General features: G+C 45.7%; 1 protein-coding gene and 1 non-coding gene across 6 annotated transcripts; both read right to left on the bottom strand.

Moving 5' to 3' along the window:
- Positions 1-29,282: 29,282 nt before the first annotated feature.
- On the bottom strand, positions 29,283-34,769 carry RBMX (RNA binding motif protein X-linked). Of its 5 annotated transcripts, none has more exons than XM_056130280.1 (9): positions 34,654-34,769; positions 33,304-33,432; positions 32,994-33,100; positions 32,495-32,666; positions 31,269-31,418; positions 30,789-30,903; positions 30,565-30,690; positions 30,393-30,472; positions 29,283-29,718 (listed from the first exon to the last, which is right to left on the bottom strand). In XM_056130280.1, the coding sequence occupies exons 2-9, from the start codon at positions 33,410-33,412 to the stop codon at positions 29,408-29,410; spliced, it is 1,170 nt and encodes a 389-aa protein (XP_055986255.1). In that variant the 5' UTR covers positions 33,413-33,432; positions 34,654-34,769; the 3' UTR covers positions 29,283-29,407. The 5 variants fall into 5 exon arrangements, with proteins under 5 accessions (XP_055986255.1, XP_055986253.1, XP_055986254.1 ...); XM_056130278.1 differs by having other exon boundaries at positions 30,393-30,490; XM_056130279.1 differs by having other exon boundaries at positions 30,565-30,705.
- Positions 33,185-33,254, bottom strand: LOC130038451 (small nucleolar RNA SNORD61). The gene has a single exon (XR_008794687.1). It is a non-coding gene; the product is annotated as a small nucleolar RNA SNORD61 (small nucleolar RNA).
- Positions 34,770-72,089: the final 37,320 nt, after the last annotated feature.

Raw genomic sequence — 72,089 nt, forward strand, 5'->3', positions numbered from 1 at the left:
CAGAATCCGTGTTACCCAACCCACTGCTCTCGACATTTAGTAAACTGAGTTTTGTTAACCATCCTTTTGGATCTCTTTCTCTCTCTTGTACTGAGAAAGAGAGAGAAAAATAAGTCTCTGCTTTTAGGGGGCTGGAGTGATAGTGCAGCGGGTAGGGTGTTCGCCTTGCATGTGGCCAACCCAGGTTTGAATGCTGGCATCCCATTCAGTCCCCTGAGCACTGCCTGGAGTGATCCCTAAGTGCAGAGCCAGGAGTAACCCCTGAGCACCGCGGGGTGTGGTCCAAAAAGTTAAAAACACTGCTGCTTTTAAAGAGATCACTGCCAACTCAGTAAATTTTCATGCAATGACTTCAGTAGCACCATTGTGGGATATATGTTGGCAAAAGCAATATAAAGTAAATTATTTTGTGCAAGCTAAGAGGGCAGGGTTGGGGTGGGTGGGAAGCTGGGGCCATTGGTGGAGGGTAAATCACATTGGTGGTGGAATTGGTATTGGAACAATGAATACCTGAAACAACTGTATTATGAACAACTTTGTAAATTATGTTGTTTCAATAAAGTTTCAAACATCAAAATAAAGAAACAAAAAGTTTATGTGCAGCACAGAGATAGTACATCAAGGAAGGCACTTGCCTTTCATACTTCTAACCCAGGTCTGACCCCCAGCCTGCCATCTAGTGCCTAAAGCCCTGTCAGGAGTCACCAATGAGCACAGAGCCAGGGGCAAGCCCAGGTGTGGACCCAAAACGAAAATAAAAATTTAAAAATTAAGTTCATGTGAGTATATTTGGCAACGAGTGGGGTGTGTAGCAGAGTGGGGAACACCTGATGACACTTGCGAGGCCATGCAGTCCCAGGGACCAATACCCAGGGTTCCTGGAGTCAGAGTGATATTAGAGCATGTAGGAAGCTTGCCTTGTACATGGCAGACCCGGGTTCAATCCCCGGCATCCCATATGGTCCCCCCAAGCCAACTAGGAGTGACCTCTGAGCACAGAGCCATAAGTAACCCTTGACCACCACTGGGTGTGACTCCAAAAATATTTTTTTAATTCAGCATTCTTGCATCTCCCAGACAGATTATGTTTAGAAATTATATTTCGCGATTTTAAATTATATTTCATGAGTTGAAGTGTGGGTGTGTTCGGTAGCTGAGAACTGCTCCCCCAGCCATTTGAGAGCGATGGAGGAACGAAGAAGCAAGGAACAGGCCACAGACTGATTGGTAGTCAGGGACCGTCTATTCAAGTCCCACAGAATTAGTTATAGAGAAATCATGATGTGAAGCCCCCTCCTTAAGGGAAAGTTCTTCTAGGAGATTAACTAAAGGACAAAATCTCATCTGGGGGTTCAGCACTTTAGATTACTAGGAGATCTGCTCAAGAGCAGGAGTCCATCTAAGGGCGCATTGATTTCTTCTTTCCTCAGCTAGTAATCCATTTAAAGAATTATAATAGTTCTAGTCATTTTGTAAGAACACAGTGAGATATATTAAGCTTAAAGAGTGACTCTTCCTGGGGACATCTCACTATATACTCCACACTACAGTCCTCAGGCCAGGTTAGTCTTTCCTAACCCCAGTCCTCATTCAGTTACTTCCTTTTAGGTCATAACAGAGTGTTCCATGACCATGCTTTTTAAACTTAGTATACTTCTTATGACACTGAACTTGTCTGCTTTTGATGCCAGGGTAGCTTACAACTTCCCCTGGGTCCATCCAAGTTCTTCACCTGGACCCTCCATTTGGGGGTGTTAGGAAGTAAGGGCAACTGAGGCTAAAGTCAAGTAAATATGATGGATGCCCAGGAGTATTATTCAGAGTCAATTAACTCCCATGTTACAAAAGCATAGTATCAACTATCTTCCTGTGACTATACAAACAGAACACAGCTAAACCATGCAAATGGCATAAAAGAAAGAGAAAAGCAATATAGGATTATTAGTGTCTGGTGGAATTGGGTGTGCCTTGGGAGCAATGTAACGGGTGCAACTCAATAAACTTAAGCTCCCTGCAGGAAGAGCAAGGACAAACCAATGTTTTATCCAACAATTTTGATTATAATCAGGTGATTGTAATTTGCCCTACACACATAGTTTCCCTTTTGATTAACTCAAACTCTACTCATTAGTAACCTTAATCTGTAAAATTCATGATACCATCTAACATAAACATGGATATAACTTGGTATTCATAGTTTGGCTGATACAGGAGGGAATATTAAGGGACCAATTTTGGAATTTTGTCTACTTGAGATACCAAAAGAAATTTTTAAAAAAACCTTAACAGATCTCTATCTGCTCAAGAAACTAAAATTTCCCAGCAAATTAGATGGGAAAGGAGCATAGAAGCCGACTAAGCTCAATAAGCAAAAACAGTAACAGATGGTTCAACTAGTCATAAACGGCTCAGTAAATCCTCAGACAATGACTTTAATAGTACCATTATGATATAACAATTTTCAAAATTTTCTTTTACTGAACTATTTTTTTTATAATTCCACTTATCATTTTGTTGCAACAAGCAATATAAAATAGAATTTGTTACTCTGTAAAGGCAATAGAAAATGAGCTATGTTGTGCCTGCTAAGGCTTGGGGGTGGATGGGAAACTGGGGACAAAAGTGGTGGGAAGGTCACAATGACTGGTGGTAGGATTAGTGCTGGAACATTAAATACCCAAAACAAGTTTACTATGAACAACTTTGTAAACCATGATCTTTAGATAATTCAACCTTCGCCTGTGGAGCAGTGCATCACCACCTCTGGACCAGCTATATATATATATTGGTCTTGTTTCAGAAAGCCAAAAATAAATCTCCAAGGGGGTATGGTGCCTCCAGCAGGTCAATCTGTACCTGTGAGGCGAGTGGATCAGCAGCCTGATGGCGCCTTCAGACTTCCAGATACCCCAAAATTGCCACTGTGCCTTTGGCCAAACCCCAAACACTTGGGGCAAAGTTTACCAAGAAAGTAAACGGCCAAAAGTTAGGTGTGTGGGAGACACACCCACAAACCACCTCCGGCTCAGCTATATAATTGGAGGCATGGCCTCTATGGATCCTAATCGAACTGCTTAATGGCCATGATCCCAGAGACTCAGAAACAAATCTCGAAACCAAGAAGCTTTTGGCATAAATGTGTCCGGTCCCTGCAGTAGGTTGCAGGAACTGGGCCACTCCAGGTGGGAACAGGTTTCATGCCTTGGCCTGTTCCCCCTGGCAGCCCGGTGGCCACCATCCTCCAGAGGCCACTGGACAGTCAGGTTTGGGCCTGCAATGATGAGACACGTGGGGCCTCATGGGATGGGGGTGGAGCTGGCCCTTTCCTCACTGTCCCAACGAGACCCCAAGTTGCCGCCCATGAACGGCCTTTCTGGTTCCTGATCAAGCTGCTTAAAGGCTGTGATCCCAGAGACTCAGGAACAAATCTCGGAAACAAGCAGGTTTTGGCAGAGATCCCTCCAGATTTAACTGTTAAAATTTCAGAATTTCAAAATTGCGTGGCCACTACTCCAGCCACACGACATCATATGTTATTCATAACCAGCAATAGAAAACAAATTGTCTACTGTTGCCTTTTCAGCAGATCTGAGTGTTGGGGTAAAATCTCAAGTAAAATGGTGGGTCTGGTGTCAAAATATTGAATGTGATCAAAGTAGAGAAAGAGTAATGTGGAAATCATCTGCCCTGCAGTTAGGGGGAGGGTGTGAGATGGGGATAAATTGGGGTTGTTGGGGGTGGAGAATGGGCACTGGTGAAGGTACGGGTGTTTCATTGTATGACCAAGACTTAGACCCGAAAGCTTTGTAACTGCTCTCACGGTGATTCAATAAATAAAATTATAAAAAATGAAAAAAAAGTAAGGTGGAGTTCATGCCCAATTCAATCAGCTAATCAGTGGATGAATAAATAGCAGTACTCCTACATAAAATAAATAAACAAACAAATAAATAAAATAGTAGAGATTACAGCACTTTTCTTGCATGAAGCTAAGGTTCAATCTCTAGTACTGCATATGGTTCCCTGAAAACCACCAGGGGTCGCTGCAGAGCACAAAACCAGGAATAGCCCCAGAATACGGTGGGGCGTACCCCAAAATATTAAAACCAAAGAAAATCTTCCTACAAAAAAATTCCAGGTCAAGGGCCAGAGAGATAGCCCAGCAGGTAGGGCATTTGCCTTACACACGGCTGATCTGGGTTCGATCCACAGCTTCCCATATAGTCCCTCAAGCACTGCCAGGAGTAATTCCTCAGTGCAAAGCCAGGAGTAACCTCTGATTATCTCCAAGTGTGACCCAAAAAAAGGAAAAAAATAAGGCTCAGATGATATCATTAGTGGATTCTATCAGGCATTTAAAAATGCCAAAATCTTTCAGAATATCAAGGAGGAAACAGTTGCTATTTTGTGTAAGATACAGCATCACCTTTCAGAATTCCCCTGCATGCAATTCATTATTTTATGCGCTTCCTGAAATAGAGCTGAGCCCTTTAGACCTCTCCTTCGCCAGTGGGACCAACCTTTGGTAAAAAGGGGAAACACGTTTCCTCCATATTACTACTCTATATTTTTAAGGGTTTTGGGGGGGTATATAAAGTGTGTGTGTATAAATATATGTGTGTATATATACACATATATATATATACATATATACACATGTGTTCAAAGCAAGGGTGCATTGGGTGGCCAAGAGCTGCCACTCCAACTCAGCCAGTCAATAGTGACAGGCAAATGAAAGAGCAAGAACGTAAGAATGGGGCCACAGGCTGGCTGGTAATCAATTTATTCTCTTTTCTCAGGATTAGTTATAATCTTGCACAGCAGAGCCTGGCAATCTACCAACAGCATATTGAATATGCCAAAAACAGTAACAATAACGGGTCTCATTCCTCTGACCATGAAAGAGCCTCCAATTCGGCAGCATTGGAAAGGATGAGTAAGGAGAAGCTGCTAAAATCTCAGGATTGTGACGAATGAAGACATTACCGGCGCCCACTCAGGTAAATCCATGAACAAGATCACGACAGTGATAAGACAGTGATACAGTGATGGTTATAATCCTGAAGGGTGGGGGTACACACAGGTGTGGTTGAACACATAACAATAAACATGTAAAGCCCTTCCTTCAAAAGAAGTTCTTCTAGAAGATTATACTCAGGGACAAAATTTCATCTAGGGGCTCAGCATTATAGATTCCTAGGAGAAATCTGCTCTTATAATCTGCTCTTATAATTTCGATGTCAGTATAGCTTATATCTTACAACTCGCCCTGGGTCCATCCAAGTCCCTCACCGGGACCCTCCTTTTGGGAATGTTAGGAAGTAAAGGCAACTGAGGCTTAAGTCAAATAAATATGATGGATGTCCAGGAGTAAATACTATTGGGAGTCAATTGATTCCCACGTTACGAAAGCATAGCATCAACTGTCTTCCTCTGTCTATACAAAAAAAACATTGCTAAACCATGCAAAAGACATAAAGGAAAGAGAAAAGCAATGTAGAATTATTGTCTAGTGGAATTGGGTGTGCCTTGGGAGCACTGAGGTGGGAGTAACTCAATAAACCTAAGCTCCCTGTGGGAAGAGCAAGGACAAACCAATGTTATCCAACATATATAAGTATATAAAAAAAAGTATATAGACTATATATACATCACTGTCACTGTCCTCCCGTTGTTCATTGATTTTCTCGAGTGGGCACCAATAATGTCTCCATTGTCAGACTTGTTACTGTTTTTGGCATATCAAATACGTCACAGGTAGCTTGTCAGACTTTGCTGAATACTCTCAGTAGCTGGCCGGACTCTCTGAGAGGGGCAGAGGACTCGAACCCAGTTCTTGGGTTTCCCTCCACACTCCCCACCCCCAAGCCTGAGGAACATTAGATTTTGTCAGTATAAGGTCTTAGACAGACACTGCAGGAATAAAAGGGCTTTTGTACCCTAGTTCTTGAGTCCCTGGGCACTTAATCTTGGCCAGAAAAGCAAGTGCTCCACCCAGATTTTTTGCAATTGCTCATCCAGATTGCAGATTGTTCTCGATTTTGAACCACACTCAGTGATGCTCAGGGATTACTCCTGGCTATGCACTAAGGGATCACTCCTGGTGGGGCTTGAGGATGTTATGGGGTGCCAGGGATCAAACCTGGGTTGGCTGTGTGCAAGACACACACCCTACCTGCTATCTAACACTCTGGTCCTTCCATCCATATTTGAGTTTTGGCTTTCTGGGTCACACACAGTGATATTCCTGGCTCTGCACTCAAGAATTACTCCTGGGGGGTGGAGCAATAGCACAGCGGGTAGGGCGTTTGCCTTGTACGCGGCTGACCCGGGTTCGATTCCCAGCATCCCATATGGTCCCCTGAGTACCGCCAGGAGTAATTCCTGAGTGCAGAGCCAGGAGTAATCCCTGAGCATCACTGGGTGTGACCCAAAAGAGCAAAAATAATAATAATAATAATAATAATAATAATAATAATAATAATAAAATTTAAAAAAATAAAAGAATTACTCCTGGCAGGGTTCGGGACCATATGGGATGCCGGGGATCAACATGGGTTGGGCGCATGCAAGGCAAATGCCCTACCCGCTATCCGATCGCTACGGCCTCTCCATCCAGATTTTTTGCAAGTGTTGTATCTAGATGATTTAGCTATCTCTCCGCTCCCTGTTATACATTAGTCTATGTTGTTCTGTTGGGCTGCAGCAATAGCACAGCGGGTAGGGTGTTTGCCTTGCACACGGCTGATTTTGCCGAACCGAGTTGGATTCCTCACCCCTCTCGGGGAGCCCGGCAAGCTACCGAAAGTATCTCGCTTGCACGGCAAAGCCTGGTAAGTTCCCCGTGATGTATTAAATATGCCAAACACAGTAACAGCAAGTCTCACAATGTTACTGGGCCCGCTTGAGCAAATCGATGAACAACAGGAGAACAGTGCTACAGTGCTATGCTGTTCTGTTAGTTAATTTTATATCTGGTATTCCTATATTCTTTGGTCTGGAGCGATAGCACAGCAGTAGGGCGTTTGCCTTGCACACAGCGAACATGGCCGACCCGAGTTCAATTCCTCCGCTCCTCTCGGAGAGCCCGGCAAGCTACCGAAAGTATCTCACCCGTACGGCAGAGCCTGGCAAGCTCCCTGTAATGTATTCGATATGCCAAACACAGTAACAACAAAGTCTCCAATGGAGACGTTACTGGGCCCACTCGAGCAAATTGATGAACAACGGGAGGACAGTGACAGTGATTCCTATATTCTTAAGGAGTTGTTTTTAACTTGGTAGATGGAAGTGGACACTGGTGAAGGGAGAAGTATTGAAATATTTTTTGTCTGAAACTCAATAATGAAGAACTTTGGAACCTCATTGTGACTAAATTATTTAAAAAATAATTTTGTAAAAGTTCTTTTTGCTTATTACATCCTATTTATTCCTATCCTTGTTAATATTATTTTTGGTTTTGGGTCACACCCGGCAATGCTCAGGGGTTACTCCTGGCTCTGCACTCAGGAATCACTCCTGGCAGTGCTCGGGGGACCATATGGGATGCTGGGAATCGAACCCAGGTCGGCCGTGTGCAAGGCAAACGCCCTACTCGCTGTGCTATTGCTCCAGCCCCGCTATCTTTGGTAACTTTTTAAATAGTATCAAACCTCCTCCCTCCAGAGAAGAGTGGTCCTCTCTCTCCTGACTAAACCCATAAAATTACAGAATCAAGTTGGAGACAGACATAGAGTGGGTTCCCGAGATAAATGCAGAAATATCAGATTGGGGACAGATTTATATGCTTTCGTGCTTTATCACAGTAATCCTTCAAATGAGCAAGCAGAGGACAGAGATTAATGGCTTACCAGGGCATCACAGAAAAACCAGCTATCACCAATTGGTCATAAAATATCACCAGTAACTCTAGGAGTCAAATGGCTATTGCACTTAACTATGTATCAGTAATGATCATCATAAAGAGTGTACTTGGTGGATTCCTTTCACTTCACTTGAGTGCTTACAAAGCAGAAATGACAGGCAAGCATCTGTCAACTCTCAGCTCAAGTCATCATCTGGACATCAAAGAGCATCCATGACTGGCTTCAAAAATCTCATTTCGGGGACCAAAGAGATAGTACAGCAGGTAGGGCATTTGCCTTACACGCAGCAGATGGGGGTTTGATCCCTGTATGCCATAGGGCCCCCCATGCATTTCCAGGAGTAAATTCCTGAGTGCAGAGCCAGAAGTAACCCCTGAACATCACCCACTGTGGCCCCAAAACAAAAACAAAATCTCATTTTGGGACAGAGAGATAGTAGACAGGCAAGGCACTTGTCTTGCATATAGCTGACCCTGATTCAATCTCTGGAATGGCTTATGGTCCTCTGAGTCACTAGGAGTCATACCTAAATACAGAGCCACAAGGAAATCTGAGCACCAAGTGGAAGTGGCCTAAAAAGCAAACACAGACACATGAGAAAATGCTCTACATCTTTAATCATCAGGGAGATGCCGATCAAAAAAACGAGATATCATTTCACACCACAGAGACTGGTCCACATCCAAAAAACCAAAAGCAACCGGTGTTGGCACGGATGTGGCGAGAAAAGGACTCTCCTTCACTGCTGGTGGGAATGCCGACTGGTTCAGCCCTTTGGAAAACAGTATGGACGGATCCTCAAAAAATTAGAAAATTGAGAGCTGGAGAAATAGCACAGCGGGTAGGGCTTTCACGTGGCCGGCCCAGGTTCGATTCCCAGCATCCCATATGGTCCCCTGAGCACCGCCAGGAGTAACTCCTGAGTGCAGAGCCAGGAGTAACCCCTGTGCATCGCCAGGTGTGACCCAAAAAGCAAAAAAAAAAAATTAAAAATTGAGCTCCCATTTGACACAGCAATACTACTCCTGGGAATATATCCCAGAGAGGCAAAAAAGTATAGTCGAAGTAACATCTGCACTTGTTTGTTCATTGCAGCACTCTTTACAATAGCTAGAATCTGGAAAAAACCCGAGTGCCTTAAAACCTCATGGGAAGGGGGGCGTTTCGCTCCGCCCTTCACGCCCTACCGAGGCCACCAGTTGCCCCCCACGAGCGGCTCTCCAGCACGGCCACGACTCCAGAACACAGAAACCAATTTCTTAACTATCTGACTTTCAGTAGAAATACTTCCAGGGTCAATAGGTAAAATAGCAGAAATCCAAAACCAACATTTAATTCTTGAACCCAGCTGTAGAAAGCAAATCACTTCACAATGCTTTTTCAGCATGTCTGATTTGGGGGGGGGGTAAACTCTAAATAATAGTGGTGAATCTTTTATTGAAACAATCTAATCAAAGCGGATAGAGTGTTAACTAGAATTCATCTGCCTCACAGGGACGGGGAGGGGTGGGGGGTGGGGTTTTACTGGGGTTCTTCATGGGAAAAAATAAGTATTGGTAAAGGGAAATGTGTTTGATATTTGCATGACTGAGACATAAACCTGAAGGCTTTGTAACCTTTCCCACAGTGATTCAATAAATAAAAAAAAAAAAAAAAGAAAAAAAAAAGCTTCCCCAAAAAAAAAAAAAAAAAAAAAAACCCGAGTGCCTGAAAACAGATGACTGGTTAAAGAAACTTTGGTACATCTACACAATGGAGTACTATGCAGCTGTTAGAAAAGATGAAATCATGAAATTCATATACAAGTGGTACTACATGGAAAGTAGTACGAAATGAGTCAGAAAGAAAGAGACAGACATAGAAAGACTGCATTCATCTGGGGAACATAAAGTAACAAAATAGGAGACTAACACCCAAAAATAGCCGAGATAAGTACCAGGAGGATTACTCCATGGCTTTGAGGACAGTGCACATGCTAGGGGAAAAGGCAGCTCAGATAGAGAAGGGAGCACCAAATAAAGGGTGTTGGGAGGTTCCTCTCAAGATGGGAAATGCGTGATGAGAGTAGACTATAGACCAAACAAGATTGCCACTCAATGTCTCTTTTGCAAACCACAGCACTCAAAAGGAGAAAGATAACAAAAGGGAATGCCCTGCCACAGAGGCATGATGGGATGGGGGGTGGGGATGGGAGGGATACTGGGACTAGTGGTGGTGGAGACTGGGCACTGGTGGAGGGATGGGTATTCTATCATTGTATAACTGAAATCCAAGCACAAAAAATTTGTAAGTCTACAACTGTACCTCATGGTGTTTCACTAATAAAAATTTAAGGAAAAAAGTTATTAGCAAAAAAGGTGGAAAGAAGGTGAGAAATTAGGTAAGAGAAATCAACTGTATGGTGAAGAAAGTGACATTAGAATTTCATGAACATGATGAGTACAATATTAGGTGAATAATATTGTATACCTGAAAACTATATAATGCTTCAAATCAATTTTTCTTCAATTAAAAACTATTATGCATTAAAAAAAGCAAAAGCAAACACAGACCCAAACAATCAAATTTGGGAGGACTGAGGAGATAGCTCAATAGGCACGTGTTTTGCCAGCGGGATCTTCTGGGTATGGCCCCCAAACCATGGTCACTTCTGGTAGTGCTAGGGGAACCATATGTGTTGCCAGGGATCGAAGCAGGGTTAGCCATGTGCAATCTGGCCCCTAATACAAACTTCTTATGCTAAAAGACATTGATTAATAAGGAACGGAACCTTCACATTTAGCATGGTGAGAGCTGTTTACACCCAAATGAAACCACCTTCACACCTCAACTCCTATTAAATCTCTTTTACAAATTCACAACAGCTTGTCCTACAATGTCTATAGAAATATGTGCCCTTTTACTCAAAAATCAGGTAACAAAATTGCCTGAGGCCGAAATCCTTGATAAGGGACACAGTCCTCAAAGGATCCGCTAAAATCCAGTCCAACAGCCATCACTAGGGTCAAATTCCAACATGCTTCAGGCACCCAAAACTATGCAGTACAATTCTGGAAGAAATAGCCCAGAAATGAAACAGAAATATCAAACACTTGGGTGGGGCCCAAGTGAGAGTTCAGCAGGTAGGGTGTCACACACACAGCCAACCCAGATTCCATCCCTGGCATCCCATGCAGTTCCTGAGCCGCGCTAGGAGTGATGCCTGAACACAGATGGGAGAAAGCCCTGAGCACCATTAGTATGACCCCCAAAGCAAAAAAGAAAAAACACAGTGGGGCGAGAGGAGGGGAGGGAAGGGAAGGGAAATGGAAAGAAGGGGATGAGAGGGGAGAGGAGAGGAGGAAAGAGAGGGAGAGAAAGAAAGAGGGGCAGGAGGGAAAGTGGGAACATTGGTATAAGAGATGTACACAGCTGGAGAATGGGTGTTGGGTCATTGTATCACTGAACACAGATCATGAACAGCTTTGTACCTGTGTATCTCATGATGATTCAAATAAAAAAAAGAAATAAATAAATAAAAAGAGGGAGAAAGAAAAAGTGAGAAAAAGTGGAAAAGAGGAAGGGAGGGGGGCTGGAGCAATAGCACAGCAGGTAGGGCGTTTGCCTTGCACGCGGCCGACCCGGGTTCAATTCCCAGCATCCCATATGGTCCCCTGAGAACCGCCAGGAGTAACTCCTGAGTGCAGAGTCAGGAGTAACCACCCCTGTGCATCGCCGGGTGTGACCCAAAAAGAAAAAAAAAAAGGAAGGGAGGAGGGGGAAAGCAAGGAAGGGATGAAAGAGAGAAAGAAAAAAAGAGGGGGGCTGGAGAGATAGCACAGTGGGTAGGGCGTTTGCCTTGCACGCGGCCGACACAGGTTCGATTCCCAGCATCCCATATGGTCCCCAGGCACCGCCAGGAGTCATTCCTGAGTACACAGCCAGGAGTAACCCCTGAGCATTGCCAGGTGTGACCCAAAAAGAAAAAAAAAAAGAGGATGACTCACTCAGGAAGATAAGGAAGAATCTTGCCTTGCAGGAACTTGAGACAAAATGGTCATCTAACAGAAGGTGTAGACTCCCTTCCCCAGCCCTACCTTGAAGATAAGAAAGTGGATGGATAATAAAATCTACGACTTTTTAAAATGCTGTGGCAGCACTGACCATGAGCCAGGCACTAGTTGTGTGACTGATATTACTATTGCCCCCATTTTACAGATGAGGAAACGAGAGCAGGAGCTAGGCAACTTAGGGTCTCCCAGTTAAGCGTGCTGGCGCTATCCAGATCGTCCAGATAACACTGAGAAACACCTAGCAGGCTTGGGGGACCAGAGGGGTTGGCGCAGTAACTGCAAGTGCAGGAGAGCACGTTCCATGTGGGGGAGGCCAGGTTCAATCCTCAGCACTGCAGAACACAGAGTACAGCGCTAGGAGTAACCCCTGAGTGTGACCGACCCCCCCCCCCCCAGCCAAAAAATAAATCAAAACTAGGAAATATCTAAAGATTGGAGAGGAAGATATTTCCTATCTGGGGAAGGAATGGGGGTCAAGGGAGTGTGGGCTAAAATGGAAATAGGGGGGCTGGAGAGATAGCACAGCGGGTAGGGCGTTTGCCTTGCACGCAGCCGACCCAGGTTCGATTCCCAGCATCCCACATGGTCCCGTGAGCACCGCCCAGAGTAACTCCTGAGTGCAGAGCCAGGAGTAATCCCTGTGCATCGCCAGGTGTGACCCAAAAAATAAAAAAAATAAATTAAAAAAAATAAAATGGAAATAGGACTTGTATCAAGTAGAGAGGGGAGATTAGAGAAGCCGCTGAAGAGATAGTGCAGTGGGTAGGGCACTGGCCTTCCATGCAGCTACCACAGCTTCAATCCACCCCATAGGGTCCCCTGAGCCCTGCCAGGAGTGAACACCAATGGGGGTGGTCCCCAAAGCAAAGAATGAAAATTTTTTGTTTGGTTTTTGTTCCTGGGCCATACCCAGTGATTCTTTGGGCTTATTCTGGTTCTGCACTTAGGAATCACTCCTGGCAGTGCTTGGGGGACTGCATGGTATGCTGGGATCGAAGCCGGGTTGGCCACATGCGAGGCAAATGCCCTACCTGCTGCACTGTTGCTCTGGCCCCAAGAAGAAAGTTTCTAATTGAGTCCTTTCTCTTTCGTTTTTTTTTTCCTTTTTGCTTTTTGGGTCACACCCGGCAATGCACAGGGGTTACTCCTGGCTCATGCACTAAGGAATTACTCCTGGCATTATTTGAGGGAGCATATGGGATGCTGGGAATTAAACCCAGGTCGGTTGCATGCAAGGCAAACTCCCTACCACTGTGCTATCATGCAAGGAAGGCAAACACCCTACCCACTGTGCTATCACTCCAGCCCCTCTTTTTCGTTTTTGTTTTTGTTTTTGTTTTTTTTGCTTTGGGGGTCACACCCGGTGATGCACAGAGGTTACTCCTGGCTCATGCACTCAGGAATTACTCCTGGCGGTGCTCAGGGATGCTGGCAATCAAACCCAGGTCGGTCACGTACAGGGCAAAAGCCCTATCTGCTGTGCTATCGCTCCAGGCCCTTTTCGTTTTAACTTTTGTTTTTGGTTTAAAGGTCACAACCAGTGGTGCTCAGAGCTTACTCCTGGGTCTGTGCTCAGTGCACCATATGAGGTACTGGGGATGGACCCAGAGTTAGCCATATACACAACTGCCTTAACCCCTGTACTGTCTCTCCAGCTCATTGGGTCCTTGCTTTTCCTTTGCCCCAACATTGCTCTTGGAATACCATTATCACCATGGCAAGAGAGATCAGTGGTAGTAAACCAGCTCAAGATGGGGAACAATAAAACAACAGGGGCATTGTTTAGGGTGGAAAGCAAATTACACAGTCCTCTTCCACTCCCCACACATAGTGGAACCCCAACCCCACAGTTTGAGACCTTCAGGACAGAAATTTTGGCCTGATTTCCTAGAGGACTTGGATTAGCGCTGAAAGAAACGCCTCGTCCATGTTATCCCAGGCAGAGGTTCTCCATACACAGCCCCATGGTGAAAGGCCAAATGGAAAAGTCCTCTAGGTTTACATTACGAACACACTCAGCCCCTACTCTCAGAATCATCAGCACAGAATCAAAATTTTTCACTCGGTTGAGGAAAGACTTTACCAAGGCAGATGCAATCTGAAGAACAAAAAAGCAACCAAAGCTTTGATTGGGGAAAACACTGCAGGAAGAAAGCATCAAAAAAACTCTCTTTTAGGCGCTGGAGAGATAGGACAGCAGCTAGGGCGTTTGCCTTGCACAAGGTGACTCGGGTTCAATCCCCAGTACTCCATCTAGTCCCCTAGACCTACCTGTCAGCAGTGACCCCTAAGTGCAGAGCCTGGAGTAAGCCCTGAGCACAGCCAGGTGTGGACCCCAAACAAAACAAAAACAAAAAAACACTCTTTTTAGGGGATGGAGTAATACTGCATTGGAAAGGGCTTGTGCCTTGCGCCACATGGCCAACCTGGATTCGATCCCCGGCATCCCATATGGTCCCCTGAGCACTGCAAGGAGAAATTCCTGCATGCAGAGCCAGAACTCACCCTTGAGCATCATCAGGTGTGACCTAAAAAGAAAAAAAAAAAAGAACCTGGTACATGATTCCCTAGCACTGCCAGGAGTGATCGCTGAGCAGAGAGCTAGACAGAAGCCCTGGGCATGACGGGGTGTGGCCCCCAAACCTAAAATAATAGTAATAAAGTACAGCAAATAATGTAGAAAATACTGAGCTGGGGGCTGGAGAGACTGTACAGTAGGTAAGGCAGGGAGCACTTGCAGGCAGCACTTTAGACTCAACATCCAGTTCTGGACACCACATATGGTCCTCCTGAGCACTATCAGAAGTGATTTTAGTGCAGAGTCAAGAGTAAGCCCTGGGGCTGGAGTGATAGCACAGCGGGTAGGGCGTTTGCCTTGCATGCGGCCAACCCACGTTCGATTCCCAGCATCCCATATGGTCCCCCGGGCACCGCCAGGAGTCATTCCTGAGTGCAGTGCCAGGAGGAACCCCTGAGCATCGCCAGGTGTGACCCAAAAAGCAAAAAAAAAAAAAGAGAGAGAGAGCCCTGAACACATTTGGGTTGGGGTTGTAGCCATAGCACAGTGGGTAGGGCATTTGCCTTGCACGGGGCCAATCTGGGTTCAATTTCCAGCATAACATATGGTCCCTCGAGGAGTGGTTCCTGAGTGCAGAGCCAGGAATGACCCCTGTGCATCACCAGGTGTGACTCAAAAAGAAAAAAAATAGAAAATGAACACATCTGGGTGTTGGTACAAAACAAAAAGCACACAAAAATACTATTTCCATAAAGGTAGTCTTTTCAACAGAATGTCCATACTTTAGAATACCTTTCAACTCTTACACTTCACCTTAAAAAAAATTCTAAATGCGGTGTTGAAAATAGCTTCAAGGAGGAAAGCCTAGATCATCCATGGCCCCCAAACACTGGGAGGAGAAGGAAAGAAAAGAGTGAAGGGGAAAGGGAGAAGAGATAGTCGAGAAGCAACGGGAACAGGGGCCATGGGGAGTCATGTATACCCGTGGTTTAAAGAATGATAGTGCTGGGGCTGGAGCAATAGCACAGCGGGTAGGTCGTTTGCCTTGCACGCGGCTGACCCAGGTTCGATTCCCAGCATCCCATATGGTCCCCCGAGCACCGCCAGGAGTAATTCCTGAGTGCAAGGCCAGGAGTAACCCCTGAGCCTCACCGGGTGTGACCCAAAAAGCAAAAAAAAAAAAAAAAATGATAGTGCTAAATATCCAAACCACACACTCAACGACACCAAAATCACAAGACACAAACTTTAATTTTTACTTATTAATTTTTTTGCTTTTTGGGTCACACCTGGCGATGCTCAGAGGTTACTCCTGGTGGTGCTGGGGGAACCATATGGGATGCCAGGAATTGAACCCAGGTCGGCTGCATGCAAGGCAAACGCCCTACCTGCTATACTATCACTCCGGCCTGAAGACCCAAACTTTAAAACACAAACTTAAAAGGTGCCTATCAAGATGGCACTCTGGGGCTGAGGCAGGGTGGTAGGAGAGGGAATCTGGAAAACCTGGTGGGGGAATCAGTGACAGAACATTGTATGTCAAAAACGCAGCTATGAATAACTATGGAAGTCCCGGTGCTTTAATAAAATTGGGGGTGGGGGAAAGCACTCCAGAATATAAATCCTAAAATAAATAAATAAGGGGGCTAGAGAGATAATATTATGGGCAAGGACGCTTTCATTGCACATGACTGACCCAGGTTCAATCCCTGGTACCCATAAAATCCCTCAAACTCCGCCAGGAGTAATCCCTGAGTGCAGAGCCAGAAGTAAGCACATCACTGGGTGTGACACAATACTGCATGTCCCCCCCCAAAAAAATATCAAAATACAGTACAGAGGGGCTGGAGCGATAGCTCAGCAGGTAGGGAGTTTGCCTTGTACGCGGCTGACCCGGGTTCGATTCCCAGCATCCCATATGGTCCCCTGAGCACCGCCAGGAGTAATTCCTGAGTGCAGAGCCAGGAGTAACCCCTGTACATTGCCAGGTGTGACCAAAAAAGCAAAATAATAATAATAATAACAATAATAATAAAATACAGTACAGACCTAACATAAAAGTGAAGACTTTTGGGCCTGAGAAATAGTATAGCAAGCAGGGGGTCTACCATACACATACACACAGACGACGCAGGTTCGATCCCAGCATCCCGTATGGTTCCTCATGTACCACCTGAAGCAATTCCTGAGCACAGAGCCAGAAGTAACCCCTGAGCACTGGTGGGTATGGCCCAAAAACAAAAACAAAGATTTTAAATTTCACACTCTAAGCCCTGAGCCTCACTGGTTCTGTCCCCCACCAAAAGGTATTTTTTTTTAAATACTGTACAGACCTAACATGAAATTACAGACTTTTAACTTTCATAAACTCTAAGACACTTAGTGGCTAGACATTTAGTACAGGAGACAGCGCATTTGTCTTACATGCAGCAGACCTGGGTTCGATTCCCAATACCCCATATGGTCCTCCAAGTCTGCTTGGAGTGATCCTTGAGTGCGGAGCTAGAAGCAAGCCCTAAAAACCACCGGGCCCCAAAACTAAAACAAACCTCTCCCTCCAAAACACTCTAAGACTCTTAAAACAGTGGGGAAATTTTCAAAGATTGGAGTAGGCAGTTTCCACTGGAATAGTTTCCAGAGATAGGTTTAAAAAAAGCAGTGCCTAGATTTTATTTGCTAATCAAGAAAAATAAGGCAAAGGAGCCAGAGATAGTACAGCAGGTAAAGTGCTTGCTTTTCATACACCCAATCCGGGGTTCAATTCCTTGCATCCCATTTGGTATCCTGAGCACCATCAAGAAGAAATTCCTGAGTGTAAAGCCAGGAGTAACTCCTGAGCATCGCAGAGTGTGGCCCCACAAAAAAAAGAAAAAGACAAAAATAAATGGTACATGGTGGAGGAATGGGTACTCGATCATTGTATGACTGAAACAATAATCTGTATGCAAGCACGAAAGTTTGTAAGTCTGTATCTGTACCTCACAGTGATTCATTAATAAAAATTTTAAAAATATATAAAATAAAATAATTTTTAAAATAAAATAAATGGTACAGAATGGGAGGGAAATATCCGTAACATGTAAGTCTGACACACAACTTGTATTTAAAATAATTTTTTTAATTTAAAAGAAAATTTCTGAAACAGACCCCAGAATGGCCAGTTTTTTAAAGATTATACAGAAGGTCTCAAGAACATGAGGAACTACCCCATATGAACTGCAATGTGAGTAACTGGACTACATTCTGGAGGAAAATTGACAATAGAGGGTCTGAGAGATAATACAGTGGGTAGGGCATTTGACTTGTACGTGGCCCACCCAGGTTCAATCCACAGCATCCCAGATGGTCCTCCAAGCCCTGCTAGGAGTGATTCATGAGTTCAGAGTCAGGAGTCAACCCTGAGCACTAATGGGTATGCCCCACCCCCCAAAAAAATAAAACACAAAAAAAAACAGTAGAGAAAAAAGGGGAACTTAAGTTGACTTTAATTACTAGTAATGTACTGTTAATCTTCATTTTTATAATTTCCTTTATCTGTTCGGGGGCCACACCTGGCAGTCCTCAGGACTTACTCCTAGCTCTGCATTCAGTGATCACTCCTGGTGGGGTTCAGGAGACCATATGGGGTGCCAGAAATCAAATCCAACTTAGTTACAAGCAAAGCAAGCACCTTACCCCTGTACTATCTCTCCAGGCCCAGTTTTTTTTTTTTTTTGGCTTTTTGGGTCACACCTGGTGATGCACAGGGGTTACTACTGGAAGAGCTTGGGGGACCATATGGAATGCTGGGAATCGAACCCGGGTTGGCTGCATGCAAGGCAAATGCCCAACACACAGTACTATCGCTCCAGCCTCAGGTCCAATTTTTATTTTTTGGGGGAATTGTAATGCTAGTCTTTGTTTTGCCAACCATAGAGTTACATCAGAGAGTAGAATTAGGGTGACTGGAGTGAAAAATATATAGAAACTCTATGCTATTTTTGCAACTTTTCTGTGAAAGTAAAATCATCATGAAATAGTTTAATTTTTGTGTGTGTCTTTGGGGCCACACTCATCCCTGTGGCCAGGGGTGCTTTGGGGACCCTGCAGAGCGAAGATTGAACCAGATCCATGTGCCTGCAAGGCAAGTGCCTTAATCCCTGTACCCCCTCCAGCCCCTGGGACAGTCTAACATGTTCAAAAAGTGCTCAGTGAGGAGTTGGAGAATTAGTCTAGTGGGTAAGGCACTTCCCTTGTATGCAGCTGACCTGGGTTCGATTCCTGGACAAGCCCCCAGGCATTCCTGGTGCTCAGAGTAAGGAGTAAAACCTCAGCACAGCCAGGTGTGGCCTCCAAAACCAAACCAAAGAAAAACCCTTAAAGGGGGCTGGAGCAATAGCACAATGGGTAGGGTGTTTGCCTTGCACACATCCCTCCCGGGTTCAATTTCCAACATCCCATATGGCCCCCTGAGCACCGCCAGGAATGATTCCTGAGTGCAAAGCCAGGAGTGACCCTGAGCATCACAAGGTGTGACCCAAAAAGAAAAAAAAACCTTAAAAAGTGCTCAGTGGGGGTCATGGTGGTGGTTCAGTGAAGTAGCTAGATACCGTGCAAGCAAGATAACTGGGTTCTATCCCCAGAAAAGTCACTGTCACTGTCCTCCTGTTGTTCATCCATTTGCTCGAGTGGGCTCAGTAACATCTCTATTGTGAGACTTCTTGTTACTGTGTTTGGCATATTGAATACTCTCAGTAGCTTGCCAGGCTCTCCGAGAGGGGAGGAGGAATCAAACCCGGCTCGACTGGGCTGGCTGCGCACAAGGCAAACACCCTACCGCTATGCTATCGCTCCAGCCCCAGAAAAGTAACCAATTAAAATTATTCAGCATCATTAGTCATCAGGGAAATACAAGTTGAAATCACAATATGATACCACCCCCCCCAATCATTCACTAAAATTATGAAAATTAATCAGACGGAACAGACAATGCAGGTACAGAACTCTCTAAGATGTAGGAGGGCATAGAATGGTGAATGTTTTGGGGAATTTTTATGCACTTTGGTGCTTTTAAGTAAAACATCATTCATCCTATTTCCTCATCAAGTAATTGCCCAAAGTACTTATTTCCCCAAGGAAACTAATAGAGCCAGGGAGGCGGCTCTGGGGGTGGGGCTGGTGGGGGGAACCAAGCACACATTTGTGAGCTATAGTCCCTGGCTCAATCTCCTGGCATCACAATCGTCCCCGTGCACTGCTGGAGTGACAGGAGACCTTCAAGCTTGCAGCCCCAGAGCATCACAGAGGCTAAAAACATGAAACAAGGGCTGGAGAGATAGCACAGCAGGTAGGGCGTTTGCCTTGCACGCGGCCGACCCGGGTTCAATTCCCAGCATCCCATATGGTCCCCTGAGCACCGCCAGGAGTAACTCCTGAGTGTAGGAAAAAAAAAACATGAAACAATTGTCACCAAAAGAAAACAACTGTGGGGCTGGAGTGATAGCACAGTGGGTAGGGCATTTGCCTTGCACGCGGCCCAACTTGGGTTCAATTCCCAGCATCCCATAGGGTACCCTGAGCATTGCCAGGAGTACTTCCTGAGTGCATGAACCAGGAGTAACCCCTGTGCATCGCTGTAACACAAAAAGCAAAAAAATAAAGAAATAAAACAACTCTATATGTAGACCTCAGGAGAGAGCTCAAAGCACTATTTTTTTTTAAGTAAAAACATTTTATTTGGAGGTTTTTAGAAAGGGAAAGAGGGAGCCAAAGTGAGAGAGAATAAGGTGCTCCAGAGAGAACACGGGCTTCCCCAGAGGCGGAGAGAGTCCCTGCATATCCCCGCATTAGATACGAGAGCATGTGGGGACAGAGTGATAGTACAGTGAGTAGGGCATTTGCCTTGCATGCGGCCGACCCAGGTTCTATCCCCAGCATCCCATATGGTTCCCCCAAGCACTAGCAGGAGTAATTTCTGAGTGCAGAGCCAGGAGGAACCCCTGAGCATCACTGGGTGTGATCCAAAAGGAAAAAAAACAACAAAAGAGATAGGAGAGCAGGGGACTGGAGCTATAGTACAGCAGGTAGGGCGTTTGCCTTGCACACAGCCGACCTGAGTTTGAACCCCAGCATCCCCTATGGTCCCCTGAGCACCGCCAGGAGCAATTCCTGAGTGAAGAGCCAGGAGTAACCCCCTGGGCAACACCAGGTGTGACCCCAAAAAGGCAAAAAAAAAAAGATACGTGAGCCTGAGTCCACATCTCAAGAGGGGAGCTGCAGGTGCAACACGTGCTGGCCACGTCGGCACAAGCAGCACATGGGCTCGGAAAGCACCTGCAGCTTCTAGCACTAGAGTGTATGTTCTCATGCCGAAGGCCCCGGGTTCAAACCCCAGTTCCACATACTCCCCAACGCACCACTAGGTCTGGGCGCCGTAACTACAAAAAAAGAAAAAATAATAACTAGAGGGAGACTCGAGTGGTAGCTCAGCAGGCTCCACACAACAGATGCCTGGGTTCTATGCCCGCACCCCAAGGAGCAAACCTTAAGTGCAGAGCCAGAAGTGGCCCCCCCGAACACTGTGGGTGTCCAGAGCCTACTGAAAACCAAACACAGAAACTTGACCAACAGGGCTAGGCAATAATGCAGTGGGGAGGGCATTTGCCTTGCATGCAAACCACCTGGGGTCAAGCCCCAAAACGTGAGTAACTCCTGAGTGGAGAGCTGGGAGTAACCCCTGAGCATCTCCACTGTGGCCCCCCAAAAACCAAACCAAACCTTAAGCGCATATGCGGGGCTAGAGTGATAGCACAGCGGGTATGTTGTTTGCCTTGCACACGGCCCAACCCGGGTTCTATTCCCAGCATCCCATATGGTCCCCCGAGCACCACCAGAAGTAATTCCTCAGTGCATGAACCAGGAGTAACCCCTGTGCATCGCTGGGTGCGACCCAAAAAGAAAAAAAAAGAGAGCATATGCACTGGTAATTGACTCTACAACGAAGATAAGATAATATGCTCACAAACGTGGACAGATCTTTAAAATATGGCAAAGAGGGGGCTGGAGCAATAGCACAGCGGGTAGAGCATTTGCCTTGCATGCGGGCGACCCGGGTTCAATTCCCAGCATCCCATATGGTCCCCTGAGCACCGCCAGGAGTAATTCCTGAGTGCAGAGCCAGGAGTAAGCTCTGAGTATCATCGGGTGTGACTAAAGAAGGAAAAGAAGAAGAAAAACTAACAATAATAAAATATAGCAAAGAAAGAAGGTGCCCTGCTTAGGGTTTATTGCCTTTAACACATCTTAAAATGACTGACAGAAACCAAGTCAGTGCTCCTTCTCTGGGATCAGAGGATGAGCTGGATGGCTGAGGGGTCTCAGGGAACCTTTTGAAGGAAAAGGTTTAGTTTATTAATTGTGTGAGTTACTTCTTTTTTTTTTATTGAATCACAATGAGCAACACTTACAAAGCTTTCATGTTTGAGTTTCAGTCATGTGACGATCGAACACCCGTCCCTTCACCAGTGCACATTTTCCACCACCAATATCCCCATGATCCCCCATCTCCCCCATCCCCCTGCCTCTATGGCAGACAATTTCCCCCATACTCTCTACTTTTGGGCATTATGGTCTGCAATACAGATACTAAGAGTCCATCATGTTTGGTCCTTTATCTTTTCAGCACACATCTCCCATCCCAATTGATGGGTTATTTCTTACTGTTGCTCCTACCCTTCACTGTCGTTGCAGTAACTGGGGTTTTTGTTTGGGAGCAAAACCCAACACCGCTCAGGGGGTTTCTCCTGGTTCTTCACTCAAGTATCATTCCCAACAGTGCTCAGGAAACTATATGGAGTGCCAGAAATCGAACCCAGGTCAGTGGCATGCAAGGCAAATGCCCTACCTGCTGCACTATCACTCTGGCCTATAGGTTACTAATCCTCAAGACACATGATATTGCATCTGGAGGTCTTTGCATTTCACAGCAAATAAATATATTTGGGGCTGAGGATAAAAGAGAAAGCATGTATTATGACTTACATTCCAAGCCTAGAACTTAACTGCTGGTAACTCACTATTCATTGCTTTTTAAAAAATGCAATTTATACTCTACAAATGAGTGCAGTCATTCCATGTCTGTCCTTCTCTTTCTGACTCATTTCACTTAGCAAGATACTCTCCATGTCCATCCACTTATACGCTTGGAGGACTCGCTTGGGATGGGAGATGTGTGCTGAAAATAAGACTATGGACCAAACATAGGACCATTTAGTAACTGTATTGCAAGCCATAACACCCAAAAGGAGCTAGAATAAAAGGGAATGTGCCTGCCATAGAGGCAGGGGGATGGATGGGGTGAGGGGAGGTTGGCGGGAGGGATATTGGGAACATTGGCGGTGGAGAATGGGTACTGGTGGAGGGATGGGTACTCGATCATTGTATGACTGAAACGTAATCACAAAATGTTGTAAGTCTGTGAAGAAAACCAAAATGTTTTAAAAATAAAGTAAAACTATACAATTTATGGAGCCGGAGACAGCACAGCAGATAGGGTTCTTGCTTGGTTGTCCCAGGATTTGATCCCCAGCATAGTATATTGTTCCCTGAGGACCACCAGGAGTGATTCTTGAGTGCAGAGCCAGGAATAACCCAAGCATCGCCAAGCATGCCTCCCCAGTAGATAATTTACATATAATTATTAAATAATTACATTAAAATATAGAATACAATGTACCTAGCCTAATGGCTAGCTTTAAAAACACCAAATACTCGGCTGGAGAGATAGTACAACAGGTAAAGTGCTTCCTTTGTATCCAGACAATGTGGGTTCAATCCTTCCCCTACAACCCAGCCAGGAATGATCCCTGAGCACAGAACCAAGAGTAACTCCTGCGCAGACAGGTGTGACCCCCAAAGAAAATAATAAAAACACCAAATACTGTCATCTGAACTCCAATGGCTCGTCTAAGTACCTCGATATTTCTTATAAACTGATCTTAGTTTACAAGAACATAGTATTACAACATAGTATTCCTATGCATAAGTGTTTTCCTACTTACGTGACATATAGGACACCCGTAGCAACTACAATTGGTAACAGGAGAGTCAAGTATCTATCAATAGAGAGCTGTGCTAAGCAGGAAGTTAGCTAGTCTGGGCAAATGGCTCAGAAGGGTGGAGCCCACCCCAAACATACCAGGGGTATCCCAAGAACGAAAAAAGCACGTTAACTGAAGGGGCTGGAGAAATACCACAGCAGATAAGGCACTTGCCTCACACATGGCTGACCGGGGTTCAAGCCCTGGTACCTCATAAGACCCAGGAGCCTAGTGATCCCTCAGTTCGGACAGGAGTTAAGGCCTTAGCACCACTGGGTGAGTCCCCACACAGACTCACACACAAAGTTAACTAGTGCTCACTTCGGCAGTACGCATACTAATTGGAACCATAGCACGACTCCTGCACAAGGATGACCTGCAAATCCCTTAAGCCTTGCATATCTTTTTCAGATGTTAACTAATTATACCTAGGGTCTCAGAACTCAAGGTTTCCCCTCATTTTAGAGAATGAAAATTCACTTTGGTTGCAGTTTGTTCCTGAAGAGATGAGGGGAACTGGTATCCTGCGGTGATGAGGCTAAGAATTCTATGGAAGATTGTTGGGATGGAACGTTTCCTTGGTACTACAAACTTAACCAATTCGTGTGATAGATGAATCTTCAAATTCTGTAGAACACTTGGTTGGGCCAGATACTATATCCATACAGGCAAGCAAGGTGCTTGCTTTGCATGCTAATCAGGATTCAGGGGCTGGAGTGACAGCACAGCAGGCAGGGAGTTTGCCTTGCACGCAGCCGTGTTCGATTCCCAGCATCATCCCATATGGTCCCCTGAGCACCACCAGGGGTAATTCCTGAGTGCAGAGCCAGGAATGTGCATCGCTGGGTGTGACCCAAAAAGAAAAAAAAAAGGAAAGATTCAACCCAGGACACCCCATATGCTCCCCCAGGCCCAGCCCAGAGCAAGCCCTGAGCAAATCTGAGCATCTTCTCCCCGGCCCTTATGCTTTGCAGTTATTAACATTTAAGTGGCTCTAGTGTAGGAGACCGGCGACTTTGCATGCAATTCAAGCAGGTTGGATCCCTCGGGTAATCTTGGATTCCCTGAGCTCCACTAACCTCCCCCCATTCTACCCCAGTTTATGGGATTAAACACTTTACTGAAACTGGCAGGTTTATAACCACACCTCTAAAGTTCCTTTTTGTTGATTTCCATCTGACTGGCTATTATGCAGGCCTGATGCAAAACCTTACTGGGGGCGCACCAGGTATAAGAATCTAATCAGCCTACAGTGATTGCAAACTCCTGTGACGAAGGCCGATCAAGACCCTTTTAAGACCAGCCTTTGGCCAGCTCCCTTTGCTCTAACAGAACCCAGCCTACCCTGCACTTCTCACAATGTCCCCGCTATGAAAATTCTCACCTGCCCCCAAGTCCCCTGCTGAAGATCACATGACTATAATTTGTTTTCCTGGCATACCCAGCAGTGCTGATTTACTCCTGTCTTGGCTCAGGGTCCATTTGGGGTGCCAGAGGGCCAAAATGGGTCGGCCACGTACAAGGCCTCCTATACTCTCTCCAGCCCCTCCCAATCCATTTCCCCTCAAGGACAATCCATCACCAGAATGGGCACTGGGGGGGAGGGATGGGTACTCGATCATTGCATCACTGAAACCCAAGCACAAAAAATTTGTAAGTGTACAACTGTATACCTCATAGTGATTCACTATAAAAACAATCCATCACCTGACAACATTAATGATCAGGACATCAAGATGTAGGTAGGAAATGGGCAAACTGTCTCATCATATGCTCCTAGTTTAATAGCGGAGATGTAGGGCTAAACCTAAAGCAATTCAGTCAATCCAATGCCTTAGTACTTTGTCTTAGCCATTCTTTAGAGATTACTGCTCACATTTCAGTTCAGGCTAAGCATTTAAGGCTTACACACCCTGCCACAAATAAGGCGTTATACCAAGAAGATGCCCTTTGGCAACTACCTGCAAATGTTTAATATGCCAACAGCATGTAAAGATGAAGCCTGAGGAGAGATGTGGAGTTAAGGTCTAAGGGCTCAAAAAAATCCCAACACCAGAGAAGTACATGTCATATTTTATCTTTATTAAGTTTTAGATACAAAACATTCCAAAAAAGAGAAATGACCTATAATACCTAAGTTCTATAGCCAACTATTAGTTTAAACAAGGAAGACATTTTCTAGCGTTCTTTCTTTTAACCACCAGTATAGAGCCAGAGTAAATGAGTCTGTGAACATTATCAGTCTGCTGGGTAAGCTTTGAACACTTCCAATTATTGAAGCAAACCACCTGTTAAGTTATATTTACTGTGAAATATATGCTCCACATTAGAATCTCAAGAGCCAAAGGTTTACAGAAGCATAAACCCATGTCACTTAGATCATACATAGATCAAGAAGTGACTTAAGTGCAGCAGTTTCCTAAGTTTTGTTAGTACCTCAAGTTTGTGACTGAAAGAGGCTGTTGAATGAGGTTTAACAGTTTTGGATTCTGGTCCGCAACTGCAAAGGTAGCACTATTTAAAAGTGGAGTTAGCTCTAGGCCAACGCCAATCTGTTCCCACAAGAGAAGATGAGCTTGTGATGCTACTGGCTCTAGTCTTGAAAGTAGTATGCTACACAATGCTGCACCCTGATTTGTTTCCCCAGACAAGAGGAAAGCCTGAGGCAGGCTTACAGGAAGTGACAGTAAAAAAATAGCCAACTGGCCCATATTATTTCCAGTTATTTCAATGTGCTCTCATACAGCAACATTTCCAGTTACTTTGCCCATTGTATCACTCTTCCCTGTAGTTTTGTGATTTCATGGATCACCATACAGAAAAATATTTCACCCGCAGGAAAAAAAACATACATTTACTGGATCAAGTTACCACGTATGCCTCAGTTTGTCTGAACACAATGATAGTGCTATGTAGGAAGTTCTGAACTGTCCGTCCTTGCTGGTCTTTCGCCAAAGAAAAGCAAAGCCAAAGTTGTGACTCTACCATAAAGGACCACCAGAACTTCCCTTAACTACCTCCACTCAGCCACTCCCGAGTTACTCCCCTGTTTCCATTGGGAACTCCCACTCCCTAGTTAAGAGGGCCAACCAACACTGCTGCCTTTTCTCATATTCATAGGAACCCTGAAGGCAAAGATCTAGTGCCTGGACCAACCAATTCTGTTGAGTACTGCTTATGCAACTGTGTGTCTTAGGGACAATCAGCTTTCTTCTGCTTCAACAACTCTGAAAAAACGAAAAGCATATGATCGGGTTACAAGACATTGGCCTGCACGGGAAGTTGCTCCCCCCATCTAAGTGGCTGTAATTCACAAAGCGCTTGCTTTTAAAAAATAGCCAGTTTGGGGCTGACACCCCCACAGGTCCCCTGAGCTGGCCAGGAGTGAAGTCCTGTGCTGAGGTCAGGCGTGCCCCCCCAACTCCTTCCGCAACCAAGAATCTCAAAACACAGAAGCCAGAAAGGCCCCTTATAATTCCTGAAAGCATTTCATTAATATTAAGGAATATTTTAAAAATTGTTAGATAATTAATATTTACTATTAAATACCCTGTCATCTCATGATGCCAAGTACTCAAACTGAGAACTTGGTCACCGATAGATCAATTCTCCCTTTAGTCAGCAATTGTTGGCTGTCCTCTAAGCCAACTGCTTCGAAGAATTAGCCAGCTTGAAAAATAAAACTAGTCTTCATATATATATATTTTTGCTTTTTGGGTCACACCCAGGGTTTACTCCTGGCTTTGCACTCAGGAATTACTCCCGGTGCTGCTCGGGGGGACCATATGGAATGCTGGGAATTGAACCCAGGGAGGCCGCGTACAAGGCAAATGCCCTATCTGCTGTACTATCGCCCTAGCCCCTCAATATATTATTTCTTCACAGCCACTTATACACACACACTGGCTTAGAATAACCTCGCCTTCCTTATATGTACAGGAGGAGCACAGAAATGTGCCAGGAGTCCCATTACACAATTAGCTGTTTATAGGCAAGTTTCCACTTACCTGAGCATTTCATCTCTCGTGCAGCCAGCTTTATCTAGTGTGAATTAATCAGCACTCCATGACCAAAATGAGCAAAATCCTCAACCTGCAAAAGTAAACAGGCAACTAGTTACCTCTAAAGCAAGCTGCCAAGTTTGCCTACCAACTGCCCTCTTTTGGCAGAAAGGCAAGTTCAGACTTGCAGGTTAATGTATTTCATTCATGATCTACTATTTTCTTAGTGGTGGAAGATTCACTGGCTTGGGATGGGCTGGAATGGTTTAAATGGTAAGTTGCATGGCTTATGGATTCTCATTCTGTTCCAATGGTGCACTGCCATGTTAAATCCATAAGTTGAACGGACAAAACTTATTTGAAGGATTAAGTGGTGTAAAAGGATTTTAGTTGGAGGTCTTCAACTTTATTATATTCAAGAGCATCTTTTTCAACTTCATGCCTCAGGTTTTGTTTAAAAGACCACTTGCATTACATTTTTCTCCATACAGTGTAGTTTCATAGAACTAAAAAACAAGTCAGGCATCCAACTAAAGGTCACGTTTGCAATGGCTTACAGGGGTAGAGGGGACCCCAAACGTAAGCCATTTCCTATATTGACTAAGACTTATTTTTGAGAAAAAAAAAACTCTTAAGACTTATGAAGCATGTTTAAAGGTCTTCATCAAAAACAACGTTCAAAAGATACCCCCTCCCAAGCCCCACACTGCTATTGGTAATACAACAGCTGTATTAAGGCCTTTAAGTCTCACACATGCTTTAAAAATCATCCAAGTGTTGAATTTGGAGGACTTCTAATATGCTATCGAACACTTTGCTTTTCCAAAAGGTTTTTTTTAAAGCTAGAAAGCATTTCCATTGCCATGAGGTACAGTATGTTTCACTGTACTATGAGGAAGGTAAGTGTTCAATTTCGACTTAGACGGAAAAACTAGTTTGCTTTGCTTACCATCTTTGCTGTTTCACAGGCATTTGATGCTTTAAATCTGATGTGGAATGCTGATTGATTCACTTTTTAGAAGTCATAAGCCTTTGAGAAGTTGGAGATAACTTCATTGCTTATCTATTTTCTCCTTTGCAATCAAGCTGTTCCTTAAAAGTGAGACACTACAGAGTTGCAAAAATTTGAAACAGTAAGAGCAAGCATCGTTTGCAGCTTCATGGTTGGTTTTGGCCAAACGTTTTATTTAGTATTTATTCTGTAGTTGCTTAACACACACTTAAATGGTCTTATTGGGGAGTGGGGGAGAAGGGAAGGTTCTTGCAGATTCCCAAGATAATGTCATAAAGGCAAAATATGGCCAGCATCCTTTTGCTCTGGGGTGTGGGGTTTACTGGGCATATAGCACTTTCCTTACATAAAGCACTTGATCTCAGATTTTTCAGACTGAGAACAGAGGATTTCATGTGTCAGCTTACAGACACTGAAATCTTCAAAGAGCATACCCCAACCTCCCTTCTAAATACAGCTAGCTTGTTTTATTAGAAAGTATTCATCTTTCCATTGTTATATGGCTAGATGTGTGGAAGATCTTAGAATTGCTTGCCTTATTTACTGGGGGAAATCAGATAGTAAGTGGTCACTTAGGGACACTTGGGAAATTACAACACTAGTAAGCACACAAGTCAACTCTTAACACATTAAACAACATTTGCTTATTTAAAGCAATGTCATAAAAAATCAAATAAGATTAAACATTTTTAACTTTTTCTCCTCACAAGAACATAAAATTACGGAGGGGGAAACTTAATAGGAACTTTTTTAAAAAAAAACAACGTAACACACTTTTTCCTTCGAGTAGTCCTTGGGTAGTTATGATAATAGGTTCCATTTTTTGTTTGTTTCTTTGAATGGGGGATTTTGGTCCAAAGTTTTGTTTTGTGTGTGTTTTTTTTAATATCTGCTTCTGCCTCCCCCTCTATCAGATCGGCTTCCTCCACGGCCACCACCTCGGGGTGCTCCGCGGCTTGAACTGCTGTAGGAATCGCGTGGAGGAGGGTACCCCCTTTCCATAGAAGGGGGAAGCCCTCGGTCTTGTCTGCCAACCCGATCACGACCACTTGAGTAGAGATCACTTCGGCTGCTTGAGTAACTGTCTCGACTTCCACCATATCCATCCCGTGAGCTGCTGTAATCGTCATAGCGACTGCTTCCACCATATGATGGAGGGGGCCCTCGCGTAGGTGGAGCACTACGTGAGTTACCTGCAGGGTCAATGGTCAGGTAATATGGCAACACTATAAATCGGATATATATAGACAACATTTCAATCTGAATTCACATTTTTTTGTATCAAACGGTTACTTTCTCAACTGGGAGGTGTTTTTTTTTTAACTCGGCCATTGCTGGCGATTTTAACAGGGATTTGCTCATCTGCTGAGATATGGCAATGGATGGGTTTTTTTTTAAAAGGTTTGGTTGGAAAAGACGGCAGGCGGTGTGTATTTTTTTCAAGAGGATATTCCAGAGCTTGTTACTTTTTTTTACAGTAGACGCTCAGCCACTCTCCAGTGATAAAGTCGCAATTTTGAACTGTAGACTTTCCTTCATATTTGCAATGGTAAACATTTGCTCTTGTTAATTAAATTTTTAAATTGTATTTTCACTGTTGGGGGAAAACACATAAGGCTGCCAATTTAAAGCAAGCAAAATCCCCTCCGAAGCAAGCAAACAGCCTCAAAAAAGAAACTCAGGAAGGAAAATAAAAATGAAAGCCCCCTCACAAAACTAGGAAAAAGCCCAGCTGAAAGGTACCCAAATTTTTAAAAGCAAGCAAATTTCCCTTTTGAAAAGCAAGCACCACACAGCCTAATAAACTGGCTCATGAACCTACTACCTTGAGCTGGTCATATTCAGAGACCCTCAACCATCACCTTACCATAACTCTCATAGGAATCTCTGTAGGAGCCACTGGGATGATCTGAATAGTCCCGATCCCGACCGTAGCCATCTCGATCGCTAAATTCAAAGACAGACCTGTTATGCTTCCAGGAAACTTCCCAGCCAACAGTTTGGGGGCTACAAGTCATACAACAACAAAGCCACCTTACCTATACCCTCTTGATGGATAGTCATCGCGTGAACTGGAATGCCCATAATCACGGTAGGTATAATCTCTCGGAGGTGGGGCATAATCCCTGGTATCCCGCGAACTTGGGTAATCTCTGCTCGAGTAGCTAGAAAAGTAAAAGCTTAATGACATTTTGATAAAGCTCATTCTGTTTAAGGATCCAAGGGGGTAGGGAATTCAAGAAGCTGGTTCTTTTCTAGTTACCTGTCTTTAGTAGAATATCCATCATCTCTTGGAGACAAATAAACATCTCTTCGAGAAGGCAGGGGTTCCCTGCGAGGTGGGCCTCCGTAACTATCTCTTCCACGGGAGACCGGAGCTTAAGAGGAAGAAATGAATGTGCATTTAAATTGAGACAAACTTAAGCATTGTTCCAAACCCGCAACACTGAGCCAAAGCAATTTTCTATTCACGTTGAGACACTGAGCACTGTGAACATGCTTAAACCTGAACCACAAATTTCAAACTGAAAATTTTCCCCTGGGGGGGGTGGTTCACTACAACTCTGCACTCAGGAATCACTCCTGGCAGTGCATGGGGGATGTTGGAATGCAGAGGTTCAAACCCGGGTCAGCCGCGTGCAAGGCAAAAAGCCCTACCCACTGTACTATTGCTCCAGCCCCTCAAACCGGAAACTGAATTCTGGTGGCTAGAATCAAACTGATTACAGATGGAGCTATTTACCTCTTCCTCCCATGCCACTACTGCTTCGAACTGGTCCTGAGGGGGCAGACCTTTTAGGAGGTGGCCCCCCACTTCGTGGTGGTGGTCCTCTCTTTACTGGAAGTGGCCCTCTGGAAGAGCTCATATTGAAATTCATGGAATAGCCGTCATCTACATAAAATAGAAAAAAAACAGGAAAAAAGCACATTAATGCACACAAGCGTGGAAATATTTCAATTAAAAAAAAAGACCCACCATCTTTGACCACAAATATGCCCCCCATGACAATTTTTTAAACTTGGAAACATTGCCTTTAATACTCACTTTAGGTCGGTAGACCAGGAAAAAGCAAAACCTAAGAGTACGTTTTACACGTTATTTCAATTTTGTCCACCTCCTATGACCAATCAACAATGCTTTTCCACCCAGAAAAGAACCACCCGGACAGTGTTAAAAATCAAACTTTAAGTATATTATTTTCTCCATTTTTGGGGGGGGGAGAAAGACACACACCCAGCAATGCTCAGGGATTACTCCTGGCTCTGCACTCGGGTATCACTTCTAGCTGCATTCTGGGGACAAACAGAATGCCAGAGATTGAGCCCAGGTGGGCGGCGTGGAGGCAAGCTCCTTCCTAGCTCTGTGGCTCCACAATTTTGCAAATTCTAACTGCTCTCTCCCCCCCATATTAGGTAGTATTAACACTGCTTTCTTTTGAAATCATTTTTTTTTTGCTTTTTGGGTCACACCCGGCGATGCACAGGAGTTACTCCTGGCTCATGCACTCAGGAATTACTCCTGGCGGTGCTCGGGGGTACCATATGGGATGCTAGGAATCGAACCTAGGTTGGCTGTGTGCAAGGCAAACGCCCTACCCATTGTGCTATTGCTCCAGCCCCTCTTTTGAAAAATTTTTTATTAAAAGCACCATGACTTAGAATTAAGGAATGATCCAGATGAGTATTCGATCATTGTATAACAAACCCAATCACAAAAATTTTTAAGTTTACAACTGTACCTCATGGTGTTTCACTAATAAAAATTTTTAAAAAAAAAAGGAATAATCCAGCTCAATTTACTTTCATGTGAGGACATGGTCCGTTCCCATATGAACCCCTCTGGTAAACAAGCAGTGTTTGGAATTGACAGCTGGTGCCTTTCAAAGGGATTTTTTTTAAAAAAAAGAGCACGTCATTGTGGCATTGGAGTTGCCTACTTATACAGTTAAGTGACCAAGTTATTATTACCCATGTGCCCTCCGCGTGAGGGTGGCCCCCTTGTTCCTCCACTGCCTCCTCTTCCGCCTCTAAGGCCTCTTGGAGGGCCTCTGCTTCTCGGAGGTGGAGGTGGTCCCCGTCTCCCACTTTCAAACGATGGTTTGGTAGCTTGTTCTACCTTGATGGCTTTCCCATCTAAGGACTTAATATTATTAAAGTTGTTAATGACTGAGCTTTCCCCCATTGACTTATTGCTTACTAAAGAATCACTACTGATTTGAACCCGCACCTAAGGGCTACAGGGGTCCACAGTGCTTCCACTCCTTGACAAATTAACTGAAGACCAGGTAGATCGTGGATAAATATACATCTGAACTGCGTGACCTGCTATATAGCAAAGCATGGTTGTGCCAGAAAATGGTGCCCCCTCCCCCCCCCAAATTTAAAACTGGGAATTTTATCAAATCTGTCCCGGACCAGAGCTGGACTAGTAGTAGGAAGTAGGTATTTTAAGTATCTTCATTCTTACCTTTCCATTCATATCCCTGGCGGCATCCTTAGCATCTGCTGGGCTCTCAAATGTGACAAAGGCAAATCCTCTCGATTTGTTGGTTTCACGGTCTTTCATCAACAGAACTTAAAAAAAAAAAGTTGGAAAGGGGGAAAAAATTAGAATAACGCTACGGCAAACTAAACAGCCAAAGCACATCTGAGGAAAGTAAGCTCAGAACTTCTTAGAGGACAATGTACTATCATTTTCGACAATCAACACAAGGAGATGCATCATGGCTTACTTTGAGAAACCAACAGTCCCAGCTAGACATTTTCGGGCAACTCACCTTCCACTATTCGTCCATATTTGCCAAAGACGGCTTCAAGCGCTTTCTCATTCGTTTCGGTATTGAGCCCACCGATGAAAAGTTTTCCCGGGCGATCTGCTTCAACCATTTTGCCCCCTGATCAAGGATCTGTTGAGAGAAAACTCTTTCACTTCACAGAAAGGGAGTTGACCAGACGCACGCATTTAACGGAGAAACCCGCCTTTTACTTTCTACCTTCTTTAAAAAATAATAATAAATGAATAACGATCACCGTACTATCTCAAGCTTTCCACCCTATCAGGATTTTTCGAAAAAGCTTCCCACGAGATCCAGTTTTAATTTGCAAAGCGATGACTCAAGCAGCTGGGAAAAAATAAATAAGTTAGTAAGTAAAAAGCCTGGAAAAAATAAATAAAAGTAAAAAGCCGGGAAAAAATTAAAAAAACTAAGAAAAAAGCCGCGAAAAAAAAAAAAGTCCGTGGAAACTTCTCCCGGCGCCGCCACTTTCCCGTTCGCCGCGGACCGTTGCCTTTCCCACCGTTCGCGCTCGACGTTCCCTCCTGACTCGCATGCAGTTCCCAAACCGACCCCCAAACCCCGCCTGACGACGGTGGGATCCGATCCGAAGACCCCGGGAGCCGCCTGTCCCGCTGCGATGCTGCCGCCAAATCTGCAGCCCGCCACCGAGTCCGCCCGCTCTCGCTTTCCCGGGTGCCGTGAAGACGCCCCCGACCGGCAACCGTTAGGGGATTGCGCGCTCGAGTGGGGGGGGGGGGGCACGCGAGTGCCCGGCCCGCTGCCCCGGATCTGCCGGCCGCCCCTCGACAGGCGTCCGGACACACCGCGTGCAGCCGACAAAATGGCGACGCCCGGATCGCGCGCGCCGGCGCCGCGGAAGCTGCAGCGGCGGCGACGGCGATCCTGAGGCGATCCCGAGGCGTCCCGGTCCCGTGCGAGGTGACGCCGCGGCCACCTCAGAAAACGCGGGATGCGGCGCCGCCACCGCCGCGACTTCCTCCCGGCCCCGACCCCCTCCCGCCGACGCCGCCCCCCGACACACAAACACACACACCGCGCCGCCGGCGACGGACAAAGTTTCTCCAGACTCCCGGGTAGGGAGCGGATCTCCCACCCCCCGCCCCGCCACCAGCGCTCGTCACCCCACGACGCCCTCCGCTTCGGCGAAGTAGGTCGACACCATGGCGCCCTTAAAATGGCGCCCGCCGCCGCCGCCACCGCCACAGCGCACGGGCCGGGGAACGGGGAGCAGGGGGGAGGGGGAAGAAGAAGGGGGGGGTCGGTCACCGCCACGTCCTGAATGGGGACCGGAGCGTTGAGGGGCTCTGCTTCGGGCAAGGACGCACATACCGGAGGGGGTGATGAGGCTTTTCAAGTTCTTAGCCAAGTGGCCGCTGGGCGCCGGCTAGCGACTCAGCACGAGGGCCGGCCGCCCGCTCCGAGACCCAGGAAGGGGAAGTCGCCACCAGCACTACTGCGCAACGAGGGCGAACAAAGGAGACGGCAAACTTTATACTGCCCGGGAACGAGGCTGCAAGACCCGGATGGAGACGGGGATTGGTGTTTCAAGCGCGGAGGGCGGGGCTAGTGGTTCCCAGCCTTCCTATTGGCTCCCTTCCCCGTCATTTCGTTCTTGGCCACGCCCTTTTCCCCTGAACTGAGCCTCCGGCAGTTATTGAGCCGTTTTTTTTTCTTATTCCCCTCCCCCCACCCACGCTCCCTCAACCCGCGTTTTTTTTTTTTTCTGGCCGCTAAAATGGTGCGCCGGCAGCCGGTCTTTTCATAAAGAAGTGAAAGGTCCTGAGTGTTGGGGTAGGCCAGGCTCAGTGTGAAACTTCACGCACGTTGACTCAATTAAGACCTGAGGCAATCGGTTGGGAGTAGACGCTTAACTCTTGGCAATTTTTACAGAAATGGGAAACAAAGAAGTTGAGATGGTAGCACCACTCCTGGTTCTCTCCTAAATTAGTTGCTCCAAGAATGTTCAGTAGCTGGGGGAAATTCTGGTAGAGACCAGGAGGGGGGGATGCCCCGTGATACAACAGACAAATCTCTTCTTTCTGTGGGACAATTAACTGAATAGCTAGTGTCTGAGGCTGGGCTTGATAGAGAGGCTGCAAGCCACACAAGCGAAACAACGGCAAGACGCCTCGTGGGTAAGACCGCCAGGTGTAGAAAATAAGATTACCGGATGTTTAGAGAAATCTTGTTTGTTTGGGTTTTTTTCCCAGTGTAAGCACGTCCCAATATCGTATCCAAAACACACTTTTCATTGGTTGAAATTCATATTTAACTGGGCATTGCTGTATTTCATCTGCCAATCCTAGGCGGATCGAGATTTACAAAGAAAACCATTTCGTTTCTTTCAAAATTTAAAGAAGGGCTAGAATATGGCTCTGGGGGTAGACCACATGCTTTTATTGAAGCCTTGGGTTGGATTCCTGGCACAAAAAATAGTAATAAAGGTAAGAACATCACCTGTATTGAACAAACCGCTTTTGTATTTAATACCAGGAAGGAAGTAAACTAGGTGCTTTGATGGACTACAGTTAGGAGACCAAACGTGCTTAATACTTAAGGGAAGTCCATTGTGAATAGGTGACTTGACGGTATCAGATCTGCAGGAAGAAACCAATCTTGGATATTCTGGGGGTGGGGTTTTCAAGAAAAGAACTTGACAGTATCACCACAGAAAGAGATTTGGGGTAGGGGCTTAACAATGGGGGGAAACCACAATATGCATAATCTTCCATCCTATTTCAAAGACTGTAGGCTTTTAATAGATTTAAATTGCAATCGGATTTCGACTTAAGTTGTGTGTGGAAGCAAATGCGTTCAAATGGGTTGTATCAGCAGGCCAGGTGAGAGAAGACAGTTGATTATGGGTGTAGAAACCTGCTAGCAGGGACGGGATTTGCTAAGAACCAAATTAAAAAAGACTGTGGGGGAATCATTCCGGATGATTGTAAATATCAGGCTTTTGTGGGGCTGGGGGTTGTGGAATCTGACGCACTGGGAGATCTGTGCCTAATTGTTGCTTTAGAAATGGTAATATAGCCATTGGAATGATTGTAATCTCCAAAGAAGTGAGTAGTGAGTATAATGGGAAAAGCCTGAAAGTCTGGAATATAATGTATAACATACATACTGCATATGGAAAGAAAAAATAAAGTAGAAAGAAATAGTCCAAAATCTTATCAGTCCGCCTCGGCGGAGGGAGTTAAAATTTATGATCAAAAAAATCCTTATGAAGTTATTTTTAGTAACTTTAACGAAGATGAATTACAGTATATGCGAAACAGTGGGATGGTAACGATGCTCAGGTCACCGGCAAAAGCCCGATGGAGTCTTGGAAGCAAGTATGAATTTTTAGCACGGATGGTGCAAATCGTACCCAGTAGGACAAGAACATGTCGGTCCTTCCCCCATCCCCCCCCAGCCAAATTCTGACAAGTATGGCAAAAGTCGTGCCATGTCACCTTCGGAATTAAGTTCAAGTAATGAGCGATCACCCAGAGGACTGGAAAAGAAACGAACAAACGGAGCCTTGCACCCCGAGAGCGAAAACGGGAGCTCGGCGTTCCTCTGTCCGGGAGCCAGATAGAAGGACGCGGGGGGGGGGGGGGGGGGATCGGCCAGGGGTGGGGGTTGCCCTAGGGTGGATCTCGACCCGGCCCTCCCCACCCTTCCCCACCCCACCCCACCCCATCCGCATCTGCCGCTGCAGAGCTGGGCGGACTTCACAATAGAGGTCCCGGCCCATCCAGGAAGCGGCGCGCTGCCCTGCGGACCAGATGCAGGAATGTTTGCGGGAATGTCCGGAGGGACCTTAGACGGGCGGCGGGGGCCGGCGAGGAAGAGGGGGCGCGCGAGGGGGACGCGGCTGGCGTAGGGAATTCCGAGAAGCCGGGGAAAGCTGCCCTGGAGTTGGAGGAAGCCGGAGAGGGTGTCCCGGGCGCCCCGGGGTTGGAAGAAGCCGAGAGGGAGCCCGGAGGGCTTCAGAGAGGAGTGTCTCAGCGAGGAGGGGGGAGGGCAGGGTAGTCAGTTTCAATCTAAGAGGCATCTCAGTGGCTGCGGTCTCCGCACTGCGCCCGGGGAGGGAGAGGCTGGATGTCGGGTGTTGCTGATGTCATCCGGGAGCCGGGACGTGAGTGTGCTGGGCGTGAGGGACACTGCACCCCCTTCCGGCCGTCGGATCAACGGCCCCCCACTCGGAATCCCTAGTCTCGTCTTCGAGATGCTCTACATCTCCCAGTCGGCTTCCTTCTAGCTTTCTTTTTCGTCGCAGTTTGAGGCCCCGCCCCCGGCGTACGAGCCTGGATCTGTGCCCAGTGATCACGCCTGGAGAGGACCGGGGAACCCTAGAGAATGCCAGGATGGAACCCTGATCCACCACAAGACCAACTCCTTTGGGGCGGGAGCTATAGTACAGCGGGTAGGGCGTTTGACCTTGCCCGCGGCGACCCAGGTTCGATTCCCAGCATCACATATTGTCCCCTGAGCAACACCAGGAGTAATTCCTGAGTGCAGAGCCAAGAGTAACCCCTGTGCATCGCCGGGTGTGATGCAAAAAAAAAGAGTAGTGGAAGCCGGTGGAGTTATAGAACAGTGGGTAGGGCGCATTTGCTTTGCATGCGGCTGACCCGGGTTCAATCCCCCGGCATGCCATATGGTCCCCCAGCACTGCCAGGAGTAATTCCTGAGTGCGAAATCGAGGGGACAAGAAGATGGGGAAGGGGAGCAGAATCCAGAATCACAGTTTTGTCAGTAATGTGGAAGACTAGTCTAGCTCTATATGCAAAACGCTATATATCCACAAAAAGCAAAAAAAAAAAAAAAGCAATAACTTTGTAAAGCATGGTTCTTTACAAAAATTTAAAAAAAAACATTCGGGGCTGGAGCAATAGCACAGTGGGTAGGGTGTTTGCCTTGCACGCGGCCAACCTGGGTTCGATTCCCAGCATCCCATATGGTCCCCTGAGCACCTCCAGGGGTAATTCCTGAACGCAGAGCCAGGAGGAACCCCTGTGCATTGCTGGGTGTGACCCAAAAAGCAAAAAAAAAAAACATTTAAAGGGTCCAGAATGATATTACAGCAGATCCCCAGCATCCCATATGGTCCCCCAAGCACCACTAGGAGTAATTCCTGAGTCCAGCCAGGTGTGGCCCCCAAACCAGAACCAAACAAATTTTTTGAAAATAGTTATGACTTTGTCTGAGATGACAATTTACTTGCAAGGGGCTTTTAAAAATAGGCTTTGGGGGTCACACCTGACAACGCTCAGTAACCCCTGACTCTGCAGTCAGAAATTATTCCTGGCAGTGCTCAGGAACCTTATGGGATGCCTGGGCTTGAACCCAAGTCAGCTGCATGCAAGACAAGTGCTCTACCAGCTCTGGGCCGGGGCAATCACATTTTGACTACAAAAGTAAACCCCCCCCCATTTATTACTGTCGCTGAAACGACAGTACAGCTTGTAGGCTTTTGATCCCCAATATCCCATATGGTCTCCTGAGCACTACCAGGAGTGATCCCTGAGCACCTCTGGGTGTTGACCCAACATCTGGCTCTAAATTCAGGGATCACTCCTAGCAATCCAGTGGCAGGGGTGGAGGGGGAACTACGGGCCATATGTAGTACTTATGATGTAGGCAGGTAGTTTAGGGAAGGGCTCCCTGTGGCAATTTTGGGGAGTAGTAAAACCACCTAGCCCTAAGCATGTCAGGACCCACCGATGGCTATAGCATCAGCAATCAAACCTTTTTTGGCCAAGGGCAAGCAAATTCCCAGCCTGCAGTGCAATCTCCTCAGCCCCTCCCAAAATCTTGAAAGCTACCTGTGATGTGATTAAGAAATAAGAGGGCTAGAGCTACAGTACAGCAGTAAGTCGCTTGCCTTGCACCCGACTGACCTGGGTTTGAATTTCAGCATCCCATTAGCTCCCAAACCTGCCAAGAGTGATTCCTGAGTGCAAAGCCTGGAGTAATCCCTGAGCATCACCGGGATTTCCAAAAATCAGGAAAATTTGGTCTAGAGCGGTGCATGGAAACTCTCCAGTGAGGCTGACGTTTTGTTGGGGAGTACAGTCCCTTTGGGGCCCAAGGCCCTTCCCTCTGGGGCTGGGGTGGGACATAAGGGGTTTGGGGCTCAAATGAAGGCCATTTGTCTAATGCCAAAGGGATTAGCAGCTTCCTCCTTCATTCAGCAGAGGTAAGTGGCAGAGAGTGAGACAAACATTTGAAGAGACAAACACACATAAGGACCATCCAAGCTTTAGGGTCACCTGGGAAGCCTTCAGTGAGCTCACAATATAGATTCCCTCACCCTGCTTCTCAACATTTGAGCTCTTCTTTAAGTTGCCAGAGACGTTAAGAACAGTTAGTAAGCTGGCACACATTCAAAAGAACAAAAGCAACCAGTGCTGGCGTGAATGTGGGGGAAAAGGGACGCTCTTTCGCTGTTGGTGGGAATGCCGACTGGTCCAGCCTTTCTGGAAAACAAAATGGATAGTCCTTCAAAAACTAGAAATTGAGCTTCCATATGACCCCAAAATACCACTTCTGGGAATATAGCCTGAGGATGCAAAAAAAGCACAGTAGACATGACATCTGTACCTATATGTTCATTGCAGCACTGTTCACAATAGCCAAAATCTGGAAACAACCCAAGTGCCCTACAACAGATGACTGGTTAAAGAAACTTTGGTACATCTACACAATGGAATACTATGCAGCTGTTAGGAGAGATGAAGTCATGAAATTTGCTTATAAGTGGATAGACATGGAGAGTATCATGCTAAGTGATATGAGTCAGAAAGAGGGACAGACACAGGTCTGCACTCATTTGCAGAGTATAGAATAACATAACATGAGGCTGACACCCAAGGATAGTAGATACAAGGGCCAGGAGGATTGTCCCATAGCTGGAAGCCTGCCTCATGAGAGGAGGGGAGAAGGCAGATGGAATAGAGAAGGTATCCCTAAGAAAATGATGGCTGGAGGAATCAGTTGGGATGGGAGACGTGTTCCGAAAGTAGATAATGGACCAAACATGATGACCTCTCAGAGTCTGTATTGCAAACCATAATGCCCCAAAATAGAGAGAGGGTATGGGGAATATTGTCTTTCCATGGAGACGGGGGAGGGTGGGAAAGGGGGGGTATACGGGGGATATTGGTGGTGGGGAATGTGCACTGGTGGAGGGATGGGTGTTTGATCATTGTGTGATTGTAACCCAAACATGAAAGCTTGTAACTTTCTCACGGTGATTCAATAAAATTTAAAAAAATAAAATAAAATGAATTTTAAAAAAAGAAGAACAGTTAGTAAGCACATCAAAATTCAGTGGATACAGCATGAGCAGAGACTGGGATATTTCACATAGCCAATCAGCTGACACCCTTAAATCTGAGAGTAAGGTCATGACACTTTCCTATTCTACATCCAGAAAACCCTAAACTGTTTTTTTTTTCTTTTTCCCTGGGTGCATTTTTGCTTATCCTATAACCTATTCTATTCTTGCCCAGATTATAGTCTAAAAGACTTAAACTGTTTTGCCCAGGGGACTATGCCAACCTTGAGGTTATTGATAGAGGTAAATTTCCCACACCTCAGTTCTTTGAGGTCCTTTGCAGGGCAGTATTTACTCAGAGTTTTGGCAAGGTAAGTGCTCTGCCAGTTTGAATGGTATCTCAGGTCCCAGGCTTGCATTTCACATGAAAGATAAATGCAAGATTAGTCTGCACTCCTCTTAAGCCTGTTTTTCAAACTACAGGAGAATAACATGTCAGAGATTGTTAGTCAGCTCTCAAGAGGAAGAAAGCGAGGTAAGAACTGAAGGGCCGGAAACTTCGTCCTATACTAAGTTCCTCTCCATATGGGGAGTTCTTTTCCTTTCTCTTCTACTTTCCAATAAACTTTTCTACTGAAAAAAAAATGGAACGAAGGGCCGGACATATAAAACGTAAAGATAAAATAGCCAGTAGAGGGGTGGGGTGAGAGTACAGCAGATAGGGCGTTTGTCTTGCATGCGGCCGACCCAGATTCGATTCCTGGCATCCCATATGGTCCCCTGAGCACCGCCTGAAGTAACTCCTGAGTGCAGAGCCAGGAGTGACCCAGAAGGCAAAAAAAAATTGCCAGTAGGACACTTGTGTTACATGTGGCTGGCCCATGTTCATTCCCTGGCATCCCAACTCCCTGAGCCCTGCCAGGAGTTGGTTCTAGAGCACAGAGCAAGGAGTCAGCCTTGAGCACCGCCAGTTGCACATCCCAAACAACAATAAAAGAAATGTCTAATTAGGCTAGAGAGAAAGAGAACACAAAAAATTAACAGGTTAAGGTGCTTATCTCTCATACTTTCTGCCCAGATTTGTTCTAGGCTCCATATGGTCCCCCAAGGGGAGTGATCCTCCCCCAACCCCCCCCCAAACATTGAGCTAGGAGTAGCCTCCACACAACCATATGTGGCCCAAAATAAATCCCAAAAAGGCATGTGATTAAAGACTGGAAGATTTTCAAATCACATTTAAGTAGCCACGTAAGAAGCTATCTTACTAGGGTAGTGAGATGGTACAGTAGTACACGAGCCTGACCTTGTTTGACCCCTGGCATCCCATATGGTCCCCCAAGCACCAACAGGAGTAATTATCGCATGCAGAGCCCAGAGTAACCCTTGAGCATCGCCGAGTGTACCCCTCCCCCAAAGAAGATAGCCTACTTAGATATAACAAGGAATAAAAACATTCTAAATATGTCATTGATATCAATCTAAGAACTGAAGGGTGACACAATTAAGTTTCTTCACAATTAAAACCATAAATTGTAAACTTAATGCTTTACTCAAAGGAATCAAGGTGTGCTTTAAAATACATTTCAAATAAGGGGAGGGGTTCATGGGTCTTTTTATAAATTGTGTGGATATAATCAAACAGAGGAGGAATCCAGATTCAACTCAAACTGTGTTTTAGTTTCCTTTTAGTTGGAGGGCCACACTCACTAGTGCTGGAGGTTTCCCCTAGCTTTGTGCTCAGGACCATGGTTTGAACCGTATCTCTTGCATGCAAAGCTTGAGATACATTTAAACCTTATCTCCTGCCCGCATATCACACTTTTTGCTCTAAAATAAATTTAAGGTCTGGAGCTGAAGTACAGCAGAAAGGGCACTTGTCTTGCACACAATTGACCTGGCTTCATTCCCTGGCATCCCTTATGGTCCCTTGAGCCCTGTCAGGAGTGATCCCTGAGCACAGAGTCAGGACTAAGTCCTGAGCACCTCTAGGTGTGGTCCAAAAGCAAAACAAAACAAGTAAATTTAAGCTCTATTTTTTCTTTTTGCTTTTTCTGTCACACCCAGCATTGCACAGGGGTTACTCCTGGCTCATGCACTCAGGAATTACTCCTGGTGGTGCTCAGGGGACCATGCTGGGAATCGAACTCAGGTTGGTTGTGTGCAAACGCCTTACCTGCTCTGCTATTGCTCCAGCCCCAAATTTAAGCTCTAACATTTGAATATAAAAAGTAACACCAAACACTGAGGAGATAGTTTTATTTATTTTGGCTTTTGGGGTGACACCCAGTAATGCTTGGGGTTGTTCCTGGCGATGCTTGGGGTATACTATCTTTCTGGCCTCCAAAAAGAGATAAAGGATAGTAAACAGGCTCTGCCCCAGCACCACAAGATCTCTCAAACCCCACCAGGAGTTATCAAACCCCACCTAGGATTAACCCCACCGCCAGCACAAAACTAGGTGTAGCTCCTGAGTACCACAAGGTGTGGCCCCCAAATAAAAATGTAAAATCAATGACTTGCTAGGAGAAAAATGCATATGTGCTTTTATAATTTTGTTATAAATGTCACTCAGCAAAGATTAAATGCCTTTCCTGTGCCATTTCTGATTTTAGATGCTAAAAATAGATCAGTGCACAAAAAAAAAAAAAACAAGAAAGAGTCCCTGCCTGCAGGAAGCATTTTAGTGAGGGAGGGGCTGGAGAGATAGTATATTGCCTAGCAGTGGCTGAGTAGGCTTCCCACATGGCCCCAGAGCACTGCTAGGAGTGATCCCTGAGAGCAGAGCCACCCCTGAGCATCCGCTGGGTGTGGCCCCCAAACAAAACAAAAACATGTTAGTGAGAGAAAGTATATAGTAAGCCTTAGGATTTAACAACAATCCCCACAAACACCCATATCACTCCTTGTACTCCAGAGTATTGTTTATCGATTTGATTGAGCGGGCCCAGTAACGTCTCCATTGTGAGACTTGTTGTTACTGTGTTTGGCATATCGAATACGTCACGGGGAACTTGCCAGGCTTTGCCGTGCGGGCAAAATACCCCAGATTATGCATCTCAAATTTACCTTCCCTTTGTGAGGATGTTGTGCCCGAGTTTCAGATCCCCAATTGCAGAGAGACCAAGTCCACACACGATAATGCAAAAGCAAAGGAACTTTATTATTAGCCCAAGCCAGCGCTAGCCCGAGCTAGAGCCCAAGTCTCATCCAACACAGTGGAGTCTTGACAAGGACCCCGACTTTAAATCACAAGCAGTTTATATAGGATTCAGAGTTAAGAAAAAATTTATATACTGGTCTTTATTTATTTATTTATTTATTGCTTTTGGGGTCACACCTGGCGATGCTCAGGGGTTACTCCTGGCTTTGCACTCAGGAATCACTCCTGGCAGTGCTCAGGGGACCATATGGGATGCTGGGAATTGAACCCGGGTCGGCCGTGTGCAAGGCAAACACCCTGCCCACCGTGCTATTGCTCCAGCCCCTGGTCTATTTTTAGCATTGGCCCTATTTACAATGATGGTCAGCAATTAGGCAATGGTTAGCAACAGTTTCTAAGGAGGGTACAGTGACCCTTCATGACCAGCCAGATTCAACTGCACAATTCCTTATCTTGGCGAATTACTCAACTGGGAGTTTACCAGAAACTGCAAGTCCTGCTTTGGGGAAACAGAAACTGAGGCCTAGCTGAGACTTAAAATGTTAGCTGCAGCTTGCATTGGCATCAGTTTGATCCTCACAAGTACTTATTCCCAAACCCATTCATTTCCCCAGAAAGAAAATCAAACAATAGAGGCTGGAGAGAGAGTATAGCAGGTAGGGCTGTCTTACATGCAGTGGACCAGGGTTTCGATCCCTGGCACTTCTCATGGTTTCCCAAGCCTCAGCAGGAGTGACCCTTGAATGCCAGGAGTGAGCCCTGAACAACGTTGACTGTGGCCCCCAAACAAACAAAACCAGTACTGAGAAACCAAATAAATTATGAAGTATGTTTGAAGAGGAAAGCACTATGGAAAAAGTGAGAATAGTATGATGGGAACAGAAATATAGAAGGAAACAAGTGTGAAATTAAACTGTTGGCCTCACTAGGAAGATGGCTTTGAGGGCTAGAGAGATAGTACAGGGGTTAAGGTGCTTGCCTTGTGCACAGCTGACCCTACTTTGATCCCCGACATTACGTATGGTCCCACAAGCCCTGCCAGAAGTGAACCCTGAGCCAATGGATAGCACTGTAGCACTGTCACTGTCCTCCCGTTGTTCATCGATTTGCTCGAGTGGGCACCAGTAATGTCTCCATTGTGAGAATTGTTGTTACTGCTTTTGACATATCGAATATGCCATGGTAGCTTGCCAAGCTCTGCCATGTGGCGGGATACTCTCAGTAGCTTGCCGGGCTCACCGAGAGGGACAGAGGAATGAAACCTGCGTCTGCCATGTGCAAGGCAAAAGCCCTACCCGCTGTGCTATTGCTCCAAATTAAAAACAAAAACCAAGAAAAAAAAAGATGGGGCTGAGCAATAACACAGCGGGTAGGGCACTTGTCTTACACACAGTGATCTGGGTTCAATTCCCTGCTTCCCACATGATCGGCCAAGCACAGCCATGAGTGATCCCTGAGCACAGAGCCAGGAGGAAGTCCTGAGCACCACTGAGTGTGACTCAAAACCAAAACCAAAAAAAACATGTTGACGGGTCTGGAGAGATAGTACAGCAAGTAGGGCGCTGGTGGTCTTGCAGGCGGCACACCCTCCATTCTTGGCATCCCATATGGTCCTCCGAGAACTGCCTAGAGTAATTCCCGAGTTCACAGCCAGGAGTAATCCCTGAGCATCGTCAGGTGTGGCCCCCAAGCAAAAACAAATAAAAGGAGATGATGGAGTAAGCCAGTGGCTTTGGGGGAAGAGCATCCAGGAAGGCAAGCGTCTCTGCCACTTTCACAGCACCATCTGCCTGAAACGGAGAGGGGAGACACAGTAGGAGGAGTTGAAGCTAATAAGGAGAGGATGGCACTCAGGATGGGAGATGCGTGCTGAAATTAGACTATAGACCGAACATGATGGCCACTTAATATCTCTATTTGCAAACCACAACACCCAAAAGGAGAGAGAGAGCAAAAGGGAATGCCCTGCCACAGAGGGAGGTGGGGTGGAGGGGATGGCATGGGGGTAGCGGGAGGGATGCTGGGACTATTGGTGGTGGAAAATGGGCACTGTTGGAGGGATGGGTACTCAATCATTGTTTGACTGAAACACAAGCACGAAAGTATGTAAATCTGCAACTGTACCTCACAGTGATTCACTAATAAAAAAATTTAAAAAAAAAATAAGGAGAAGATGGCTAATCGGATAAGTTCTTAGAGGCTATGGCAAAGACTGCTTTCTGCTATGAGTGAAATGAAGAGCCATTGGGGAGTGTCAAACAGAGGACTGACCAATCTCTGCGACCTGACGATCAGCTCTTGTGCCCAGAGTTCTCTCAAGGGAATGATAACAGGAACGTTATGTGGATGCAATGATAACATGCCTGTGATCATGCCTTGGGCAAGGGGATGGCAGTAGTGGAGTTGGCAAGTTATTAAATTCTAGATATATGACACAGAATCAAGGTGACAGGAATAAAAACGTCTCATTTGTTTTACTATCATAGTACTAATTCATCCTCAAACTGAATCATTCATTATTCTTTTCTAGTGGATATTTATGGATTTGGGGGTTGCTATTGCTACTGTTCTGGGGGCCACTCCCGGTGGTGCACCAGGGGTCACCATGGGAACTTCTCACAGTACTGAGTGGGGGCACCAGGACTGCACCTGGAAGTTTGAGGGGATGGATCTAACTTTTGTACATGCCTTGCGTGTACAATGCGTGTGTTCTACTGCTTGAGCCACATCTATGATTCTTTTTTCTTTGTTTTTTTAGGCCACACCCAGCAATGCTCAGGGCTTACTCCTGGATCTGCACTCAGGAATCACTCTTAGCGATCTCAGAGGACTGTAGGATAACATTGGTTTGTCCTTTCTCCCTTGCCACAGGGAGCTTCGGTTTATCAGTTACACCCATCACAGTGATCCTGAGTCACTCCCATTCCTCTGTGTTTATCAGTAAAGTCTTCTCTGTGCTCTCCTCCCCAATCAGTTAATCACCTTTTCCCTCTAATCAGATTCTGTTAAGTTGTAAGTTCAGATCCTTCTAAGGACACTGAACTTGTAAGTTAAATATTGCTTTTCTCCGTCTTTTGCATAGTTTACTTTAAAGGAATGTCTTTTTTTGTATGGACACAGGAAGACAGTTAATATTATGCTTCTGTAACTTGGGAGTTAATTAACTCCGAATAATATTTACTCTTGGGCATCTGCCTTCTCGACTCATTTGCCCTTAGTTCCTAGCACCCCAAAGGCAGGGTCCCGATGAGGGACTGAATGAACCCAGGGCAAGCTGTGAGCTACACTGGCATCAAAATGGGCTAGGTCAAAGCACCACAATACTCAGCTATAAGTCAAGAGCATGATCATGGACAAACTTTCATGACTCAAAAGAGGTAACTGAATAAGGACCCTGCTGGAGTTAAGAAGATTAACCTGGCCCGAGGACTGCAGTCTGGAAATATATAGTGAGATGTCCTCAGGAAGAATCAAACTTTAAGTTTGATATATCTCTTACTGTGCTCATACAGAATGACTTTGCTAGAAATATTAGAAGTGGATTTACTACAACTATTTAAGTGGATTACCAGCTGAAGAAAGAAGAAAGCAACATACCCTGGATGGGATCACACCCTTGAGCTGATCTCCTAGTAATCTGGAGTAAACTCCTTAGATGAGATTTTGTCCTTGAATTAATTTCCTGGGGGAGTGTTCTTACCTCTCTTTGTTGATTTGTTAATTTTCAACCCCACCTCTGTATCCCCACCCTACATGATTTCTATATAAATTAGGCTGTAAGAGTGGGCAGAGAGGCCGGAAGGAGAATGAGGGGGAAACAAGAAGGAGAATGAAGGGGGTACGAGAGAGAGAAGCAGAGGTGGGGATCAGAAGAGAATGGAGAAGAGATTGGAACAAGCTGCCATTGGTACTGACCAGCCTGGCTCTCCTTCCTTCCTTCGCCTACCTGTCGCCGTTGGCCTCCCCAGGGTGGGGGGAGCAGAGACCACCGAACACAGGTGGCAAGAGAGAGAGAGCATAGCTGTCACTAAGTAAATACACAGAGAACCATATGGGAAGTCGGGGATCGAATCTGGGTTGGATGCATACAAGGCAAGTGCTTTCCTTGCTGTACTATCTCTCTGGTCCTGATTTAAATATTAGAAGTCTTTTTCCAGTTTTGTCACTAGGACTACTTATCCTTTCATTGTAGCCTCACTTCCGTGGAATCTCATTCGGACCTCAAGTTAAATAACTGCGTGAAGTGGCTGCATTAAATAAACCTGTGACACTTGGATTTATATTTCTGTGCCGTATCTCTCCTTTGAGGTACCCAATTTGCGTGTCAAACTTCATTCATGTCAACAGGAAGTTGACGCACTGCAGTGCCTGGAATTCATGAATCCAGTCCCTTGTTAGTTACTGGGTACTTATGGCAGGGACTAGTATACATTGTGTAGTCACAAAATAAATGAATGTGGGCTAGAGCATAGCGCAGCGGGTAGGGCGTTTGCCTTGCACGCCACCAACCCGGGTATGATTCCTCTGCCCCTCTCGGAGAGACCAGCAAGCTACCGAGAGTATCTGGCCCGCTCGGCAAAGCTTGGCAAGTTACCCGTGACGTATTCGATATGCCAAAAGCAGTAACAACACGTCTCACAATTTGTTGTGAGACGTTACTGGTGCCCGCTTGAGCAAATCGATGAACAACAGGAGGACAGTGCTACAGTTCTCTCCCCACGTGTGTTCTGTGGCCAGAGTTGCTTCCCCACCCTGGCCTGCTGCCACTGCCACCGCCACTGCCATCAGACACATTAAGGAGGAAAGAGGGCGGCCAAGCTGGTTGGGGAAAATGAGTGATTAACAGGTAAATAAGGCAGAACACAGAGAAGAAGTTAAAGATAAATACAAAGGAATAGGAGTGCCTCCGGGAGCACTGTGATGGGTGTAACCCAATAACCCTAAGCTCCTTGCGAGTGGAGGAGAAAGGACAAACCAACATTATGCTACAATACATGGTAGATGAAATGTACTAGGTTCATACCCTTTTTTTAATGGGAGGGGGCACACCAGTAGTGCTCAGGGATTACTCCTTGCTCTGTACTAGAGGTTACTTTGTGCATGCTCACAGAACCATATGTGATGCTAGGGATTGGAATGAGGTTAGCTAGATGCAAGACAAGCACCTTAACCTTTACACTATCTTTCCCACCCTGGAAAGTTTTTTAAGTTTTATTTGTATTTATTTATGTATTTATAAGATTGTTCACAACAATTTATTACATTAAATATTCCAACACCAATGCCATTACCATTACTCCTTCCCACCACCACTATTTCGAATTTTTCCAACCACCACCCAAACCTGCTCTAGCACGCCCTAAATAATTTATTTTGTATTGCTCGTTATGAAAACATTGCTAAAAATGATCAAAAAAGTTTCCTTAGGAAAAAATGTGTGAAGATTATTTAATCTCACCCTAAAGCCATTAAGCCCTCGTATAAGACATTGCTCACGTTTTTTGCAGGTTGTGCCTTGTGAGCTAATATTTTTTTAATCAAGATGAATTGTCTTGTACTCTATACCCCATCCAATGTGGTATGCTATTCCTGATACATCAGTGGTGCTGAATATGACATATCCCTCCAGGAATTCTAAAATTTTAAATAGGATCATACAGCTGGAGTTAAATTTTTAACTGGATGGTGACTTTTCGGTCCAGAGGCATCTCTGCATCTTGTTGATCTCTGCTGAGATTTATTTGTGAGTCTCCGGACCGTAGCCCGTTAATGAGTTTATACGGCACCCACCCTGGAGAGTTTTGAGTTTTACATTCTAATGGGCAGTGTGCAGAAATAATCCAGAAAGGAGACAAACACCAAGGAATGAAAATCATTCTGAAGAAAGATAGGCAAGCATCACAATCAGTGTGAGAGCACCATTACCAAGTAGGTCATCCAAAAAAATAAGGAGAAGGGAGGGGCTGGAGCAATTGTACATCAGGTAGGGAGCTTGTTTTGCATGCAGGGTTCAAGCCCCCCTCCCCCCCACCCCCGCATTCCATATAGTCCCCTGTGCACTCCCAGTCGGAATTCCCGAGTGCAGAGCCAGGATTAACCTCTGAGCATTACCAGGTATGACACCCCCTCCAAAAAAAAAAAACAAAAGAGAAAAGGGAAAGTTTGGGTAGAAAACAAGTGATAATAGAGAATAGATTTGGGCTGGAGAGATACAGTGGGTTAGGCCTCACCTCACCTCTGGCCAACTCGTAGCACTGCTTTTGTCTCCCTGTCTTGTTCTTATTTTAATTTGGCTGAAACATTTCTAGTCTTTTCATTATGTCATCACTGTATCACTGTCATCCCGTTATTCATTGATTTGCTCCAGCAGTAAAGTCTGCATTCATCCCTGCCCTGAGATTTTAGCAGCTTCTCCTTACTCGTCCTTCCCAACAGTGCCACATTGTAGGCTTTTTCAGGGTCAGGGGAATGAGCCACATCATTGCTACTGTTTTAGGCATATTGAATATGACGTGGTACTCCTGATGTCACAGCTTGCCAAGCTCTGCTATGTGGGCAGGATACTCTCAGTAGCTTGCCGGGTTCTCCGAGAAGGAGACCTAGACTATAAGAGGTTGTGTGGCTGCGTTGCAGCCGCGCACTTCTGGGAGCATTATTGCATTATGTCAAATGAAATCATTTTATTATAGTTTCTGATACCACAAAAATGCTTCACAGAACACAGTTGATGAAAATAATTGTGTTGAATGCTTAAAAAATACTAGAGAATAGAAAGTATGGTTGCTGGTCTAGAGAGATAGTAGATGGGGGGACTGGGAACATAGTACAGTGGGTAGAATGCTTGTCTTGCAAGTGGCTGACCGGGTTCGATTCCTGGCATATCATATGGTCCCCCGAGCCCTACCAGGAGTAATCCCTTAGCACAGAACCATGAGTAGAGTAATCCCTGAGCACACCTGGATGTGGCCCAAAGACAACAACAACAAAAAGAGATAGTACTGGAGTTAAGGAATTTGCCTTGCATGCAGTCAACCCCAGTTTGAATTCCCAGCACCCCATCTTGTCTGTCGAGCACCATTAGGGGATCACTCTCCTGAGAACTGTTGAGCGTTATCCCCCAAAATAGTATAGTCAGCACTTGGTTAAAGCATGCATATGCACCTTATGCTGGTTCCACTCCCTGCATTCCATTCCAACTGCATACTCCTCCGAACACTGCCTACAGTGGCCCATGAGCACTGCGGGGTGTGATGACTCATCCCACCCCCTAAAAAAGGACGCAGGATGAAAAAGAGAGCGCGGTGGACTGGAGAGCATATTTTGTATGTGGAAAGCCCAGCTTTGATCCCAAGGCACTGTTAGATAGTCCTCTAAGCACTGCCAGGTGTGACAAAAAAAAAAAACCCAAAAACCATAATGAATATGTGTGCAAGGGGAAGGAAACCTACTTAGAATAATCAGGAAAATTCTCTCTCTGAGGAAGTAATATAGAAGCTGAGAGATGATAGATGAGAAACCATCTCCCATGGGAAGAGCTAAGGGAAGAGATTTCTAGAAGGTAGCAAGGGTGTGTGCAGACACCCTGCTGTGAAAAATAACCTGACATATTTGAAGAACTTCAGTGGACCAAGTCTGGTTGCAACATAGTGATGAGGAGAAATGATATGGGGTTGGAGTGATAGCACAGCGGGTAGGGTGTTTGCCTTGCATGCCGCTGACCTGGGTTCAATTTCCAGCTACCATATGGTCCCCCAAGAACAGCCAGAAGTAATTCCTGAGTGCAAAGCCAGGATCCCTGTGCATCACCGGGTGTGACCCAAAAAGAAAAAAAAGAAAGAAAGCAATGATATGCACTTACACTGACTTTGTGAGTCATGGCTGGGATCTGCGAAATCTGTGCCAAGAACATTGGGAATTCATGGAAGGGCTTTAATCCAGGAAGGAAAAGTGGCACTGACCTTTATTTTTGAAAGATCAATCCAACAGCTGTCTGGAGAATAAGTTATAAAAGGATGAAGTTCCATAGGCAGGAGCACAGGTTTTGCATATAGGGACCCCAGGTACAATCCCCCAACATTGCTCATTCCCCAAAGCACCACTGGCAGCAACCCCCGAGTACCAGAGGGGTTGAAGTGAGGCAGAAAACATGGGTACAAGCCTGGAAGCTAGGAAACCACTTGGAACTGAAGACCGTACTTCAAGAAGCAATGATGCAACTTGGACAAAGGTAGTATTTGTGGAGATGCTGAGACACGAATAGACCAGAATAAGGGAGTTGAAAGCCGCCACAATAGCCCACTGGAGAACTGCCCCTGGTGCCCAAATGCCTGGTTTGGAGCCCAATTTAGGTGCTCCTCAGCTGCATGAATTGGAGCAAATCCATTCTTTCTCCCAGTTTTGATGTTCTATTTTTAAAATGAGGATAAGGGCCAGAGCAATACGACAATAAGCAGATAGACCATTTGCCTTGCACGTGGCCAACCTGGTTTTGATCTCCAGTACCCCATATCATCCCTCAAGCCCGCCAGGAGTGATCCCTGAGCACAGAGCCAGGAGTAAGTCCTGAGCACCACTGGGTGTGGCCCCAACCTCCCCCGCCCAATTTTTAAAAATGAGGATAATAATTACACTTATAGAAAGTGTCTGGAGCAAATGAGTTAATGTATGTAACATATTGAAAACAGTTCCAAGAGCATAGTAAGCACTATATTACTTGGTAGTTACTTTTGTAAATTTAATTTATTATTATTTTTTATTGAGTCACCATGAGATACAGTTACAAAGCTGTTCATGATCAGGTTTCAGTCATACAATGATCCAACACCCATCCCTCCACCAATGTCCATTTTCCACCACCAACCACCCAAATCTCTCTTCTGCCAGCCCCCAGCACATGGTAGTTATTAATATTGATGGTGGACTGGCTGTGGAAAGGAAGGGAGGACTCGATACTAACACCAGGTATATGAGACAGCAGGATGACAGGACCCTGATCTTGTTGCAACCAACTACTTACTTTTTCCATATCTGCTGGGGAAAATCACACAATTGTGATTGAATCTATTATACAATTTATAATAACAGGCCCCAAAAGAGACCTAAGTGTTGACTGGTAAGTTTGCATCATCATTTTGATCAAGTCATGCCTATTTTTTACAATAGTTTTTCTGTGTGTATTCTTGGGTCACACTCGGTGATGCTTAGGCTCTGCACTCAGGAATTACTCCTGGCAGTGCTCAGGGGACCGTGTGGGATACCAGGGATTGAACCTGGGTCGGCCACAAGTAAGGCAAACACCTTACCTACTCTAGCCCCTGCAATCATTTTTATTTATTTATTTATTTATTTATTATGGTTTGGGGCTACAGCTCAATGGTGCTCAGGAGTTACTCCTGGCTCTTCACTCAGAGATCACTTCCAGAAGACTCTAGGAACCATATGGGATGCCAGGGATCCATCTCAGTTTAATGCAAGGCAAGAACCTTCCCCACCGCACTATCTTTCTGACCCCCTGCAATCATTTTTAAAGTCTTGGGGCTGGAGAGATGGTACCAGGAGGTAAGGCATTTGTCTTGCATGTTGCATTTGTCTATGGCTGTTGCAACCCTAGTTTGATCCCTAGCACCGTGTATGGCTCCCCAGGCACTACCAGGGATAAATCCTGAGCATAGACTCAGGAATAAGGCATGGTCAGCATTGGGTATGGCCTCCAAAGCTCAAATCATTTAAAAAAAACCTTTTCCATTCTCTTCTAACCTTCGTTCCCTGCACTGCTTCCTTTCCACCCTGTGCTATCAATATTTGCTTTTATTTATTTTTGGCTTTTGGGGCTGGAGCGATAGCACAGAAGGTAAGGTGTTTGTCTTGCACGCGGTCGACTGGGGTTCGATTGCTCCGCCCCTCTCAGAGAGCGCAGCAAACTACCGAGAGTATCTCGCCTGCATGGCAAAGCCTGGCAAGCTTCCCGTGACGTATTCGAGATGCCAAAAACAGTAACAACAAGTCTCACAATTTGTTGTGAGATGTTACTGGTGCCCACTTGAGCAAATCGATGAACAATGGGAGGACCCAATACTCAATACCTAGGCTTTTTGGGTCACACCCTCACCAGGATCCTCCTTTCGGGGGTGTTAGGAAATAAGGACAATTGAGGCTTAGGTCAAGTAAATATGATGGATGCCTAGGAGTAAATACTATTCGGAGTCAATTAATTCCCATGTTACAAAAGCATCGTATTAACTGTCTTACTGTGCCTATACGAAAAGGACATTGCTAAACTATGCAAAGGACATAAAGGAAAGATAAAAACAATATAGGATTAGGAGGGCCTGATGGAATTAGGTGTGCCTTGAGAACACTGTGGTGGGAGTAACTCAATCAGCCTAAGCTTCCTGCGGGAAAAACAAGGACAAACCAATGTTATCCAACAAAATGATGCTTTGTGCTTGGGGATTGTGGAAGTGCTCAGAGAACCATGCAGTACCTCAGACCACACCTGGACTACGGGCATGCAAACCATGTACTCCAGAAGTCAGAGGATAGTACAGCTGATAGCACACTTGCATTGCATGGATGGTTAAGTGGGGTTTGATCCCTGGCACCACATATGGTCCCCCAGCATGCCCAGGAGTGATCCCTGAGTGCAGATTCAGGAGACAGTCCTGAGCACTTTTGGGTGAGCCCCCACCCCCTAAAACCTATTAACCATGCACTCTAGCCTTTTGATCTATCTCTGAAGAACGGCCCTGAGTATTTGACCCTAAATTTTATTTCATAGAGGAAATATAAGACACTATCTATGAACTCCCTCAAAAATAAGCATCCTCACGATGTTACTTTCTAAATGTATTTTACTATTTTGGGGGGTGGGCATACCTGTTTACCCCTGGCTCTACATTCAGGGATTACTCCTGGTGGGGGCTCAGGGGACTATGTGTGGTGCTGGAGATTGAACGTAGATTGGTTGTGTGTAAGGCAGATGTATGATCCATTGTATTATTTCTCCCACCCCTCGAGTATGGGTTATTTGGAGTGTGAGCTAAGCTAAGGTTATTCAAGGCCCTAAAGACGCATGAGAAACTTCTGCCACTCCCTTAACTCCCTAGAAGAATGAAATTTGGGGTTGTTACTGAGAATTAGGTCTTCAACCAGAAATAACTTTTTTTAAAGAGAGAAACCAAGCTCTATGGCAGAGCAAACATCTAATTACAGAGCATCTGGTCTTTGTCGTATGACTCATCGCTTCACAGGATGGCGAGTCCTTCTCTATTCTTGAAGTCCCACGTTTCTATCTCATGTCTCCGTTCATCATAGGTACCTTGTTTGGCCTTACTGACTTGGAAACCCATATATCACTGTAAATTCTTCATATGTGTGGAGTTACATTATTTTCATTCTTCTAATCTGAGGTTAATTTAATTGCAAATGTGAGGAATTTCCTCTCCTCTTTCCCTGCCCCAGTCTTGGTCACCTACATCCCCACTTTTTTGGTTGTCAAACGCAATTAGTTATCCAGTTCTGAGCCCACGTGTCTTCCTTTTCTCCTGCTACTTAAGTTAGTGGTTCCCAAAATGCAGTCATGGTTCTATCCCTTCCTAGCAACTTATTAGAAATGCAAACTTACAGATCCACCCCAACATGTACAGAATCACAAACACTGGCAGCAAAGGAAGCATCAAACTAACCAGCGCTCCTGGGAATTCTGCTGCACAATCAGGTCAGAAAACCAGTGCAGAGATGGGAGCAATAGTACAGTGGGTAGGGTGCCTGACTTGAATGTAGTTTACCCGGATTCAATCCTTATCATCCCATATGGTTCCCCAACCCCCACCAGGAGTAATTCCTGGTGCAGAGCCAGGAGTAAGCCCTGAGCATTACAAGGTGTGGCCCATAAACCAAAAAGAAAGAAAAGAAAGAATGAAAGAAAGAAGGAAGGAAGGAAGGAAGGAAGGAAGGAAGGAAGGAAGGAAGACGAAAGAAAGGAAGGAAAAAGAAAGAAAAGGGAACCAGTACAGGGGCTGGAACAATGGTACAGAGGGTAGGAGATTTATTTTGCAAGCGGCTGGCCTAGGTTAGATTCCAAGCATCCCATGTGGTCCCCTGAGCACTGCCAGGAGTGATTCCTGAATGCAGAGCCAGGAATAATTCCTAAGCACTGTCAGGTTTGGCCTTAAAACAAAAACAAAGGAAGGAAGGAAGGAAGGAAGGAAGGAAGGAAGGAAGGAAGGAAGGAAGGAAGGAAGGGAGGGAGGGAAGGAAGGAAACAAGAAAACCAGTGCAATGAAAGAGAAACATCTTTTTTTTTTTTGCTTTTTGGGTCACATCCGGAAATGCTCAGGGGTTACTCCTGGCTTATGCACTCAGGAATTACTCCTGGCGGTGCTTGGAGGACCATATGGGGTGCTGGGAATTGAACCCAGGTCGGCTATGTTGGCTGCATGCAAGGCAAACGCCCTACCCGCTGTGCTATCGCTCCAGCCCCAAGGATTATCTCTTGTCTTGTACCTCCTATCCTTCTACTGGGGATGATGTTCTCTTTACCCCTTGGGGAAATTTTATGTCATTAAATTATCCATTTTTACCCTTTGTAGGTAGTTAACCACTTCCCAGCTGGGAATTTCTTTTGCATGTTAAAACATACTCAAGGACCACGGAGATGGCTCAAGTGGCAGAGCACATGCTGTGCAGTTCAATTCTCAGCACAGCATGTCTCTGTTACCAGGGTGGCCTTTTGTGCTCCCTGTCCCCCACCATCCCCAGCTCTGCTGGGTGTGGCGCTTATGAAAAAAAAAAAAACAAGGACAAAAACATGCTCAAGCCTTTCTCATATATAAAATCCACACACTTAATCTTTCATCCACTTCTCACTCTTGCATGATCATGATGATTTTCCTGGGCTTCATAGTCAAATGTCTCAAAACAGTTACTGAGGCTTGCTCTTCAAGCCCTTGTTCTCCCTTGAACACGTATCTCAATTATTTGTCTCTGTCTCTTTGCTTGCCTACTTCCACTCTATTGAAACGTCTGGTCTCTCATTTGTTCTTTGTTTTGGGGGCATACCCGGTGCTGCTGAAGGGATCATATGCAATGCCAGAGATTGAACCCAGGTCAACTACACGCAAGGGAAGCACCCTACCCCACTGCACTATTTCTCCAGCCCCCCTGTGTTCCCTCTTGAACACTCCTGGAAATACTCAGGAATTATTCCTGTCTTGGCACTCTGCACTTACTGCTGACAGTGCTTAAGAGATCATATGGGATGCTGCGCATCGAACCCAGGTCAACCACATGCAAGGCAAGAGCCCCATCCACTATATTGTTTCTCTAGCCCCAAGTGTTCCCACTCTTATCCTTTCTTTTGTGGCAGGATTCAATTGAGGACTCCATTTTAGGGGACTATGTACTGCACATGATTAGATTTCTGTTATTACTTTGGGAGAAATAGGGTTTTGGGGGAGGAGGTGGAATATAAAGTGAGTCAAGCCAGGAAGCCCAAAAGCTCAGCTGGTCTGGTTCCGTTGTCCCACTGGAAGCTGTGCTGTGGCCTCTAACGCTGACATACTCATTGACCAGGCATATGAATTTTGTTTTTTGAGTGTGGGGAGAGAACACCTGGCAGTGTTCTTTGGCTGTTCCTGGCTGTATGTTCAGGGGTCACTTCCTGTGGTGCTAGGGAACCATGGGGTCCTACAGTCAGGTGTGGCCCAAAACAAAACAAGAATAGATTTCTGGTTTCTTGATGTCTAACATAATTCTCAAATACAATGGCATGGAAATTTTAAGAGCAGGAACAGAAAGATAGTACAGGGGTCGGGATACTTGTCTTGCATGAAGCCGATCTGAGCTTGATCCCCAACTCTGCATATGGTACCCTGAGCTCCAGCAAGAGTGATTCCTGAGTAGAGAGCCAGCAGTAAGCATGGAACACAACCAGATGTGGCTCAAAAACAACAACAAAAATCTTAACAAAGCTTATTAGTAAATCTTTTATACAGGGCTTAATGGCTCCAGGCTGAGATACAAAATCTTCATACACTTTCTTCTGAGGAAACTTTTTTTCAATAATTTTTAGCAGATTATCCATAACAAGCAATACTAAATAAATTTTTTATGGCCTGTTATTTGGGCAGACTTGGGTGGTGTTTGGAAAAATTCAAAATATTGGTGGTGGGAAGGTGTAATAGTGGTGGGATTGATTGGTGTTGGAATATTGAATGTAACAAATTATTGCGAAAAACTTTATAAAAATAAAAATAAAATTAAAAAAATCTTAACAAACCCAGAAGTTTAGGATCTGAAAAGACATCAGTGAGCTGATGCTTTGCATGTAGGAGGGCCAGTCTCAGTCCCATGATCCTCTGAACACTGTCAGAAATAATTTCCAATTCCTAAGCACTGTTGGGTGTGTGCCCAAGATGAAACAAAAATTACAAATTGGGTAAAATTCAATATACGGTCATAAGAAAGAAAATTTTGAGCAACTAGAAAGAGAATAGAAACCTTCTTAACCTGCTAAAGGGCAGTAACAAAAGTTCTATAGCTAATATAAATTGTTTGCTCTCGTTTCTTCTGTTCGTTATCCCATTGAAAATCTTAGCCAAAGCAACAAGGTAAGAAAAAAGAAACAACACTAAGTTTGGGGCTGGAGAGATTAGACACTTGTTTAGCATATGACTGTGTCTGCTGCAACTCTGGTTAGACTACTTTGGCACTGCATATAGTGCCCTGAGCCACACAATGAGTGACCCCTGAGTGTGAGTTCAGAGTGTGGGTGCGCGGGACACATGCGGTCAGTGGCCAAGAACCGTTCCCTGGCTGGCCTACAGTGACAGACAGACAAATGAAGGAATGGAGAAACAGGAGCAAGGGCCACGGGCTGGTTGGTAGTCAGGGACCATTTATTTTCCTTCTCTCTTCTCCCTATCTCTCTCTTACAGCGCAGTTACATCTCCCTTTTTTTCCCGATACTGCTTCATTCTCTTACAGCATAGTTATTTCTTCTCTCTTTTCTCCCTCCTTACAACATAAAGATAAGATAAAGATAAAGGCCCTCCCGTTGATTGGCGATTTGCTCGAGCGGGCCCAGTAACGTCTCCATTGGAGACTTTGTTGTTACTGTGTCTGGCATATCGAATACTCTCATAGAAATCGTGAAGGGTGGGGGTACACATAGGTGCATTGAACATTGTCATAACAACAAATATGACAAGTCCCTCCTTCAAGGGAAGTTCTTCTAGGAGAAGAACTCAAGGAAAAAAATCTCATCTGGGTGCTCAGCACTCTAGATTACTAGGAGATCAGCTCAAGGGCAGAATCCCATCCAAGGTGTATTGCTTTCTCCTTTTCTCAGTAATCCATTTAAATAATCATAGTAAATTTACTTCTTACTAATATTTCTAGTCATTTTGTATAAACACAGTAAGATATATATTAAGCTTAAAGAGTGCCTCTTCCTGGGGATATCTTACTATATATCCCAGACTACAGTCCTCAGACCAGGTTAGTCTTTCCTAACCCCAGCAGGGTTCTTATTCAGTTACTTCTTTTTGGGTCATGACAGAGTTTTTTCATGTCCATGAACTTAACTTATTATATTTAGCTTGTCCTTTTTCAATGCCAGGGTAGCTTATAGCTTGCCCTGGGTCCATCCTTATCCCTCGCTGGGACCCTCCTTTTGGGCGTGTTATGAAGTAAGGGCAACTGAGGCTTAAGTTCAGGTAAATATGATGGATGCCAAGGAGTAAATATTATTTGGAGCCAATTAACTCCCATGTTACAAAAGCATCACATTAACTGTCTTCCTGTGTCTATACAAAAAGGACACTGCCAAACCATGCAAAGGACACAAAAAGAGAAAAACAATACTTCCATTAGGAATGCCTGATGGAATTGGGTGTTCCTCAGGAACTCTGTGATGGGAGTAACCCAATAAACCTAAGCTCCCTTTGGGAGGAACAAGGACAAACCAATGGTATCCAACATCCGAGCACCACCAGGTGGGATCCAACCCAGGTCTACAGAATGTGAGGCAAATGTCTTACCCACTGTACTTTCACTCTGGGCTCCAGTGGTTCGTTAGACAGGCTCTCCCATTCTAGACATGGGTTTCTACAACTCTCTTGGTCAAGTTCAGTCTTTTCACTCACAATTTCTTTCATTCTGATCCTCACATTTTCCCTGCAACTTTTTCTACCTCTTTTTATTCCAAGAGTTACCTTAGCAAATTTCTGCTGACCTCTCACTGTTAATGGTCAGCTTGCTGCCAGCTTTTGTTCTGTTTTCAATTGCCACCTGCCAATTAGCTGAAGACACAAGCCCCTTGGAACTAGAGAAATTGGGTAGAAAGGCACTTGGCGAACAGCACACCTCTTAGCAAAAACAAATGACCTCTTGTTCTCCAAAGCTCTTGGTTGAGACCCAAGGAGCAAAATCTTATAAACAGGAGGTGCCCCGTTCTTTGTGAACAAATGGTACACCATTTTAGTGAACTTCTTCCGTTTTGTGTCTGCTAGTGTTAGCTAGTAAGTTGCTTACAAGGCCACTGATAACCAGACATGGACCCCAGGCCCGACACATCTGGTTATCAATGTGAGGCAGATACTTTCTGCCTTCAAATCGGACTGACCAGTTCAATTGGTGACTTCCCAAATTAATTGGTTGGTGGGCCCTTAAGTGACAGGCTTCTGACAGCCCCTGTCAGACTCCGACGGACCACCCCCTGGATCTCCTCTCTGTCTCCAACATAGTTAGCATATGGTGTGAACCTCTGGATCTCCACCTTGTCCCCAATGTACCTGAGACTAGGATGGACCCTGTCTTACTTTGTCTTCAACCTGACTGATTCATTCCTCATTCCTCTGCCAACCTCGTGTCGGGTGGACCGGACAGCTCTGAGCTGAGACTGTGGAGCTCATGGACGCCGAAGACACATCATATTAAGAGCACCTGGGTTGAGACTTTAGCCAGCTAGACACAAGAATATGATTTGGAATACTGTATTAGGTATATGAATGTTCTTAGTTGATCTGCTTACTTATATACATGATTAGTGATATTGATTGTGTACATTGTTATTCAATAAAGTAGAAGTGTTTAAGCAGGGGCTGGAGTGATAGCACAGCAGGTAGGGCTTTTGCCTTGCACGTGGCCGACCGGAGTTTGATTCCCAGCATCCCTGAGCACCGCCAGGGGTAATTCCTGAGTGCAGAGCCAGGAGTAACCCTTGTGCATCGCCGAGTGTGACCCAAAAAGCAAACAAAAAATAATAAAAAGAAAAAAGTGTTTAGGCATATCTGACTCTACTAGCCTCTGTAACACTCATGACAAAAATTAAGAAGCTCTTCTATCTTGGTTCCGTGACACTTTCAATACTCTTTATGTTCAAAGACAAGCACTTTATTGGACAGGAGCAGAAGCTAAAATCCTGGGCCTTCATAAGAGTTAGCAAAATATACAGCTGTTAGGAAAAATAAAGTCATGAAATTTGCCTATAGACATGGAGAGTATCACGCTGAAAGAAATTAGTAAGAAGGAGAGGGACAGACACAGAATGACTGCATTCATTTGTGGTAAATAAAAAATATATATAGTAGAAGACTAATTAATATACATGACCAGGGAAAACTGGGGTTAGGAGAACTGGTCAATGATTAGATCTAACCACATGTGTGCTTGTGGCTGAGAATGGAGAGAGAGAGACAGAGACAGAGAGAGAGAAAGAGAGAGAGAGAGAGAGAGAGAGAAGAAAAATGCCTGCCATAGAGGCATTTTGGGGGTTGGGGGATGATGGGAGGGTTCGGTCCCTGGCAACTCAGGTACCCACTCCGACCTCAAGCCCGCCAAAAGTGATCCCTGGGCTCAGAACCAAGAGTAAGCCAGAACTGAGCACTGCTGGGTTTGGCCCCTAAACAAACAAAAAGAATCAAAATAAACAAATGGAACTTAAGTGCATTAAAGGCCATGATCACAATTCTATAATGAACTCTAAATCACAAGGTCTTAATAAATTGAAAGAACAAAATAAAAACATAAAAAAAGGCCATGATCCAGAGACTCATGAATGAATCTCAGAAGAGAGTAACATGCTTCAGAGATGCCTCCGAACCCCCCCCCCCCAAAATCACCATCCATTTAAAATATTTAACTCCAGGTCTAGCACACTATGTAAAAGTTTAGAATTCCAGGAGCCTCTTTCATGGTTGTGTGACAATTCATGCCACCGATCTTGGTATATGCCACTGATTTGATGGGGTGTAAGGTAGAAGACAACCAATCTTTTTTTTTTAATTGAATCACTGTGAGATACATTTACAAAATTTTCATGTTTGAGTTTCAATCATACTATGATCGAACACCATCCCTCTACCAGTGCACATTTTCCACCACCAATGTCCCCAGTATACCCCTCCTTCCAACCCTTCCCCTGCCTCTATGGCAGACAATTTCCCCCATACTCTCTATTTTTGGGCATTATGGTTTGCAATATAGATACCAAGAGGCTATCAATCATGTTTGGTCCTTTATTTACTTTCAGAACACATCTCCCATCCCAAAGGATCCCTCCAACCATCACTGACTTAGTGATTCCTTCTCTATTCCAGCTGCCTTCTCCCCCAGCTCATGAGGCAGGCTTCCAACTATGAAACAATATTCCTGGTCCTTGTGCCTACTGTCCTTGGATGAGAAGACAACCAATCATTTTTTAAAAATTTTTGCTTTTTTGGGGGGGTCACACCTGGCGATGCACAGGGGTTACTCCTGGCTCTGCACTCAGGAGTTACTCCTGGCGGTGCTCAGGGGACCATATGGGATGCTGGGAATCGAACCCGGGTCGGCCGCATGCAAGGCAGATGCCCTACCCGCTGTGCTCTCTCTCCAGCCCCAAGACAACCAATCTTGATTAAAAAAGAAAAAGAAACACACACACACACATATATGTCTCCATACAAGGCTCAAAACACTAGACATGTTAGTGATCTCTAATACAGGGGCTTAATGGCTCCAAGATGAGTTACAGCAATTTTCACACACTTTCCTTTAAGGAAACATTTTTTTTGCATACCCAAGTGTATTTATTTATTAAAAATAATTTTATTAGTGAGGGGGCTGGAGCGATGGCACAGCGGGTGGGGCGTTTGCCTTGCATGCAGCCAACATGGTCGACACAGGTTCGATTCCCGGCATCCCATATGGTCCCCCGAATACCGCCAGGAGCAATTCCTGAGTGCATGAGCCAGGAGTAACCCCCTGGGCATCGCCCGGTGTGACCCAAAAAGCAAAAAAAATTTTTTTATTATTGAAACACCATAAAGTACAGTTGTAGACTTACAAATTTTTGTGCTTGGGTTTCAGTTATACAATGATCAAGTACCCTTCCCTCCACCAGTGACCATCCTCCACCACCAATGATGCCAGTATCCCTCCCACCATCCCCATCCCCCCATCCCACCCCGCCTCTGTGGCAGGGCACTCCCTTTTGTTCTCTCTCTCCTTTTGGGTGCTGTGGTTTTCAAAAGAGGCATTGAGTGGCAATCATGTTCGGTCTATAGTCTACTTTCAGCATGCATCTCCCATCCTGGGAGGATCCTCCCAACATCCTTTGCTTGTTGCTCCCTTCTCTATCTGAGCTGCCTTTTCCCCTAGCATGTGCGGCTGGTCTCCAAGCCATGAAGTGAACCTCCTGGTACTTATCTCGCCTATTCTTGGGTGTTGCTCTCCTATTTTGTTACTTTATGTTCCCCAGATGAATGCGATCTTTCTGTCTGTCCTTCTTTTTCTGACTCATTTCGCTTAGCATGATACTTTCCATTTAGTACCACTTGTATGCAAATTTCATGACTTCATCTTTTCTAACAACTGCATAGTACTCCATTGTGTAGATGTACTAGAGTAAGGAAATATTTTTTGGATCATTTTTAGTCAGATATTCTTAACAAGCAATACAAATTATTTATCATCTGCCTTTGGGGCATACTTGGGCGGTGGTGAGAAAATTTGAAATAATGATGGTGGGAAGGTGTAATGGTAGGATTGGTGTTGACATATTGAATGTAATCAATTACTGTGAATTACTCCTTGAAAATATTTTTTTAAAGAAACAAAGGAAATTAGCTGTTTAAGTTAATGCAACAGACCCCAAACTTTTTTTTTTCTCTTTGGGTCACACCTGGTGATGATCAGGGCTCACTCCTGGCTCTGCACTCAGGAATTACCCCTGGCGGTGGCGGTGCCAGCAGACCCCAAACGCTTATCACTTCAATTTATGATCAACATAAAACTAGAAACGCTTTGGGGTGGGGGCGAGGTAGGGCGTTTGCTGAGCACGCACCCAACCCACGTTGGATCCCGGCACTGGAGGTGGTCTCCCCAGCCGCGCCAGGAGTGTTCCCTGAGTGCCGAGCAAGGGTTAAGTCCAGAGTACAGTCGACTGTGACCCCACCCTAAACGAACCATCCCCCACCAAATCCCGAGAAGTTCTGCTTTAAAAACTCACGGAGGCCACATCCTGCCAGGAGCGAGAGGGAACCCCGGGCTTAGCCTAAACCTCAAACTAGAACCAGGTCACTGAGGGCATGCCCTGAGGTGTGTGAAATGTAAAACGTTTTACAAAACGGTAGTTGCCTTTCAAACACCTAAATGCTCCTAGTGGGACAAAGGCCCTAGAAATTCCTCCTTTTCACCCTGCCCCCAATCCCTGCAGCAAGAAGTGCAGAGGGGTAGGGGGAGCGCGGGAGAAGTTTAGATGCGACTCATTGGGGCCTCTGGCAAATCCAGAAGGTGAGATTCAGGGGGTGCTACTCTCCCGGGTTCCGGTCCCCTCTCCCCTCCTTCCCCGCCCAGAAGCCCAAGCCCGGGATAAGTGCCGGCTCGCGGTGGGGGTGGGGGAGGGGGGGAAGGCGCAGCGGAGACCCGCGCGCATGCGTCCTGCCTATACGAAGGACCGCCTCGGTCCCTTAGCAACCGGATTCCAAACACTCCAAGTCTCGAACACGCTTCTTGGGAGTTCTAGTCCCACCGCTCCAACCCCGCTGCGCCGAGTCTCCGGTTTTACTTATCCTCTCTCCCCCACCCCCATTTCCTCGTGGCGCGTGTCCCCGAGCGCTGCGGCGCCTCCTGAAACGAGTCCGCGTGGTTTGTGCACGGGGACCACGGTCTCGTCTGCCCTGCCAGGGCTGAGGCGGAGGCTAGTGCTGGCGCTGCTGCTCGGGGACTTCGACCTCTCCCAGCGCGGCCACCTCCTTGGCACACCAGACTTCGATTTACAAGGTGAGAACTAGGCGCGAATGAGATGTCCGGGGAAAGCTTTCGGATAGGGACCTGGGCCACCCAGGACTCGGACTCTTCCAGATGCCCAAGCGTTTTGTGTGTGTGGTTCAGGGGCCCGATCTCCGAGCCCCGCACTACACTGACCCAGATCTCTTTCTTGCCGCCATCTCCTCTCCCTTCTGGGGATCCTCCGATTCCCAGTTAGCCCCACCTCCCTTCCTCCTCCCCGCGAACAGCCTCTTTCAATTCCCTTCGCTTCCTCCCCGGCATCCTGGTTTCTTCCCGCCTCCCTCGGCCCCGCCTCCAACAGGCCACGCGTTTCTGCAGGTTCCGTCTCCAATTGGCCACTCTCCCGGAGGCCACACCCTCTTTCCCTTGACTCCACCCCTCTGTCTGGGTCCCGCCCTGCCTCCGCCTCCTCCTTCCCTTTCCCGCTCCTCTTCTCACTCCTCCCCCTCAGCTCCGCCTCCTTCCAATCGCCCGCCTTTTCCTTTCTTAGCTGCGGCCCCACCTCTCCCCGCCTCCGGCCCCGCCCTCTTCCTCTCAGCCCCTCCTCTTCCTCCTAAGCTCCTCCCTCTCCATTGGCTGCCCTTTCGCCACAATCCCTCTCCTCCCCTCCCCTTCGCCATCCCGCTGGACTCCTTCCCTTGCTCTCAGCATTCTTGTCGTCCACCTTCTCACCCTTCCTATTGTTCCCTCCGACGATAGCCCCCACTGTTTGTGTCATCCACTCATTCCTGTGGTCTCACACTTTAATAATTGTTAACCCATTTTGGCCCCCTGGACCTCTCATGGTCTATGAATAAAATGAGACAAATGAAAGGAACCTGGCACATAACCAAGTTTCAATAAATAGGGTTATTCGTTTGCTTTTCTCTTTTTTAGATTTTTGCTTATTTTTAAAAATTGAACCACAGTGAGATGCAGAGTTGCAAAGTTGTTCATGAATAGGTTGCAGTCATACAATGTTCCATCACTGGGTCCATCACCAGTGTACATTTCCCACCACCGATGTCCCCAGTTTCCCCACCCCTCACCCTGCCCCCGTTTTCTTTTTTAATTAAAATTAAAACTATTTTGGCAGGCGCATACCCTGGGATACTCAGGTTTTATTTCTGGCATTGTGCCTCAGGATCACTCCTGGTGGTGCTCCAGGGACCATATGTGATGCCAGGGATTGAACCATGGTCGGCTGTGTGCAAGGCTTTAATCGCTGTACTGTCTCTCTAGTCCTAGGGTTTTTTTTTTTTGAGGGGGTCCACACCTGGCACTGCTCAGGGCTTACTCCTGGCTCTGCAGTCAAGAATCACTCCTGGCATTGCTGGGGGACCATATGGGATGCCCAGAATGGAACCGGTGTCTGCTCCATGCAAGGTAAGTACCCTAATTGCTGTGCCATATCTCCAGCTCCACAGTTTTCTTTTTTGCTTTTTGGGTCACACTCGGCAATGCACAGGGGTTATTCCTGGCTTTGCACTCACTAATTACTCCTGGCGGTGCTTGGGGGACCATATGGGATGCTAGGAATCGAACCTGGGTCTGCCACATGCAAGGCAAATGCCTTACCTGCTGTACTATCGCCCCCACTCCAGCCCCCACCGTTTTCTTTTTATAATTTAATTTTATTATTTTTATTTATTTTTGCTTTTTGAGCCACACCCGGCAGTGCTCAGGAATTACTCCTGGCTCTGTGTTCAGGGGACCATATGGGATGGCGAGGACTGAACCCCAGTTGGCCACATGCAAGGCAAGTACACTATCTGTTGCATTATCTCTCTGGCCCCAAAACCAAAATTTTCCCTTCCACTTGGTGATGTTGCGAAGATAGTTGCCTTACACTAATTGGTTGTGGCGCTTGTCCTCCCCAGGGTTTGCCCATCAAGTTGTGACCAAATTGCTCCCAGATGTTTGTGCTCCTTCCACGGTGATGCATGCACAGTGCTCACTGGGGTCTGCTGTTGGGTTGAGGCAGTTATGGTTGTCGTGCTCGTAGGGGGTTGTGGTGGTACTTGCTACGGATTGCACTTCCTAATGATGGGACGTTCTTCTTTTTTCCTTTTTTCGGTTTTTGTGCTGCTCCCAGTGGTGCTCTGGGCTTGCTTCTGGCTCTTCACTCAGGGGTCACTCCTAACCATTCATGGGGGACCATATGGGATTCTAGGGGTTCCAACCCCAGTCGGCTGTGTGCATCCTACTCGCTGTGTTATTTCTCAGACCCCAGCTTACACATCTATTTTTTTTCTTTTTGGGTCACACCCAGCAATGCTCAGAGGTTACTCCTGGGTTTGCACTCAGAAATTACTACTGGCAGTGCTCAGGGGACCATATGGGATGCCGGGGATCGAACCTAGGTCAGCCACGTGCAAGGCAAACGCCCTACCCGCTGTGCTATTGCTCTGGCCCCTTACACATCTTTTTAGTTGCAGGCCTTGCTGAGGATGACATAGCAGCAACACCAGACTTCAAAAATTGAGCTGCCAACATCCTGCAGTGAATCCTGGCTATACCCTGACAAGGCCTCTGCTCTAAACTGGTGGGATACTCCCTTATCCATTTTCTCTTGACAGAGATTTCTGACTCACTTGCACTGTGTGTGACCTATTCTCCAATAATTTCTTTTACAAAAAAATTGCTTTAAGGCTGGAGAGGATAGGACAGCAGGGAGGGTATTTACCTGGCATGTGGCTGACACAGGTTGGATCCCTGGAGTGCCATATGGTCCCCCAAGCACCACCAGGAGAACTTCCTCAGTGCAGAGCCAGGAGTAACCTCTGAGCATCGCTGTGTGTGACCCACTCAGAAAAAAGGCAAAAAAAATACTTTTTATTGAGATTCTGTAATTTCCAAAGCTATCAATAGTGTTTTCACGCACATAATTCCATCACCAGCATATCCCCTTCTTCTCCCAAGACCACACTATTGGTTTAAGATTACAAATGTTAGAAATTACCACATTTCAACACATTGTACACATCCAACTTATACAATTTTTGCGGGGGGAGGGGTCACATCCGGTGGTGCTCAGGAGTTACTCCTGGCTCTGAACCCAGGAGTTATACCTCTCGGTACTGGAGGACCGTATGGGATGCTGGGGATTGAAGCTGGGTCAGCCGTGTGCAAGGCAAACACCCTACCCACTGTAGTATCACTCCAGCCCCACAACTTATACATTGTTATATATCAGTTCATCTCAATAAAATTAAGTTTAAAAAAAGTAAAAAAAAAACTCTAACGTCTAAGTCAGATTCAGTGCACTCGAATTTGAGAAATTTAAAGAACTGTCAATGACAGCTCACCAAGATTCCCCAAATCAGGCAAATTCTGAAGCTATAGCCAATCAAGTAATTTTTCTTGATTTGTTTCCACATGGGCCAGAGTGATAGCATAGCGGGTAGGGCGTTTTCCTTGCATGTGGCAGACCCAGGTTCGATTTCTCCGTCCCTCTCGGAGAGCCTGGCCAGCTACTAAGAGTATCTTGCCTGCATGGCAAAGCCTGGCAAGCTCCCCCTGATGTATTCGATATGCCAAACACAGTAACAACAAGTCTCACAATGGAGACGTTACTGGGCCCGCTTGAGCAAATCCATGTACAATGGGAGGACAGTGACAGTGTTTCCACATGTTCTGTCTAAAAATCTGTCCACTCCTCTTGGTGGAGCGCTCCTGACCTCTTTCAGTTTAGCACTACTGAATCCAGTAATTCCTTGGCTCTCTTTCTTGGCAGCCTTGTTTTGGGAAGTAAGTTTACGAAAAGGAAAAAAAAAATCTGGCAAGTAATCAGACCAAAAGGTATTAATCAGTAGAATTTCTTTTCTTTTTTTTAAATTTTCTTTTATTTTTGGGTCACACCCGGCCATGCACAGGGGTTACTCCTGGCTTTGCACTCAAGAATTACTCCTGGTGGTGCTCAGGGGACCATATGGAATGCTGGGAATCGAACCCAGGTGGGCCCCATGCAAGGCAAAAGCCCCACCCACTTTTCTTTCATTCCAACCCCTTTATCCCCAGTTGCCTCGTCTGGTGCACAAATATTATGGCAGGAGGCACCATGAAGACGCTGTGAAGTTGAGAACAGTGCAGGGTGTGGTTTTTCTGGAGAATTTCCAACTGGAAATTTCCAGGGGATTTTATTTTATTTTTTTTTAATTTTAACGTCATGAAGTACAGTTGTAGACTTACAAATTTTTGTGCTTGGGTTTCAGTTATACAATGATCAAGTACCCATCCCTTCACCAGTGCCCATTCTCTACCACCAATGATGCCAGTATCCCTCCCACCACCCCCAGCCCTCCATCCCACCCGCATTCCCTTTTGTTCTCTCTCCTTTTGAGTGCTGTGGTTTGCAAAAGAGGCATTGAGTGGCAATCATGTTCGGTCTATAGTCTACTTTCAGCATGCATCTCCCATTCTGGGAGGATCCTCCCAACACCCCTTATTTGGTGCTCCCTTCTCTATCTGAGCTGCCTTTTCCCCCAGCATGTGCGGCTGGCCTCCAAGCCATGGAGTAAACCTCCTGGTACTTATCTCGGCTATTCTTGGGTGTTAGTCTCCTATTTTGTTACTTTATGTTCCTCCAGGGGATTTTAAAGGCCATTTCTGGGTACTTTTAAAGCCTGGATCTTAGGAGTGGAGGGGTAGTATGTCCACAGCATCCTGTAATTGTTCCCTGAGCACTGCAAAGTGTGACCCCTGCGCACAGAACCAGGAGTAAACCCTGGGTACAGCAAGATGTGCACCCAACCCCCACCCAAATAAAATATACGAATAAAACCTAGAGTTTGCCTTTTCTTGTGAGACAGTAGCACTGTCCTCCTGATGTTCATCGATTTGCTCGAGCGGGCACCAGTAATGTCTCCATTGTGAGACTTGTGACTGGTGACATCTATTCCTGGCTCTTTAGACCTTACTTAGCAGGCTCCAAGTAAAGAAACATGATTTTTAATCATAAGAAATAGCTGCAATTTCTTCAGTTATTTTTCTTTTATGCCATTAGTTGACACTGAATCTGTCCTACTTTTTATTCTGAGGATACACATTTCCCAGTCTGAGTAATAGTACGGTGGGGAGGGCATTTGCCTTGTACATGGCCGATCCAAATTCCATCCCTGGCATTCCATGTGACCCTCCGAGCATGCCAGGAGTGATTCCTGAGTGCAGAGCCAGAAATAACCCCTGAGCATCTCTGTATGTCATACCCAGAAAGCCAAAAAAGCCAAAAAAAAAAGAGAGAATATACTTCCCCACCCCTCCAGTACCAGGGTCCGAACTGAAAGCCTCACCCATGAAAGGCAAGTTACAGTCTTTCATTTATTTATTTTTTAAAAGATTTTTTCTCTTTTTGGGTCACACCCGGCAATGCACAGGAGTTACTTCTGGCTCATGCATTCAGGAATAACCCTGGCGGTGCTCAGGGGACCATATATGGGATGTTGGGAATCGAACCTGGGTCAGCCGCGTGCAAGGCAAATGCCCTACCCGCTGTGCTATTGCTCCAGCCCCTATCTATTTTTAATTTATTTTTTGTCATTTATTTATTAAAAAGTTGTTCATGCTGATTTGTTACAGACGAATATTCAATAATCCAACAACCAATCCTACCACCATTACATCTTCCCCTCACCTTTATTTCCAATTTTCCCATCCACGCTTAAACCTGCCCCCATAGTAGCCCCTTGGGAATTTATTTTATATTGTTATAATTTGCTAAAAGAATGATCAAAAAATGTTTCCCTAGGAGACAGTTAGTGAAGATTGTTGTATCTCACCAAGGGGCCATTATGCCTTTGAGTAAGAGATTACTAAGATGCTGTTACAGGTTAAGCCTTGTGTGTTGACATTCTGTTAAAGGGTAAGATATAGTCAGTCTTTAGTGTGTGCCTTCTGGCCGTGCGGGAGTTTCTGATTTTTTTTTTTTTTTGCTTTTTGGGTCATACCCTGCAATGCACAGGGGTTAGTCCTGGCTTTGCACTCAGGAATTACTCTTGGCAGTACTCATGGGACCATATGGCATGCTGGGAATCGAACCCAGGTCAGCCATGTGCAAGGCAAATGCCTTACCTGCTGTGCTATCACTCTAGCCCCAACTCCATTGTTTTAAGTAATTAATTGTTGTTTGGGTCATACTCAGCAGTGTTCAGAACTTACTCCTGGCTCCGTGCTCAGGGATCACGGGCTGAGTTTAGGGGACCATAAGAAGATTGAACCAGGTGTGCCGTGTGCAAGGCAGATGTCCTACCTGCTATACTTGTACTCCAGTCCTCATTCATTTGTTTTTTTAAGCACACCTGACTGCTGGGGTGAGGGCTGGGCTACTCCTGGCTCTGGACTGGGCATTGCTCCTGGCAGTGCTCAGAGGACCATGTGGGGATAGGGATGGAACTCAGGACCTTCTGCATGCAAAGCAGGTGCTCTATTGAGCTATTTATCTCTCTAGGGGAATTTAATCTTTTGATGATACTTCTCAAAGCTTTTTGCAACTTTGCCCCCATGAAAACTTAAAAGGACTCTCGTGGACTTAAAAAGAGTTCAAACAGATTTGCCTAAGGCTTTTAGTTTGGAGCGGGATACAACCTCTTTCTGAGAGAAGCTGCCCCATTGCATTCTGCTGGTTCTGATTGGGCCAAAGCAGAACTTTAAGAACACGGTTTTTTTTTGTTTCGTTTTTGGGTCACACCTGGTGATTCTTAGGGCTTACTCTTGGTTCTGCACTCAGAAATCACTCCTGGTGGTGCTCAGGGGACCTTATGGGATGCCGGGGATTGACCCTGGGTCAGAGGCTATCTCTCTAGTCCCTTAAAAACACTTTTTCCATGATAAGAACCCCGGCTCCTGCTTGACCTTACAGGCACAGTAGAAACCAGTTCAATCTCTCGTCTCCTTGCTTTTCGTAACCATCCTAAAACACCCTTTAAAATGTAGAAAAGTTTAATTCAAGGACTGTGATGTAGAAAATTATTGATAGTTGAGTCTTAGGCATATAATCTCTCTCTCTTTCTTTCTTTCTTTCTTTCTTTCTTTCTTTCTTTCTTTCTTTCTTTCTCTATCTCTCTTTTTCTTTCCCTCCCTTCCTCC

The sequence above is a fragment of the Sorex fumeus genome, unplaced genomic scaffold (assembly GCF_029834395.1).
Source record: "Sorex fumeus unplaced genomic scaffold, SorFum_2.1 ptg000075l, whole genome shotgun sequence".
Lineage (NCBI taxonomy): Eukaryota > Metazoa > Chordata > Mammalia > Eulipotyphla > Soricidae > Sorex > Sorex fumeus.

Excerpts from the sequence above, each read along its gene's own strand:
- RBMX (XM_056130276.1), bottom strand. The coding sequence starts at position 33,412 with ATGGTTGAAGCAGATCGCCCGGGAAAACTTTTCATCGGTGGGCTCAAT. Across the intron at positions 33,101-33,303 it reads ATATGGACGAATAGTGGAAG|TTCTGTTGATGAAAGACCGT; the intron begins GTGAGTTGCCCG and ends TTTTTTTTTAAG. Across the intron at positions 29,719-30,392 it reads AGATTCCTATGAGAGTTATG|GTAACTCACGTAGTGCTCCA; the intron begins GTAAGGTGATGG and ends TTGACCCTGCAG.